The 72089-nt window shown below is 42.7% G+C and overlaps 3 protein-coding genes across 4 annotated transcripts; 1 reads left to right on the top strand and 2 right to left on the bottom strand.

The window, feature by feature from the left end:
- Nucleotides 1-15016: 15016 nt before the first annotated feature.
- igbp1 (immunoglobulin (CD79A) binding protein 1) lies at nt 15017-18709 on the bottom strand. Its single transcript, XM_034134371.1, has 3 exons — nt 18216-18709; nt 17446-17778; nt 15017-16568 (listed from the first exon to the last, which is right to left on the bottom strand). The coding sequence occupies exons 1-3, from the start codon at nt 18672-18674 to the stop codon at nt 16296-16298; spliced, it is 1065 nt and encodes a 354-aa protein (XP_033990262.1). The 5' UTR covers nt 18675-18709; the 3' UTR covers nt 15017-16295.
- Nucleotides 18710-19624: 915 nt separating this feature from the next.
- LOC117485670 (magnesium transporter protein 1-like) lies at nt 19625-26066 on the bottom strand. Its single transcript, XM_034134303.1, has 10 exons — nt 25875-26066; nt 24781-24950; nt 24582-24699; nt 23921-24061; nt 23683-23823; nt 22481-22570; nt 22027-22090; nt 21657-21731; nt 21133-21223; nt 19625-21026 (listed from the first exon to the last, which is right to left on the bottom strand). The coding sequence occupies exons 1-10, from the start codon at nt 25953-25955 to the stop codon at nt 21011-21013; spliced, it is 987 nt and encodes a 328-aa protein (XP_033990194.1). The 5' UTR covers nt 25956-26066; the 3' UTR covers nt 19625-21010.
- Nucleotides 26067-51845: 25779 nt separating this feature from the next.
- Nucleotides 51846-70164, top strand: fbxo38 (F-box protein 38). 2 transcript variants are annotated; one of them, XM_034134346.1, is made up of 21 exons: nt 51846-51986; nt 52909-53122; nt 53889-54022; nt 54584-54747; nt 55571-55736; nt 55953-56228; nt 56493-56586; nt 58622-58752; nt 58900-59070; nt 59248-59390; nt 59857-60064; nt 60796-60987; nt 61219-61374; nt 61595-62236; nt 63122-63222; nt 64114-64216; nt 64680-64846; nt 65172-65317; nt 66570-66673; nt 68646-68759; nt 68897-70164. In XM_034134346.1, the coding sequence occupies exons 2-21, from the start codon at nt 52989-52991 to the stop codon at nt 69073-69075; spliced, it is 3525 nt and encodes a 1174-aa protein (XP_033990237.1). In that variant the 5' UTR covers nt 51846-51986; nt 52909-52988; the 3' UTR covers nt 69076-70164. The 2 variants fall into 2 exon arrangements, with proteins under 2 accessions (XP_033990237.1, XP_033990228.1); XM_034134337.1 differs by having other exon boundaries at nt 60793-60987.
- Nucleotides 70165-72089: the final 1925 nt, after the last annotated feature.

Here is a 72089-nt window from a genome sequence, read left to right as displayed (position 1 = left end):
AACAGTTTGAAAGGGGAGTGATTAGTAAAATAAGCATACATAAAAAGAAAAAATGCTAACTAGGTAACATAAGATAAGAATAAACCAGTTTAAATGATTTGTTATTGGTTGTGATCATATTCTAAAGATGTTTGGATTATTGAAAAGTATACAGCTCTCTTTCATCTGAGTGTTGAGAGCTGTATCCATTAATTCATGTTGTGCTCAAAGTGCTCCAGATTGATGCATTTAACTTCAACATTAAAAAATAATCTTCCTGGGGGTGCATGCCCCCCGACCCCCCTAGAGGAGGTGAGGACCCCCCTGGAGGAGGTGAGGCCCGTCCACCCCCAAATAAAGCAGGTTAAAATAATTAGATTGCATACATGTTCTTTTAGTAAACACTGCAAACGGGTCCCACAGACCCAAACAGCAAACAAAGGTTAAAGGTCAGCATATCATAATGTTAAAATGTGCTAAATATATACACCGCAAAAAAAGAGAAGAAAAGTAAAAGTAGCCCCCGACTTGTTTTATTTTTTTAAAGTAGCCCTCACCCTAAAAAAGGTTGGTGACCCCTGATCTATAGTAACGCAGTGTAGGCGGAGCGACGCTGCTTAAAACTGCCGTGACGTCATCTTCAATGCGACACAACAATGGAGGATGTGGAGATGTGGAAGCGATCGTTTGCTTGTTTCTTGCTGTGTGGTTTATTATCACAAGAAACAGGCAAGAGTTGTTTCGAAAGAGGCGACTTATAGCAAGACGAGGTATAGAAGAAGCTGACGCGAGAGTTCGGGCAGTCCTACGCCGCAGAGACTACAGGACGACTCGAATCACTACTACTAACTACAATGCTACTTGGTAAGCTAACGTTCGCTAACTAGCAATGTGTTTAGGCTCACGCTCCCTATACGACCAAAGTATTTCAAGTATTTAATTAATTGTAGCTACCACTTTTACGTATTAAAATATGTATGCTTTTGTTTGTGTATTTCAGAAGTTGCGTGTATTTCAGAAGTTACGTCGCCGCCTTAGACCATGTGTTTGGATGCTCGACCGAGCTACCGAGTGGTGGAATGTGATTGTTCCATCTTTCACACACACTCAGTGGGTGGAGAACTTCAGGATGCCTGAGGAAGCCTACGTCTACCAGGGGTAGCAGTGGCACAAGGTGCAGAGGAGGGCAGGGACATACGAGAGGGTCTGATGCGCTACCTGAATACCTAGAATGTATAATGTAATACCTAAATATTCATTGTATTGTATTGAACATAAATAAATCTTTTTTTTTTCACATACATGTGTTTGTCAAATTATTTAAACCAAAAAAATGTTATCAGAATTGACTATTTAGTAAATATTTGAATTTCAAGCACCAGTACTTACTGCCCCATAATAATAATAATCTAATAAATTAAGCAAATATCAAAGCAAACTATAAACATAAATACAAAAGTGTAAAACACAGCAGAACTATATTCATAAATGCAAGTGTAAAAAATTGTTAACATGGATGGAGGCTAAAGTATCCACAGCATAAAATAATATGATTATGATAGTTTGTCTGAAAGACACAGCCTCAAGGTTCAAGGTTTTTTATTTTGTCATACGAACATAGCTACAGTGTAGTTATGACAATCAAAATCTTAGGTCACAGGCTCCTCCAACAGTGCAACACAATAACCCAGATAAACAGAAATATAGTGCAAGTAAATATTAAGCGCTGTGCACCGCTCTCTTTGTATAGGTGTTTTCTTTTGTTCTCTTCTCTTTGAAATATATAAGCAATGTGTTTGAGTCTAGCACAACGAGGGTATTACAATTGAGTAATTTTTACTACATGTATTTATTTATCATGTATTCTTAATACCATTACAAAATATGTAATGTTATGTTTTAGAGGACCTCAAGCTAGCAAACTCAATTTCAAACAGTATGCAGAGTTGTCCTGCTAAAGACTTAAAATGTATTATTTAACCAAGTATTTATTCTCTTATTTGCTTTAATTGCAACAGATGATAAAGGTTTCACTGTGATAAGTATTCTCTTAAATCCATAAACCCCTGTACAGTGCTTTGTGGACGATGATGGTGTTTATGATATTTCTGACTGCAGAGGGACGCCTAGATGATGCTATCTTTCTGTGTGATCGCTGTTGGGTGCAATTATTTATCAACAAGCAATAAGATAAGTCAAAGAAGTACTTTATTTAACACAATTTGGGAAGTGTTTTCTTGCAGCAGCATAAAAAAGGCATGGCATTGCACCAGTTTGTGCTGTTGATGTGGAGGATGTCGATGCAGAGGACGTTGTTCGGAACTGTTCCTCCTCGCTAGTCCCAATGTAATCATCTAGAACAGAAACATGACTTGTAAATTCCACAAACTAATGCAGCACAATACTATAAATAGCAACAACAACTATAGAAAAGACAAACTGAACGTAAACAATGGCACATATGGTGTTAGCAAACAATAGCTCTAGCTAATGCTATCTGCCTTAGCTAGCTAGCTAGCCTTCGGGGCTCCATAAAAGCATGGGTTGTCGAACATAAATGTAAGGATAAAATAGACTTTGTTAGAAGTGAGCTTTAGAACAGATAGGGACACAAAGCTTTCAAGCAAATAACAGAGCGTTAGCAAAAACTTACCATGCAGACTCCAGTAACGCCGTTGTAGAGTCCAGTGTCTGTGTAGAGACCTCCTGAAAGACTTTGATATTGCGAGTTGTCCCGTCGAGCACCCGCTGGACCTTATCATCTGCAATATAATGGACGTCGTCACTTCCTCAACCGACCATGGTGTGCTTTTCTTTGCCATTGTTGTAGCTCCTCTGTTAACAAAAATGCTGTTTGTAAAAATGGATTATCTCGCGCGCCGATTGTGACGATTCTCTCCGACCAATCAGCAGCCGAGAGTGTTGACGTCACACACTCAGCCCGGTTGTCTCTGGCCCTAGACCCACGATTTTATGAGGCCAGAAAAACTGTGAATTAGGACCCGCCGGCCGGTACTAGGCCAAGTGGAAACGCAACCAAAAACGGGCCGCTGACGTCACAGCCCTCTTAAACCGCGCTCCGCGCTGTAGTGGAAACGCGCCATTAGACTGTGTTAGAGTTTTACTCGCTACAGGGTGTACTTTGAGGGTTTTTGACTCTGCAGACCGTTTACATGCATAAAAACCTTCATAACACACAAGGGGATGGGTAATAACCGGAAAAGCATGACATGGGACCTTTAATTTCGTCAACGAAAACTATGACGAAAAATGTTCGTCAACGACCTTTTTTACATGACTAAAGACAGGGCTGCCAACCTTCGAGTTCAGCTTGGAGTGATTATTTTTTTGGTGAACCGAAAAAAGAAACGTTCATGTGTACACTGTTACAAATGTATTGAACATGTACAAACTAGGGTTTCCCATTAATGTACCGGGCGCTACAGTGGAATACGCACATACACAGTGTACCCGCGACTCTTAGAATGAAGGCTCGATAATCAGCTCACAGCATATAAAATGGCATATAGGTGTAAGCAGAGGTAAAGTGATATTTTATGGGGAGATTTTTATTAAAATATTGAAGTTAAAAGCATCAATCTGGTGCACTTTGAGAGCAAAATTAAGAGATCTATGGATCTCTCAACAACATCCATATGAAACAGAACTGTACACAGATTTTCTTTTTCTTTATGGATATTTTAGAAATCACTCCCCTTTTAAACTGTATTCTTGTTTTACTGTCATATAGTATTTCATAACTGTTTTTCATTTATTCTCATAAATGGTGACCAAACCGTTTGAGACCCACTGAGATAACTAGACTAAAGTTAACTATCTAAACACTCAGAGAGTCCCTTACCTCACTGAGCTGTAGTTATCTCTCTCAGTCTGACAGGAGAGAGCTCTCCCTCTCATTGTTTTAGAAACAGCTTCTAATATCCGTTAGCGCAGCTAGCTAACCAGATGCTACCAACAACGATGCAAATAGTGAGTTTGGTAGAAATATACTGTATAATTGTAAAGTTATTTAAGATGATGCCATATTTATTGAAGATGTTATTCCCCAATATTATTCAAAAAGCTCTGCTGTAGTATGACCATCAGGAGACTATTGATGTGTGTGGTGAGTTTGGTAGTAATATACTGTATAATAGTGATTGAATATTATTGTATTCTCTTTTTTCGGAGTTGCACTTTGCAGACGGTCCCTGAGCACTCGTTTCTTCTCCGGCTGCGGATAGAGACCAATGTAATGTGTCCAGCTCGGAGGACGGCGCGTATTGGCTTTTTTTGATGAAAATGTGATTGTAGTTCGTTGTGAACCTTACCACGGTACTTAGGAGACGTCATTTGTGTCTGAATAACGTTTTGTTCATGAGTTATTGACCCGTGAAATCCGAATCTTCCAATATCGTTCCAACTTTACTGAACTAAGCCAGAAGACTGTCTCATTTCGTAGACCGCTCGGTTTTGCTGTTCCTTCACTTTATTTTTATATTTATATTGTAGAGCCGATGAATGGGAGTCGGAGGTGGCGTGTTGAGTATGGAACTCCACACTTTATTTTCCATTAGTTTACAGAAACTCCGCAACAGCCTCAACCTTCGCCGGCAGGGGTGCTGCCCCGCCTTTGGTGACGCGGTGCCCAAGGAAGTCAATGTCAAACACCCCGAACAGAAACTTTGCAGGGTTGATTATCAATCCGTGTTGGCTGAGCCTCGTGAAAAGGGCTCGGAGGTCGGACAGGTGTTCCTCCTCAGAAGTGCTGGCGACGAGTATGTCGTCCAGGTAGACGAACACAAACGGTAAGTCCCGCAGCACCGAATCCATCAGGTGCTGGAATGTTTGAGCGGCATTCTTGAGCCCAAAAGGCATCCGCAGGAACTCAAACAACCCAAATGGCATTATCACCGCCGTTTTGGGAATGTCCAGGGGATGCATGAGCACCTGGTGGTATCCACGCACCAGGTCCACCTTAGAAAACACCAGCCTACCCGCCAGGTGCGCCGAAAAGTCCTGAATGTGCGGCACCGGGTAGCGGTCAGGTGTCGTGGCGTCGTTGAGGCAGCGGTAGTCAACACACGGGCGCCAACCGCCATTAGGCTTGGGGACGATGTGCAGAGGAGACGCCCAAGGACTGTCAGACCGGCAGATGATACCCAGGCGTTCCATGGTTGAGAACTCCGCCTTCGCTACTGCGAGTTTAGAAGGGTTCAACCGCCGGGCCCTGGCGTAGACTGGGGGACCCTCAGTGGTGACGTGGTGCTCCACCCCATGCTTGGTGGTGGGCGCAGAGAAGGTGGGCAGCGTCAGGTCCGGGAACTCGGCCAACAACCTGAGATACTTGTCCGCACCCGACAGCGAGCCCGACAGCCCGTTGTACGCCGCTTTGCCAAGCGTACACACAAGGGAGTAAAACGTCAAGGCATCAACCAAGCCTTTGTTTCTAACGTCCACCAGGAGCCTGTGAGCACATCAAAAATCTGCCCTGAGGAGGGGACAATAAATGTCTGCTGTAACGAAATCCCAGTTGAACCGCTGCCCCCAACACATAAACACATAGGCCTCACGACATAAGTTCGGATGGGGCTGCTATTAGCTGTCGTCAACTGCGGTCCGTGCCCCCCTCGAGCGACGCCCTCCCTCGACGCAGGAACCACGCTCCGTTGAGCGCCCGTGTCACAGAGAAACCAGCTTCCCGAGACACTGTCGCTAACGAAGAGAAGCCTGCTCGTGCCGCCAACGCTCAGGGCCACTACCGAGCGCCGGCCCTCTCGTTTCCCCGGAGGTTTGTAGCTGCAGGGAGCGATGCACTTCTTCGCCTTGGCCTCGAACCGCGCGTGGTAAAAACACTCTCCCGTGTCCCCACGCCAGCCTGGAGCCGCCGCGGTCTGCTCCCCCCAAGCCCTCCTAACTGGCGAGGGTGCACTGGGCGTCGCAGCCAGCACATCTGCACCGGGCTGCTGGGTCGCCAGGAAGAAACGGTCGGCCTCCTCAGCCAGGGCGCGGGGTTCAGTAATGGTCGTGTTGGCCAGCGCCGTCTGAACCCGGGGAGGCAAGTGGCGCAGGAACGTCTCCACAAACAAAATCCGGGGATCTTCCCCCCCAGCAGATTCAGCATCTTCTCCATGAGCTGGGACGGCTTGCTGTCCCCCAGACCCTGAATCTCAAAAATCTGGCGAGCCCTCTCCTTAGCAGATAAGCAAAATGTCTTTAGGAGAAGGGCTTTAATCGCCTCATATTTGCCATGGCGTGGGGGATCTGCGATAAATCCAACCAACCTGGATGACGTGGAGCTCCCCAGCGCCACCACCACGTGAAAATACTTCAGGTCCTCGTCACGGACCTGGCGGCAGGCAAAGTGCTCCTCCACGTGTGCGAACCACGCCGTAGCGGCATGTTCCCAAAACTCCGGCAGTTTAACATAAACATCGCGATCAGCCATGTTCAGTAAGTCTTCGGAATCTATCTCGAAAACGTCAGGGTCACCAGTGTAGAGCCGATGAATGGGAGTCGGAGGTGGCGTGTTGAGTATGGAACTCCACACTTTATTTTCCATTAGTTTACAGAAAGGAAGGAACAACTTCATTACATGCTACTCAAGCTAGAATGATGACAAACCACAGGTGCGCTCCCTAACAGGTCCGTGGCGCAACACACTCTCTATAACACAGTGAATTATGTCCCGTAATGTTCCACCACAATATACATTTAATTTGGACGAAAACTTAGCGTGAGGAAAGGCATGTGTGGCGTAAATGCGTGAGATATGGGTTAATTGCGTGACTCTCACGCTCAATGCGTGAGGGTTGGCAGCCCTGCTAAAGACGAGACGATGACGAGCTAAAAATAGATTCTTGATAATAAAAACTATGACGAAATGTATATTTTGTTTTCGTTGACGAGACGAGACGGGATTAAGATGTAAATGGTGGACTATCGGACATTCAAAATGCAAGATATTTTCCCCCAATTGTCCGTCAAAATGCATCTTACGTTTCTAATTTGCAATATCATTATTTCCGCCCTCTTCACTCCAGAAGAGCGATTTCCGGGGCCCTTTTTCATTTCACTAATTTCCCCTCCTCGACTCCTCGAATCCTCGGTCCTCCGGTAGTGACCCGGAAATGGATTTCAGCGCGCCATGTTGAAGGACATCTCATTTCTCTAAATGCACTTCGAGGACCGAGGATCGAGCATCGAGGAGGCTCTCTAGAGGAGCTATAACCGAGGATACACTGATGGGTCCTCTGCGCCTGTCCGCGGATCCTCCGCCAATCACAGCTCTGCATGCATCCCCTGGATATTATTGGATTAACTGCTTTCATCGCAACGCGATGTTTACAGAGAGAACAGCTGTGAGGTCCATGCAGAAAGCAGAACAGTGTGTATAATATATATCACTCAGTATAACAGGCCTACATTACTCTCTTTAATTGTACGCTTTAGTTTAGTAGATATCTACAAACAAAGAGTCGATATTTTTCTAAAACCATTTAGTTCTTCACATAATAAAATACACAACGGCTGTATCCTGATATTATATGCTTTATAGTAGAGGAACAAACCCCCAAAAAAGGCTTTAGTTATCGAGATACCCCTACCCGAGGTAGAACAAAGCACAACCATGTTTTTTCATTACTTTAATATGTCTAGTTTATGAAACGGATGGTTGTATACAAATATTTGACTGCAAAATGTTTTTTTTGGTTAATGTTTGGAACTTTCCCATAAACGAAAATAGTGAAAATGTAGGCAACTCTGAAGGGGCCGTGTTGGCCTTATCCCATGTATCTCTGGAAATAATCATCAGAATGTCACCAAATGTGGCCTATATGTTCACAGAGAGGCAACGCATACAATAAAGCAAAGATGATATCAATACCTTTTACCATCTTTGTAATATTAACACTTAAACACACATAAATCATAGGCGGAAATGGAATAGGAAATAGAAAATGCTAAATGTATGTTTATGCTTTTCTGTCATTTTTAAACTAAATAGTCCAATCACCCAAAAATGTCATTTATATGTACCAGAGACTCTTATCTTTTCATAAAAATAGTTTTTTTTACTATTCACTTCCCCCTCTGCTGTCACCAGCCTCTAACCAACACACTCTCACTCCATAAACGTCTAGGAGCGACGCTTGGTCAGGGTCCCGAGGCGTGCAGTTGGGACGCTCCTAGGCTCCTTCAGCTTCATAAACAGACGCAAATAGCTTTCAACTGATTGCAATGTATTCCCATCTGCGGCGGGATTTGACGCTCATGGAAGCACGGCATTCGTTTGTGTCGGAGGCTGTTAAAGGCAATGTGAGCGTCCATTCCCATTGGATAACGGAGAATTGTACACCCGGAAGTAAGTATTCCCCTTACTGTCGATTGATTTGACAGTGATATCTCCACTACTCATCAACTCAAAAACACCAGATTATCCTTGTTAATTACACGACATTGATAGGTTTTAGTGTGTGTACAATGCTTTTGTCAAGTTTTCCCCTTCAATTCTGAGAAACAAGTCGTTTTCTATGAGTTTTGGATGGCCGAAGACATTACATTACCCACAATCCTCTGTCGCAACCATAGACTGTATATTGCAACAGGCAACAGCTTCGGTTCATGTTAATTTAAAAACTCTTCAAATACAACCGTAGTTATATTTAAAAACATGTTAGAAGGCCTCACAACATACTTTAAAGGGGACCTATCATGCAAAATGCACTTTTGTACATCTTTTATACATGAATATGTGTCCCCGGTGTTCCAGGGAACTCACCAAGTGTCAGAAAACACAACCCTCTCTATTTTCCTCCATACCCAAATCTCTAAAAAAGGGGCTGCAACGGATCTGATAAAAAACTGATCCAGATTTGAACACTGTCCTGACGTCAGGACGGTGGCGCTACGGCTATTGGGCCAACTCTCCACCTATTAGGGGAATGTGGGGTTGGGCCACGGCCGGCCATTGCCGCTCGAAAGCGCTGGAGATGCTGTAGTACATATGCCAGGCCTGTAAGTGGCGCTGTAGTCTGCCACAAAAGCAGCGAAGAAGACTTCCCGCCCATAGTTACCATGGTTACCCTTCTGTTTATTCTCCGCTGTGGCTTTCTTTCTCCCTCCCCGAGGCAAGCGTTTGCTCCCGCTGCTTTAATTCAATGCAATCCCTCCCCGTCGAGGCAAGCACTGTAATTCTCTCCGGTTAGTCCACCAGCAGATGACAAACACCCACCTCTCCGCCTCTTCCAAGGAACGAGGGGACCGTGCGGCAGAGTTTCAGTTTCAGTTTCTTTCGCGGGTCAAGATGTCCGTTAAAGTTTAAATCTTCCGGACAAAATTAGAAAAGTGCCGGTCAAAGGTCTTCTTTGTTATTTATTGAGCTTTAAAACAAATGAATAACGACTCTATATAATAAAACACGGAGGACGGAGATCTCTTTTTCTCCCCTTCTTCTGACAGCCCAGCAGCTGATCAGAGCACGGCTCACCTCTCCTGCAGGGGGGCGTGGTCAGCAGAATCAGACCCGTAGACAGCAAACAGCACAAAGAGCGAAATGAGGCATGGCTAAAATGCATGATCTGTTTGGTATCTGTTTTATATACCTTATATAGGTATGGCCCTACAATATATCATTTAAATATAGCATGATAGGTCCACTTTAATGTAAATTAAAATGTAAATGTGAAGGAATGTGTGTATATTAACTGTGGGTTTTTCTCTGGAAGTTTTTCCTTGTACGATGTGAGGGTCAAAGGACAGATGATGCCGTTGTTCTCATACTGATATTCCGCTATGCACGCTGGGATTTGGTGTTTATGCGATGTGAAATTCAAAAACATTTAGAAAAAAAAAAATAATACATTATTCCGAGTGTGCTTGCTTTTCTCTTTGAAAGTCATCACATAACGGCATTGTAATACACGTTTCGGCTGCATTAAATATTACATATCTGCCGTAGTTCTCTATTTATAGAGCCCTGATGAGAACACTTCTAGACAAACAGGAACTGCCGCCAAAACTGAAAACTTGACGTGGATCTTAAATATATAAGCAATTAAACAACATCTTACATTTCTTTTCACACAATACGTCTCCTTGCAGTATCAACACTAATTCGACTGACTTTTATATTTGATCCAATTGGTAGATCGGCTGTATTTATGTCATAATTATTAGATATTAATAGGATCCCTATAAAGTATATTCTTTACTCGTCGTTATTCTCTACTAATAGTTAATTAAAGACTGTATATAATGACTATTTTGCACATCCCATTCAAGATTTCATGATTTTCTAAGGTTTATTGACATATCATATTATACACAACTACAGTGTAGTTATGCAATGAATGAAAAACTTGGGTCGCAGGTTCCTCAACAGTGCATTACAAGACATCTATCAATATGTGTGTACCTCCACCATTACATTGTCATATTCTGCACATTTCTTATACTATCTACATACATCTTATAAGAGTATAATACATATGTATAATATCAGTTAAAATAAGTGCTTAAACATAGTTAACATTGCAGGAAAGCAATATATTAGACGTTAAGTACTTTGTCAGGCTTAATATTTATCTGTAGATACAAATGTCACTGTGTGTGCTGTGTGCTCTGCATGTGTGACCATCAAAGAGGGTTTCATCCCTCCATATTCATCTTCTATACCCCCAAAGCTTTTTTCTTATTCAAAAGAAGACCTTAACCTAAAGTATTCTTTAATGTTTAAATTAAGCCTTATTAGTTTGTCTGTTTTGCACATCCTCCTATTAATATCTAATAATACAATTATAAAATGCAATAACGTGCTTTAACCAGTAGGTGTCCCTTTCTATCAGCTGTGCACCGTTATGGCGTAAATACAGCCTATCTACCAATTGGATCAAATATAAAAGTCAGCCGAATTAGTGTTGATACTGCAAGGAGACGTATTGTGTGAAAAGAAATGTAAGATGTTGTTTAATTGCTTATATATTTAAGATCCACGTCAAGTTTTCAGTTTTGGCGGCAGTGTTCTCATCAGGGCTCTATAAATTAGTTAACTACGGCAGATATGTAATATTTAATGCAGCCGAAACGTGTATTACAATGCCGTTATGTGATGACTTTCAAAGAGAAAAGCAAGCACACTCGGAATAATGTTTTTTTTTTTTTTTTTTTAATGTTTTCGGATTTCACATCGCATAAACACCAAATCCCAGCGTGCATAGAGGAATATCAGTATGAGAAAAACGGCATCATCTGTCCTTTGACCCTCACATCGTACAAGGAAAAACTTCCAGAGGCCTTCTAACATGTTTTTAAATATAACTACGGTTGTAGTTGAAGAGTTTGTAAATTAACATGAACCGAAGCTGTTGCCTGTTGCAATATACAGTCTATGGTTGCTACAGAGGATTGTGGGTAATGTAATGTCTTCGGCCATCCATAACTCATAGAAAACTTGACAAAAGCATTGTACACACACTAAAACCTATCAATGTCGTTTAATTAACAAGGATAATCTGGTGTTTTTGAGTTGATGAGTAGTGGAGATATCACTGTCAAATCAATCGACAGTAAGGAGAATACTTACTTCCGGGTGTACAATTCTCCGTTATCCAATGGGAATGGACGCTCACATTGCCTTTAACAGCCTCCGACACAAACGAATGCCGTGCTTCCATGAGCGTCAAATCCCGCCGCAGATGGGAATACATTGCAATCAGTTGAAAGCTATTTGCGTCTGTTTATGAAGCTGAAGGAGCCTAGGAGCGTCCCAACTGCACGCCTCGGGACCCTGACCAAGCGTCGCTCCTGGACCTTTATGGAGTGAGTGTGTTGCTCTAACAGCTAACCAGTGCAGCCAAAATGGCCGTCAGAATGGGGCCTATGGGTTATTATATTTATGCTTTATATATATTTTCCATTCCAAACACAGTTTTTGTTTGTATTTTACATAATCTTTGAATAACACAGTGGATACGTGTAGATACTGTGATCCCATGAGCTATCAGGTTTCTTGGCATAATATTTTCACATGATTTAAAGGTCTCCTATCATGCAAAATGAACTTTTGTATGTCTTTTATACATAAATATGTGTCCCCGGTGTGTCAGGGAACTCACAAAGTGTCAGAAAACAAAACCCTCTCTCTTTTCCTCCGTACCCAAATTTCTAAAAACGGGGGTACAACGGAGCTGATCCAGATTTGCTGCCGATATGACGTAATATCGGAAATGTGGGTTGGCTTTAGACCCACGGCCCTATCAGAAACAATGCCCTACTGTTTTGGACGTAATATGGTCTTTGTTTACATTAGCAAGCATCGCTAACACTCAGAGCTATCCTGTACTGGAGAGAGTATGTGTAAAAAAGCAGGAAATAAAAACAGGAACTCACCCGCGAGAGAAAAAGCATTTGAGCTCCATACTGTTTATGAAATAATCTTTGATGTGGTTTTGAACATGATACGGCGTTTCATCAAGACAGCATTTAGCTGAGTATCTCGGTAGAATTCTGAGCAGGCATAAGCTTTTTTTTTTTAAAAGCTAAGGACCCAGAATCAGCTCTTCTCTAATGCTGCGTTCACACATGCTTTGACAAGTCTGCAGACAAGACGGCATGCGAAAAACCTTTTAAAATGCGTGTTTTCTGAATGGAGATCGGATCGATCAGGCTAAACTAACATTGTATATGCTCCGTCCACAGTCACAATAACGGCATACAGACATAAATAAACCAGCGACTGTATTCGCCATGACACAGAGAGTCTGTGGTTTGTACTTGTTTAACTTTTGTCTAGTTTCTGAACAGATATGAGGAGCAGTGAGCTCTGAGTGCTAACAGCTAACGGCTGATGTTTTGGTTTTCTGGTTCAACGTCAGTGACGGCAGACTGAGATCCTCATCGCTAATTGGCTACCGCGAGATCGCGTCACGCGAATTTGACGCTCAAGTAGAAAAAATTGAACTCGAGCGGTTGTCGCGGCCCCCTCCAATCGCCTCAATCCCGCCGCAGCATTCGCATCAACCACTTCGTGTGCACCGTCGGAGCAAATTCGCGTCTGTCCGCATCTCTGCATTGACTTTACATGTAATCGTGCCGCCCCCAAAAATCGCATTGCGTCCGGTGTGAACGCACCATAACAGGGCTGAAATAGAGGAGTATGAGTCATGACTAGAATGGGTGATCTGTTTGGTATTTTGAGCATAACACTTCATAGACATGTTTTTTATACATTTTCATATATTTGAGAACTATTATATATGCCTAAAAATAGTATAATAGGAGACCTTTAAATGAAAATGTTCAATTATTAGATTGGATAAATCAAAGATTAATCTTAAATGAATGATAAATGATATACAGTATGTATTTATACACTGGGGTCCTTTGTATTTGTGTTAGATAGCCTTTTGTTGTTGTTGCATTCATCAGTGATATGAAGATGACATCTAGCCTTCTATTTATTATTCCAATTTTCCTTAAATGTACCTAGTTGTTGCATAAGATGCCAAAATAAAATATTATTCTTCACAATACACATCAGGAATCAAATAGGAATTTCCCCCAATGTGAAACCAAAAGTTCCTCAATGCATCCACAGCTCTTCATTTCAGAATCTTTGAGGGCCTCCTTCACATGTCCAAGGTTAAGGACAAGCATATCCAACAAGCAGCTTGACAAATTATTTTCACATGATTTAACAAGAAAAATCAAAGATTAATAATGAATAATCAATGAATCATAACATTACAAAGACTATATTTATACACTGGGGCCCTACTGCTAAAACAAATGAAAGGAACACTTTGAAAACACATCAGATCTCAATGGGAAAATAAATGATGCTGGATATCTACTGATTTGGACTGGGTAATGTGTTAGGAACAAAAGAATGCCACATCATTTGATGGAAATTAAAATTATCATCTGGGATGAATTCAATGACACCCCGAAAATCAAAGTGGAAAAATAATGCGCCCCCACCATGCTCCTATGAGACGACGGATGGTGTCGTGGGGTATCGCCTCCCAGATCTGGACCAGGGCATCACTGAGCTCCTGGACAGTCTGAGGTGCAACCTGGCAGGCATCGGATGGACCGAAACATAATGTCCCAGAGGTGTTCTATTGGAATTAGGTCAGGCGAGCGAGGGGTACAGTCGATGGTATCAATTCCTTCATCCTCCTAGAACTGCCTGCATACTCTCGCAAAATGAGGCCGTGCGTTGTAGTGCACCAGCGTAGGCTCTGACAATGGGTCCAAGGATTAGAGTGATACACGGTCAATCGAGGTTTGGTGGTTATGGGAACACAAGTAATTATTTTCAAAATATTAGCAATATATATGTTAATAGAAACATAGCTACAATATTTAGCTTTTATTTTATGAAAATCTAGTAGGCTAATGTTTTTTTTCTAGATATGTTATCCTTTTAGAGCAGACTGTAGCAGATCATTACAGCTACAATCCATCTGCAGTACAGCAGGCCATGGCTCTGATAATATACATTCACATCTTAATTGCCCAGACAAATTGGGTTAGTGTTACCTCTTGTTAGTCAATTTCTGCCTCAGTGCTGACTTTTCCCCCCCAAAATATAGCAGATTTATGTGGATTAGCTTAATGTAAATCGGTTTTAAATTTAATTATGGGCAGTCGTTTGGTTAAATTATCTGCTGTGTGATTTAACTTTGCTGTGGATTAGGTCAGAAGAGATAATTTTCACCTTATCACTTTGTCTCGGTAACATCTATTATAAAAGGGACGCAGCTACTTGCATAGCAGAAATCATAGATACTGTATGACAGCTGGGGCCGTTCTCACACTGAAACAATGCACAGGAATATTTTAGACAACTGTGTGCTTCAACTTTGTGTCAACATCTGGGTGTGTACCTTGTGAACTTGACTAGATAAATGTTATGAAAACTATTATGAAATCAAACAATGTGTATAGGAAACTCTCAAAAAATAAATACAATAGACATGAGAGATAAGAATATGACACATTAGGCTATGGATAAAAAAAAAAAAAGCATATGTGTCATTCACATTGGGAGTGCTAGGGAGATGTCCCCACCACTTTTTTTTAATTATCATTTCTTAACAATGATCTGAAAATAGCTGCATTAGCTATCAAAAAAAGTAAAGTCAGCTCAAAAGAATTCCCCCTTAGCCTACCGGTTCTAAAATGACCCAAACACTTGCATTTGTTCAGAAACGTATAATAATACACAAATTACTGACAGTAAAAAAAAAAGGACACACAGCTACACTGTTATGTCAGGTTGGCAATTTTGAATGTGCATCAGGAAGAATGTAAACAAAAAAAATCCAAACTCTCGGCGGATGATACGGCTGGGCATGTGAGCCCCAAGCATCTATAATGATACGAAAGAGTCCTGCAGCGCTCCACCCCACAGAGCAGGAGCCAACCGGGGAGCCTCTGGCCACATGGTCCTGTTCAGGGTTAGCCTGGGTTTTACTCTCATCAGCCAGGAGCATGCTGGAAAGTGGAATGGCCTGAGGTCCCAGCTGGGTTAGCAGATCTCTCCTCCCGCCCTCCATGGTTTTGGCCTGGCGTGTGACAGGGTGGCCGGTGATCTGTTCTTCCAATCAGCACACCTCCTTCTCTGATGTTGAAGAGTATGTTGTCATAGACCATATGTGCTCCAGTATATGAGCTATGCCATGTCTGCATATGGGTGGTGCAGCTGTGAGGTCAAACTTCAAAAACACATGGATTATCTTTACAACAACTGTTGTTCCTTACTTAAATAAAAATGTATGTTTCTGAGATCTTAAACCTGATGTGAATACTCAACTATGGATGGAATGAAATTATTTAATGCACACATTTCAAGCAAATTGAGAAAAATAAGTTAAAATCAGATTAGTCATAATTTGTTACTAAAATAGACCTAGGTTTTGGTAGCTGTGTTTTAATTTCCAACAGATCCTCTACACTGATTTTAGACCTACATAGTTTCTTCAGTGTCTTTATTTTACAAAGAAAGTGTTAGGATATACACACCACAAGCAGAAACATTGGCATCATAGTTGGGTTTGATTCAGTCCAGCCAAAATGTAGATTATAATTAAGACTCACTGTAACACATCATACCACAGAGGGGCTTTTAATCCAGCCTTGTAAAAGACTGGCAACATGTAGATGATAAACATCAGTTAATCAGCTGTAGCATTTAGAAAATAATTTACAATGCTGTGATCACCTTCTCATTCAATCAGTCTTAAGGATCCGAACTGTGAAGGATGTTCACTACCTGGACCGAATAGAGCAGAAAAGAGGAACCCGATTGGTCAGCCCATGTTGTGGCGGTTTCCATAACCTCTGCGGTGACTTTCTTTGTAATCATCCCAGTTTCTGGTTTTCAGCCGTGACTCCTCATCATCATTTTCAGCCTTTTTCTCTTTATCTTCTTCTTCTCTCTCCTTCGCATCAGTGTCCTCCTCCGTATCAACCCTCCTGGGTATTCCCTGGTCGGGGAGACCCCCTCGTTTCTTGTGCTGATCATACCACTCATCCACTGACATGGTGGCGAGGCTGGGGTAACCTGCCCCGAACACCTTAGCCTGGGAATGGAACAAACACATGGAATCACACAATGTTGCAGAGCACGTTAATGGAACTACAACATGAAGTTGGCACCTTCATTTATCACTTCAGTTCCCTCCCTGCTTCCCTTTGGACGATTCTGCTTTTCTCTTTTCCTAGTAGCTACTAACTTATTAGATCAATAAGTCAACCAATGGAGTTTATGCCTCACTTGTACTTGTGTGTAGTAACCATGCCACCGGCCATTATTCAAGACCAGGCTTTTAGTTGTTCAAATTAAAATACATTATTATGCTTACAATATAATAGTTGCATTGACATTGTAACCACAATTCATTGTCAACTAAATGTTCATGATTGTGTAGCCCTAGCTGTGTAAGAGCAGACCAACAGATAAAAGGCACAACACTGATCCGCACACTGTGTTACAAGCTCACAGCAGTTTTCATTTTGCAACACGTGTCCCTTAAGAAGAACTCTGTTGGATGGAAAGGTTGCAAAATGAAACTCCCTAGGAGCTTTAATACAATAAGCAGATTTGTTTGTCTTTTTCATTATAGTTTTGAAGATACTGAGTGTGCTCCACTGTGGACAAACTATGCGATGGTGAAGCAGGGCTCCCTGGATCAGGAGCCCTCTGCTAACATCTCTGAAATGACTTCAAACCAAGTATAGCATTTCTGTCCAGCAAATTCTTGTTACCTGCAGACAGACATGCACTTTGATAATTTAGCATTAAGCCTATATTGGTTGACAGATTTCAGACAAGCTAATGTATCGTTCTAGCTGTCTGTTATTTGCTACTTCTGCATTCCCCAGCAGCTTTTCTCTGTAGTTTTTTCAGTGAATACCTAGTTGAGTACCCACACAACAGCCTCTCATACACAGGCTCACCTGCACCATGTCCTTGGTGAGTATGAAAGGCTTCATGGGGGGCCTGGCGGGCTGAGCTGGCTGCTTGGCAGCACCCTGCTTCAGACCATCCATCTTCTGGAGTATCTCCACCTCCTGGTCAATGCTCTCTATTTCCTCCAGACACACAGTGACCCATCTCTGAACGTTAAGAAGGTAAAAATCTCTGGTGACTTCATCGTCGGCCTGTCCGCTGTCCACAGCTCTGCGTACATCCGTCAGTCTGGCTTCCAGATCCTTCCTCTGACGGTAGCGCTCGATCTTAGCTTGTCTCCGTACTGCCATGGAAACAAGGTCTGGCTGGCAAGGGACAGACTGGAACAAGAACCACACTTTACAATTCAGAACTTACTCATTTTCCAACTGTGCAATTACTGCTTTCCACTGCATTGTTCAGCTCGACTAGAAATTACCTTAAGTACCAGGTACTGTCTCTTTTCCATAGAGGATAGTACAGAATATGTATGAGTAGGCCTGCAGGTAGAAGCCGCAACTTTCGCCAATGGAAAACCAACAAGGACCAAGTCAAGTAGATCCGGAAATTATGCAAATACGAAACTTTTTATAAATTAATTTAGAATAAAGCACAGTGCTAACCCCTCAGTTTATACTTACACTTTAAACTGGGACACACCCTCCTGCTAATTGATCCAATGGTATATTTGAATTTGAACACACACACACACGTATGTAAAACGCTATTTACTGTCATTAATGCTAGTGTACGTATATAATAAGCAATTTAACGTTACCGGAGCCGCAGGGGATTCGTTTTCTGATGCTTCGCAAGGACTCGAGTTTTCATTCGCAGTCGGAAGTTCAAACCGTGACAGATTATACTCATGGCATCTCTTCAAGAAATCCATGAAGTAGTTGCGTGCTGTTTGGACTATCTCCAGCCGTCGGTCCCGGCCGCTCTGCTTCAGGCTGAGCGCCCCGCACAGCGCTGGAAGCAGCAGGTACCTCAGGTCGGCCGTGGCCACCTCCTCCAGCTCCTCATTGCAGCTGAACAGGTCGAGCTGAGCCACCATTGTAGACGCCTCTTCCAACATACCGATACCGCGTTTAACTCGAACCTGGATACTAGAAGAGGCAAGCGGTTCATTTGTACTATCTACCTCATCAAATATCTTCCAGCCCCGCTCTAAGAGATCACATAGTTTAGAAGGTTCTGCGGTGGAAGCATCGTTGTTGTTTTCAGAGTCCGCCATCTTGTCTCTTACTCCAGCTCTCTTCTTCGATTATTTTCTTCAGTGTTTTAGCAAATACTGCCCACCACCGGCCAAACCTTCGAACAACCTGGAAGCTCCAACTACATCTTCTCTCAAACAACAGAGGTGGGAAGTAAAAGTACATCACTCAAGTAGGCTACTGTAATTAAGTACCCCACTACAATTCAGAGGTAAATGGTGTAATTTGACTCCACTACATTTATTTAATAGCTTTAGTTACTTTACAGATTTGGATTAATGATGTGAAATATAATCAAGTGTTAAATCAGACTTTAGTTCCACCTGGAGTAAATTCACAAGCTACCCTGCAGTATACAAAGTCATTCAAACTAGCTGCACCTTTACCAGCTTTCATCATTTCATCATTATAAAACATATCATATTATTCTGAAATGGACCAATCTGCATAATCAGTACTTTTGGTACTTCAAGTATATTTGATGCTAATACTTTTGTACTTTTACTTGAGTGACCTTTTGAATGCAGGAATGTTTGTAACAGATTATTACACATACTTATAATTTTACTGTACAAGATCCGAGTACTTCTCCCACCTCTGTTAAACAATATAATATGTCAAATATACTTCAGCAGAATATTCATAGTAGACTAAAATAATACATTACAAAGAAGCCATCAGATCAGTGGTGGTCACAGAAGTCAGCATAGTGTTGTTGAAATATTTAAATCATAGATATTATGATTAGCTCCGGTCATAAGGTTTGCATTGCCATTTCTACACTGTAGCTTATGTGCATATGACATTAAAACATTTGAATCTTTTAAGCTTGAATCTTGAATTATATGTCATTGATAATAAATACAATAATATGTCTTGCCAGGAGATATGGTTCCTTTGTGTGCTTTTGGTCAAATGCTCAGTATAATTCTACCACAAATTAAAAGAAAGAAGAACAGGCAAACACCAAGTCAGTTAAGGCACTTTAATATTAGAAGAAATCACCTTAAGTAACCACAAACATTCAAAGCACTTTGTTTTACACAACATGATTTGTACTTCTGGGTATCCTTTTGAATGAGTTTGTCTACAATCCCACTCCCAGTGAAGGCTGTTCTTGCTTCATCTTAAGTGACAACATTAAGAGAAAGTAGTTAAGTTGCCACCTGTACCTTTTTCCATTTTAACAGTTCACTATACCTATTACAGCTGAAAAGAAAATATGTGAACCAGATTTATTCTCAAGTTACTTCATTAATCCAAACATGAGTTAGTCAGTGTACTCATAGATGTGATTTAATTGGAAAAGAGAAGAAGTTTTCCACTCAACCGTTTTCTCCTCCAAACTGCTATTTCTTAGTTGGCTATTTGAAGATGAATTGGGGTGGGGGTACACTTTATAAAACTCTCATCCCTTAACCTACTTCTACTTTCAACTACTGGATTACAAAATGGTTCATAGCAAACCCTGAGTGTTTGATTAAAAAAACATAGAACGGGCAATTTCATTTAATTGTGTATCCACCAGGTGGTGGTCGTTTATTTGATATATAGATAGATGGTCTTTTTCCCCCCCAAACAGATATTCCTTTAGCTCAGGTCATTGCATCCTTTAACTTGTTATAAACTGACCACCACTGAGTGGGATTACTAATGAATGCAGACTGGCTTAAGAGTTATACAAATCACGACTTTATTATTAGTTCTTTCTTCAGGACATGTCATCCTACAGCCCAGTAACGGGGCAGTTTAAGGCACAAAAATAAATATTGAGAGTGAAGTTGCCCGCAATAAATACCTTTGTTTCTGAGTTTCAATGGGTTCATGCGATTAAGTGCTTCTAAGGGGACACTTTAAATGTGTTGATTCTTTCTAAATAAAAAGCTTTTTGATGAGTGGATACTAAGTATGTGTACTACCACAGAAAATAGTCACAATTGAACCTTCATTTATTACCATCATAGGACTAGAGCTGTCTAAGATGTTACCAAAATTACAGATTTTCAGAATGCTAAGAACCCTCTGATAACGGCTCCCATGGGAAGTTCAGAAATATAAGAAGCAGACAGATTTGTGTCCAGTAGGACCTAGACTGAAAGACACCAGCTTTTGGCACAGTGTAGAATGCATACTGGTTGTTGCTCTGTTGTTGGCAAGTTAATTGCTTGGTGAGTCTTTGAAGGCACAGTGTGTATGTGTGTGTTGACACACACACTTTTGGCTCAACAGATATGAGACAAGCCATGGCTTAGCCAGCAGAAAAGGGGCATTTCCATGGACAGTACTCTGCTTGTTGACAGCATTTTGGGGAACTCCCTGTTCATGCTTGCTTTAAAGTTGGAGGCATTGTTGAGCTCTAAGTCATCAGGAAGCTGCATAAAAAAACAAGATGAAGTTAGCCAACAGGACAAATGGTAGGACGCCAGCCAATAGCTGCAGCTAAAACAAGACCAACAGTTAAAGTGCCTCTGTCTTTACCTGTATGGATATCCATGGTACTTTGCTCTGAATATGGACAACAGCCAGCTGAAGAACAGCATCACCAGACCAATACCTGCTACACACATGACTGACACACACCGAACACACACACACACACGTTTGAATAAAATCACAGACTTCAGTTCTTCAGTTGGTCAGAGAAGCAGCAATTACATAATGTGCGTTTGAAATTAAACTAGTGGACATTTGTAATATTTAGTGTAGTGTGTACAACATCTTGTAAGGTCCCTTGATGGAATCTGAATGGATCTCAGAGGGCAGATCTCTGCCAAGGCCAAATGCCCTCTCTTGCAATATTACACAACAAAATGTATATCTGCCCTGTGATTCTGATCCGGTCCAAAATGTGGAGGGTGTTTGGATTCCTCTTGGCCTATGCCATACCCTTCCACTCAGTTTAGAAAGATGGGGCCATCACTTATTCAGAAATACTGGGGACAAAAAGACAAACAATGGGAACAGAAACACATAATAATCTTTGTGGGTCTGTGTGCACATACTCTTCCTCTTTCCAATGTCCATGTCAGAGGTGGCGGCCTCACACAGCAGCACCATTCCCATGGTAACAGCAGCATCTGACAGTTTGGTCAAGGTTTAAAATACAACTGCATGTGGGGCATAACATTAGTCTACTCAAACAACCATATTCAATAGAAACAGGATGTGGAGGAAAGGGAGCCCTGTCCAACACATTTGGGAAATAATGAAAGGCTTAAAAAAAAAAAAAAAAAAGACACAACAAAGCTAAAGGGGTGAGACAAAATGCAAAGGGGTCAAGGCTGTCATTTTGGGTTTGAATCACATTAGTTTGTCGGGGGTCTGGCTCAGTATTAAGTGTATGATGAGTGTAAAACAGTTAGAGAGGGATACTGAAGAGGAGGATGATGTGAGTCTCAGCCACAAACTGGGCCTGACTGCTGCCATGGATGTAGCTCTGGAAATAAACACAGTTAGATCCTGTTTGGATGGTTTGTTCACATATCATAAAGAAAGTAGGGCTGTGCGATTATGGCAAAAATCATAATCACGATTATTTTGGTCAATAATTGATATCACGATTATTAAAAACGATTATCCATTTACTTTGAAAACATCCATATATTGAAAAAAAAAATTTGAACAGTATGTTTTTAACAGTTGATTACCCTGAACTTTAAGTATAATTCAACAGAAAAACCAAAAAAAAAAAATTACATTTTTTTTTTAATAAAAATAATCGTTTTATTTCGATTACGGTACATTGTTTTCGTAATCGTTGCAAGCCAAAATCGAGATTAAAATACGATTAATTGCACAGCCCTAAAAGAAAGTGTTTTTTTCTTACCACTTGCCCTGTGCTGGGGTTCTTGTGTGCATAAGGCGGACCTCTGATGTGGTTCCACATCTGGCCCGAGGTCATGATCAGGACAAAGCACTGAAATACACAAAAACACAGCACAAATAATCCATCTGTCTGCAGAAACAGCAGCATGCCCACATCCCCGCAGCAGCAGCTCCTCACAGAGGGGATAGGAGGAGAAGTCACCGAGCAAAACAGAAACATTGGCGACTGCCATCAGCGCATGTCACCTTATCTGCCGATGTGCCCATGGTGGTAAACGGCTAACAGCGGACGATACTGATGTCTCGCCGTAACTTTGATTACTCGCACGCCTTGCACTTGTTACCATTATCCTTCTGGTTGGTTCAGTTTTTGTTTCAATACATCTAATAAACCAGGTACTTATAGTCCTGCGAGGGCTGGCTGTACATTCCTCAAGTGGAATTTAAATCCATCTATTTATTACAATGTTGATCTATTCCGTACACACCTGTATTTACTGTTGGACCTCTCTCTGTAAGAGCCATTTTCCCAGCCACTGGGTAAAAGGGTAATGTTGGCAAGACATTCAGTATATTCTTTGAATTCTATTTCAATTAAAACCACCGACTTTCCATAGTTTTGTATATATAGATGTTTTTGATGTATTCAAAGGTTATGTTTGTTATTGTTTATGACAGAGATGAATACAGTGAAGCAGGTTACAGGGGCCTGTGGAGCACAGCTAAATGGCTTTACGCCAGTAAGACCGGGGAGTCCGGAAACGTGGATGGGTATATGTTTTTGACTGCGTTAACGTGTATTTAAATAACTTAATACAGTGCTATGGTTTTTGTATCACCAAGTCGGTAGTGGACTGTGTAAGATTCAATGTGGATTTGGACGCTGTCTTTGCTTTTCTTTAGTTGGTGTTTGCAACGTTTGGGGAATGAACAAATAGAACCAACATCTGATAATAATCTAAATAATAAACAGTATTACAACATGGAGAATATAGCAAGTGAAAAGAACAGCATTCGGGAATGTGCAGAACCTGAAGTCTAACATATCCTTTTTCAACTTGAGGAATAGATTCACCAAAATGTTCTGCTTTATCAAGATTCTCTAACTCTCTGACATTCAGCTCTGACGAGACCATTTGACTTCCTTAACATCTTGACAGAGTGTTATCACCAATAGTTCATCAGTGTGTGCATGGTTGTTACCAGTGCAGAGAAGGCCCAGACATTCTTGTTAAAGAGAAACTCCAAATTGTGTCTTCGCAGATATGCCAGTCCTCCAATCACAGCCAGGAGGAAGCCCAGCAGGAGAGGCCCTGCGTAGTTGGGAGGGCGAATGACGCGGATCTAAGAAACAGATAAACATGTGTGATTGGTAAACTCAAGTTTTGGTTATATCGTCATGGTAAACATACTGAAATGATGATGAATGTTTTGCCATTACCTGCACATCAGTCCTGTCTGCCACCCATCTGGCCAGCTGCTCAGCTGCAAAGCCTCTGACCTGCAGCTCATAGGTATCAGACTTGCGAGGTTTCCCTTTGGATGGGAAGTGGAGGAAGGTCGGAGCAGAATTCATACCGAGCTGCAACACAAACACAAGGGCAGAACAGTGGAACAGTGAGGTACATTACAAATACATTGCATTACTTTATTCATCTCCATGTACTTAAACTAATAACACTCAAACAACCATTAAACATTTGCAGTGCTAACCAAACTCTTGGATTTATAACTTGTATAAACCTGCTTTGGCAGCAAAAACATCACACAAGCGCTGACTGTAGCTCAGGGTCTGGGGCCTCATTTAGAAACGTTGTGTACGCTCAAAAGATGGTGTACGCAAGTTTCTGAGCAAGGTTTGTGCAGAGACGCTGCACACACAGCTGACTGACAGGTAGAACAAGCTTTTGTGAATAAAGTCCCATCTGTTTGTACATACATGTGCCAACCCAGCTTTTGGTATACTATCATTTCTAAGTGAAGAGCCATTACATTAACGGAGTCATCAGGTGCGAAACAAGGTTTTGCTTACTTCTAACTCAATGAGCTTCGTTTTTTATGTTAATGAATGAACAGACCATTACAAAAAAACCTTGTCTCACCATCTGAAAGACGTCGGATCCTTCATCAAAGTCTACACATGCGAAGAAGACTTTGTTTGTAAATGCAGAGGAATAACGCCAAGAGTTAGCCAGCATCTGGAACTCCTCGTCAGCTTGTCTGAAATGAAAACATTGTTTAAATACACTGTTAAGAATACAAATAAAAGCATTGCCTCTCTCAAGGGCCCCCATGTCTTACTTGCAGACCCCACACTGCCTCTGTGGCTGCAGTGCTGTGAACATGATGACCACGGAATAGTTCCTGGGAGGAGCCTTCACAAAGCGACGGAATTTATCCCCATTCATCCTGATAACTGATCGCTTGGAGGTCCACTCCATCATCTGAGTCAACTTCTCTGACAGCAGAGTCTACACAGGACACAGACACCTCATAGTGTTAGACACGAAAACAAGAGAACACAAGAGAAAAGCCAAAAGCCATCCTGATACAACTCCATGCAGCATTTGGGATAAAGATATAGGGAACGTTATTACAAATATATAAACTCTTAGGTTATATTCAAACTGAAACAGTTACTCCTTCGCACTAGAACCATTTGGAGGCATGTTGGTTATGAAAATCATAAACTCACAACAAACAATCCATTAATAAAAAACAATTAAGCAGTGACATTGCATATGATCAGATGTTCATAAAAACATTTATCTCTTTGTTTTACATTCAGGCAGAGGAAAACCTATTCCATATTGAACAGAAATGTAATATTATGGACATATGTAGTGATAGTTATGGCTGGCAACCTGCACATAAAACGGCATGATAATCTGTTCTACAAAACATCACGGTGGGTGTATACATTCATTGTTATATTCCATACAGTGGGTAACTACATTGTATCACTATGCTTGATACAAGCAATCAATACAGAGATGGTTTGAATAACGAAAGGTTGAATCAAGTTATTTGTTTGAGAAAAGGATAACTTGATTCACATTCTAGGCGTGTAAGTGGAAGTGGAGTTTGTCCTTCCTGTAGCAGTCTGTACTTCCTGAAGCAGTCTGTACTTCCTGAAGCCGTGTTCAGAGTTCTTATTATACATCCATGGTTCAGAGAGCTAACGCTGACTGTGCCCCTGCATGAGCCAATAGCAGATTAGATTCATGTGATGTGTTGCGCAGTTATTGGTTTGTTCCATAGTGCCATACAACAAGCGAACGTTAGCTATGTCCTGGTTGCTTTTAGCCTAGCTTCTCAGATTGACACGGACTTCTGAAACGTCGCAGAAATATCAGTTTAACTTTTTCCGGTGTGTGTTACTGAATAAATGTCACCTCTTTTTTCTTCTGTGCATCAGCAGGGTCATTGTAGATATTAATGAAGAGAAACAGCAAGAACAAAACGTTTCCAAACATTTTGAGACCGTCTGCAACACTGTCCACTCTTCCTTTTCTTCTTCTTCTCCTTCTTCTTCTTCTTGGAGGGTCATTAGCGGTAGTCAACCGAAGAATAGGTACTTTCCCGCCACCTACTGGACTGGAGTTTGTATAGAGTGGCGAAGTCACGCCCACTTACTTCCGGGTAATGGGACCTTATTTCGGAAAAATTATGCATTGAAGTCAATGGGGAGAGAAAACTTATCTTTCGATCCCGTTTGAATTGTGCCATGAATTACACATATGATGTTTGTCAATCTTAAAAAATCATTTCCATGTCAAAAAAGTCACAGTTTGTCGTAAAACTGTTGAAATATAAGACTATGAAAAATACGCAACTAGAAAGACTACAAATCCCAGAGTCGCGTAAGTGATGTCACAATTGAGACACTACGATATACGTATAATACCGTATATATACGATCAGCGCCATATAGATAGAATCTATCTATATGGCGCTGGCTAAGATAAGATAACTTTCACAAGATGCCTGTGTGCTTAGTACCAGGTTGTTATTATACCAGCAATGGGTCTTGCTCGTTCTTTCGCTTCCCGTCTGATGAAAGAGGAGTGTGTGGATCAAGCTAGCTAGTAGCTAGCACGTTAGTTAGCATTACAGCCTTGTCATTTGTATTAGCCTTAACATGAAGTAACATTAAGTAACCCAAAATATTAAACAGTAAGAGTAGTAGTCATATTTCGTGAACCCTTTGAAGAGTACTGTCACCGGTGTGATCATTCTATAATACACCATTTAAGCCCGGGGGAGAAATGCTAACGCTAACGCTAGCGATCTTCTCTACTTCATGCTATCTGCACAAATGGTTGACATTAAACATTAAAACGACCAGGCAGTTCAGAGAGAATCAAAGGAAGGCAGGCAGGCAGCTTTGCATGACATTCTTCAGGACGTGTTTCATTGTGGTGATAGTGAGGGTAGTCAATCGTTGTGTTGACAAGACAGTAGTGACGGCCATCTTGGTGACGTGTGTTGTTGACCAGAGATGTAGTTCATTGAGCGTTTCACACAAACAAATGTGTTACTTCACAGTTTTACGACACATTTTTTTTTTTTTTACTTGCAAAATTATCTTTTAAATTGACAAACATCATATGTGTAATTCGTGGCACAATTCAAACGGGATCGAAAGATAATCTTTCTCTCTCCATTGACTTCAATACATAATTTTTCCGAAATAAGGTCCCATGGAGGTCCACCGGAAGGGGAGGGACTTCGCCACTCTATAGAGAGGTCCACCGGAAGGGGAGGGAAGTCCCTCCTCTTCCGGTGGACCTCCATGGGACCTTATTTCGGAAAAATTATGTATTGAAGTCAATGGAGAGAGAAAGATTATCTTTCGATCCCGTTTGAATTGTGCCATGAATTACACATATGATGTTTGTCAATTTAAAAGATAATTTTGCAAGTCAAAAAAAAAAAAAATGTGTCGTAAAACTGTGAAGTAACACATTTGTTTGTGTGAAACGCTCAATGAACTACATCTCTGGTCAACAACACACGTCACCAAGATGGCCGTCACTACTGTCTTGTCAACAAAACGATTGACTATCCTCACTATCACCAATGAAACACGTCCTGAAGAATGTCATGCAAAGCTGCCTGCCTGCCTTCCTTTGATTCTCTCTGAACTGCCTGGTCGTTTTAATGTTTAATGTCAACCATTTGTGCAGATAGCATGAAGTAGAGAAGATCGCCGATGCTAACGTTAGCGTTAGCATTTCTCCCCCGGGCTTAAATGGTGTATTATAGAATGATCACACCGGTGACAGTACTATTCAAAGGGTTCACGAAATATGACTACTACTCTTACTGTTTAACATTTTGGGTTACTTAATGTTACTTCATGTTAAGGCTAATAAAAATGACAAGGCTGTAATGCTAACTAACTTGCTAGCTACTAGCTAGGTAGCTAACTTGATCAAGCCACTCCTGGTCCTTTCATCAGACGGGAAGCAAAAGAACGAGCAAGACCCATTGCTGGTATAATAACAACCTGGTACTAAGCACACAGGCATCTTGTTAAAGTTATCTTATCTTAGCCAGCGCCATATAGATAGATTATATCTATATTGCGCTGATCTTAGGTATCTGAATGGTGGAGGAAAACAATTGTGACATCACTTACGCGACTCTGGGATTTGTAGTCTTTCTAGTTACGTATTTTTCATAGTCTTATATTTCAACAGTTTTACGACAAACTGTGACTTTTTTTACATGGAAATTATTTTTTAAGATTGACAAACATCATATGTGTAATTCATGGCACAATTCAAACGGGATCGAAAGATAAGTTTTCTCTCCCCATTGACTTCAATGCATAATTTTTCCGAAATAAGGTCCCATTACCCGGAAGTAAGTGGGCGTGACTTCGCCACTCTATTCGTCATAGAGTGGCGAAGTCCCTCCCCTTCCGGTGGACCTCCATGGGACCTTATTTCAGAAAAATTATGTATTGAAGTCAATGGAGAGAGAAAGATTATCTTTCGATCCCGTTTGAATTGTGCCACGAATTACACATATGATGTTTGTCAATTTAAAAGATAATTTTGCAAGTCAAAAAAAAAAAAATGTGTCGTAAAACTGTGAAGTAACACATTTGTTTGTGTGAAACGCTCAATAAACTACATCTCTGGTCAACAACACACGTCACCAAGATGGCCGTCACTACTGTCTTGTCAACAAAACGATTGACTACCCTCACTATCACCACAATGAAACACGTCCTGAAGAATGTCATGCAAAGCTGCCTGCCTGCCTTCCTTTGATTCTCTCTGAACTGCCTGGTCGTTTTAATGTTTAATGTCAACCATTTGTGCAGATAGCATGAAGTAGAGAAGATCGCTAGCGTTAGCGTTAGCATTTCTCCCCCGGGCTTAAATTGTGTATTATAGAATGATCACACCGGTGACAGTACTATTCAAAGGGTTCACGAAATATGACTACTACTCTTACTGTTTAACATGTTGGGTTACTTCATGTTACTTCATGTTAAGGCTAATAAAAATGACACGGCTGTAATGCTAACTAACGTGCTAGCTACTAGCTAGCATGATCCAGAGTACTCCTGGTCCTTTCATCAGACGGGAAGCGAAAGAACGAGCAAGACCCATTGCTGGTATAATAACAACCTGGTACTAAGCACACAGGCATCTTGTTAAAGTTATCTTATCTTAGCCAGCGCCATATAGATAGATTATATCTATATGGCGCTGATCTTAGATCTTAATGGAGGAAAACAATTGTGACATCACTTACGCGACTCTGGGATTTGTAGTCTTTCTAGTTACGTATTTTTCATAGTCTTATATTTCAACAGTTTTACGACAAACTGTGACTTTTTTGACATGGAAATTATTTTTTAAGATTGACAAACATCATATGTGTAATTCATGGCACAATTCAAACGGGATCGAAAGATAAGTTTTCTCTCTCCATTGACTTCAATACATTATTTTTCCGAAATAAGGTCCCATGGGGCGGAAGTAGATGGGCGTGACTTCGCCACTCTATAGAGTGGCGAAGTCCCTCCCCTTCCGGTGGACCTCCATGGGACCTTATTTCGGAAAAATTATGTATTGAAGTCAATGGAGAGAGAAAGATTATCTTTCGATCCCGTTTGAATTGTGCCATGAATTACACATATGTTGTTTGTCAATTTAAAAGATAATTTTGCAAGTCAAAAAAAAAAAAATGTGTCGTAAAACTGTGAAGTAACACATTTGTTTGTGTGAAATGCTCAAAGAACTACATCTGATCTCTGGTCAACAACACACGTCACCAAGATGGCCGTCACTACTGTCTTGTCAACACAAGAGACTACCCTCACTATCACTACAATGAAACACGTCCTGAAGAATGTCATGCAAAGCTGCCTGCCTTCCTTCCTTTGATTCTCTCTGAACTGCCTGGTCGTTTTAATGTTTAATGTCAACCATTTGTGCAGATAGCATGAAGTAGAGAAGATCGCTAGCGTTAGCGTTAGCATTTCTCCCCCGGGCTTAAATTGTGTATTATAGAATGATCACACCGGTGACAGTACTATTCAAAGGGTTCACGAAATATGACTACTACTCTTACTGTTTAACATTTTGGGTTACTTAATGTTACTTCATGTTAAGGCTAATAAAAATGACAAGGCTGTAATGCTAACTAACGTGCTAGCTACTAGCTAGGTAGCTAACTTGATCCACACACTCCTCTTTCATCAGACGGGAAGCGAAAGAACGAGCAAGACCCATTGCTGGTATAATAACAACCTGGTACTAAGCACACAGGCACAAAGTTATCTTATCTTAGCCAGCGCCATATAGATAGATTCTATCTATATGGCGCTGATCGTATATATACGGTATTATACGTGTATCGTAGTGTCTCAATTGTGACATCACTTACGCGACTCTGGGATTTGTAGTCTTTCTAGTTTCGTATTTTTCAAAGTCTTATATTTCAACAGTTTTAAGACAAACTGTGACTTTTTTGACATGGAAATGATTTTTTAAGATTGACAAACATCATATGTGTAATTCATGGCACAATTCAAACGGGATCGAAAGATAAGTTTTCTCTCCCCATTGACTTCAATGCATAATTTTTCCGAAATAAGGTCCCATACCCCGGAAGTAAGTGGGAGGGACTTCGCCACTCTATACGGGTCATACGTGATGGGTGTTTCTCTGTTTCTCAAGCCCCCAGGAAGTGCGCCGGACTCTGAGGAAAATATTCGTTGTGGCCAAACGGCGGTACTACACTTCCGTATCAGTCGCTGGGCCCGGAAAGACTTTTTCCCATTGACTAACATTGGGAAAGAGACATCTGTAAATCGTTGGATAATTTTTTTTAAACTAAATAAACTACCCAGTATGAACATTTGTATAGTTAAGCAATAGCTCACGACAGGCCGTGGTATATGGCCATTATATCACAGTTAAGGGGCATGGTTCGGCCCGACGCGAAGCGGAGGGTTGACAACCCCCTTAACTGTGATATAATGGCCATATATCACGGCCTGAAGTGAGCTATTGCTTTTATAAAACGGTTACCAAGTGTGGCAATATGAAAGAAAAATACACACTCTAATTTAAATAGTTGTTATTAGTAAATAATTATGTTCAAAATAAATTAGTCCCTCCGTTGCCTTCTGCACAAAACATAGTGCGAGGTGGTTGCTATGCAACAACACTAACAACAGCTAGCGAACATATTAGACAGAGAGCGTTGATCCACTATTTGGCTATTTATTTACATTAATGTGTATGTTGCCGTTTATTGTGCACCCACTGAAAAACTGTCCAGCATCAGTAGAATGGCTTACGTGGTTATAGGCTGAGGTTGTTCTAGGCTGTTGCTTGGCGTGGCGAGAATATTGCTCCACTTTCCCCGAGATTCGGCTTCCAGTAGCTCTGGAGAGAGCTTTCGCACCTGTGGCCACTAACGGTCATAATTTCTCTGCTTTGTTTCAAGACCCGCATCAGAAAGCTTTTGAATGGTGGTACTTTTCCAGTTGGTCTACTACCTGCTCTTCACGTAGCTCTACATGTCGTCCTTTAGGTGCTTTTTGTTCTGGAGATAGGCACTCGCACTCCTCAATCCACTCCTCCATAGTAAGACCCCCCCGGAGGTCGAAGTTAATCTTAAATGTTTTTGCGGACCTTTTTGATTACAGATTTGAAAACATCGTTGCTTGCTTTAAAAGTAGCACAATTCATTATGTCAAACCTTGGAAAGTATCTAAATATCCCTGCCCTAATGCCAAAGGAACTGCACACTGAATATGTTTTTGCCGTTTGATGTCTATGTCTGGACCGCTGCGTAAAAAGGAGGGTTTCTGCCCCGTTACTTCTCCGCTGCTTTCTTGTTCCAGTTTGAAAAGCAAACTGCAAGCAGTTTGCTTTTCAGCCCAACTGTATACTGTTTTTCTCAGACGCGGAGGGATACTGACTTGTTGTGAAAAGTAACTTACAATTCTACCCGTGGTATACGCTCAGTATATCACGGCTAAGAACCAATCAGATTGCTTGATTTGACTTGTCCGTTTTATAATATTTTATTATAATATAGTTGTAATATAGTCAAGACAAAACATGCTTATTACATGCTCAAAAACTGATATTTCTTAAATCTGTATTCAAATGTAGTTCCCTCTGTCAGCGTATCAACAACTACACACACATTTCTTCTTTTTTTTTGTGACCAACTTTTTATTGTTTTTGTTTTTGTTTGCCCTCACAGAGGGACTTATATACACAGATACAAATTATATAGACAATATAGACAATAATACAAAAAGAAAAAGAAAAGACAAAGAAAAAAAAGACAAATATCCCTTTCCCATGCCACCCCGTCCCTCCCCCTTCCCACCCATCTTGCCATTTCACAGTAAATCCTACCTGATGTTTGTTAGCAATCGTCTGAGTTCATCTATCTATTATATTATATATATTATTTATATTATAGCATAACAATTTATCCACATAAAACACAGTCATACCTTTTGTTTAAGCTGAATTGAGATTGACTCCTAATAATCTACAATTGCACCAAGGTGTGCATATATGTACAATCATAATTTACATGAATGATATTACCAGATCAGCAGCTCTTTTAATAGCCACTAATGTTTCCCCCTTAGCCTTATTAGCAGAAGCGATTGACAGCTCTGAGATCAGTAGGTCATGGAAGGATGATATCCATTGCTTAAAGGAAACCTATCATGCTATATTTAAATGATATATTGTAGGGCCATACCTATATAAGGTATATTTATACGTTTCTGTTTTCGAAATACCAAACAGATCATGCATTTTAGCCATGCCTCATTTCGCTCTATGTGTTGTTTGCTGTCTACGGGTCTGATTCTGCTGACCACGCCCCCCTGCAGGAGAGGGGAGCCGCTTTGATCAGCTGCTGGGCTGTCAGAAGAGGGGGAGAAAAAGAGATCTCCGTCCTCCGTGTTTTATTATAGCCTATATAGAGTCGTTATTCATTTGTTTTAAAGCTCAATAAATAACAAAGAAGACCTTTGACCGGCACTTTTCTAATTTTGTCCGGAAGATTTAAACTTTAACGGACATCTTGACCGGCGAAAGAAACTGAAACTGAAACTCTGCCGCACGGTCCCCTCGTTCCTTGGAAGAGGCGGAGAGGTGGGTGTTTGTCATCTGCTGGTGGACTAACCGGAGAGAATTACAGTGCTTGCCTCGACAGGGAGGGATTGCATTGAATTAAAGCAGCAGAAGGAGCAAACGCTTGCCTCGGGGAGGGAGAAAGAAAGCCACAGCGGAGAATAAACAGAAGGGTAACCATAGTAACCAAGTCTTCTTCGCTGCTTTTGTGGCAGACTACAGCGCCACTTACAGGCCTGGCATATGTACTACAGCGTCTCCAGCGCTTTCGAGCGGCAATGGCCGACCGTGGCCCAACCCCACATTCCCCTGATAGGTGGAGAGTTGGCCCAATAGCCGTAGCGCCACTTTCCTGACGTCAGTAAAGTGTTCAAATCTGGATCAGTTTTGATCAGATCCGTTGCAGCCCCTTTTTTAGAGATTTGGGTATGGAGGAAAATAGAGAGGGTTGTGTTTTCTGACACTTGGTGAGTTCCCTGGAACACCGGGGACACATATTCATGTATAAAAGACGTACAAAAGTGCATTTTGCATGATAGGTCCCCTTTAATAAATAAAGTATGTGGGGGTTTCCATCGTATTACAATAATTTTTTTGGCTGCTGTTAGACCAGCGAAAAGCACCCTTTTCTGATGTTTCTGTAGGTCAAGAGAAGAATCGTCATTCAACAATACAATATTTGGGAGACAGGGTATGTGAACTCCAATAATCTCAGATACAATGTCAATAACTTGTTTCCAGAACGTTCTTACTGCAGTACATTCATAAACCATGTGTACATATGTGTCAATGGTCTTTTGGTTACAGAGAAGGCATGGGGGCTTGGAATCATCCTTAATTGACAGCATTTTCTGGTTGACAGGTAATATCTGTGTATCATTTTATACTGTATCAATTGGTGATTGTGGTTACGTGATGTTAAGGAGATATTATTCCATATTCTCTTCCAATCAATAGTCTGCGTGTCATTTTTTAGATCTGCGTTCCATACTGCAGAGATGCCAATATATCCAGTTAGTTTATCTTGCAGCTTTTTATATATATATGAAGTAGTGCCGCTCACACTGTTTGAACTTAATATGACCTTAACTAATTGATGTGTTGGCAGAGGTTGATTCCAAGGAACTCCATATGTGCGCATGGCAGTACGTAGTTGCAAATAGAAAAAGAAAGAAGAGCCAGGCACATTATACTACACCAGTGGTTCTCAAAGTGGGGGGCGCGCCCCCCCTGGGGAGCGCAGAGGCATGACAGGGAGGGCGCGAGAGACCAGGAGGAAAAATGGTTATTAAAAAGAAAAAAATATTTAAAAAAAAAATCATAATTTGAAAAATTATTGATTCGAAAATAATATGATACAGTACAGTATTATTACGTCTGGGTCTCTGTGTTTCATTAAAGCTCGGCTCTGTGTGTGTGTGGAACGAGCCATTTTGTGTGTGTGCGCACGCGAGCGAGAGAGAGAGAGCGCACCGGTACCGGAGATCGTTGTTGTTAGCTTCTGGTGCTAGCGAGCTACGCTAACGGATATAAGGAGTTTTTTCAACAACAAAGTGGAGGAGAGTCCTCTCCTGTCAGACTGAGAGACTCAGTGAGCTAAAGGACTCTCTCAGTGTTTAGATAGTTAACTTTAGTCTAAGTTATCTCAGTGGGTCTCAAACGTTTTGGTCACCATTAATGTAAACAATTATTTCCGAGGCACACGTTTATATGATCATTATAGTTATAAAAAAATAAGAGAATAAATGAAAAACAGGTATGAAATACTATATGACATTAAAAAAAGAATAAAGTTTAAAAGGGTGATTTGTAAAATATCCATAAAGAAAAAGTAAATCTGTTTACAGTTCTGTTTCATATGGGTGTTGAGAGATGTATCCATAGATCTCTTCATTTTGCTCTCAAAGTGCACCAGATTGATGCTTTTAACTTCAATATTTAAAAATCTTCCTGGGGGAGCATGCCCCCGGACCCACCTATGTGAGGTCCACTCCCCACTTATAAAAATAGCACTTTACCCCTGCTTACACCTATATATATATTTTGTACATATTTCTTTTACTTTTGCCGTTTTACTTTTAACATGGTTCGCAACATGCTAGCCGACCGCACCTACTCTGCCATACAATATAGCAGAGAGGAACTTTTCCAATTGCGAAACTTCGTGGACAATATTAACCCTCCGACAGACAATGGAGATTCACCATGGCTACCTGTTGCTGTTCTACCTGAGAGACGCAAGAAGAAGACAAAGCGAGGATGCCGGGCCGGGTTGCTGGTCAGACTAAGAAAACGTGAGAATCGGCCCCCTCTTCCGAGTATTCTTCTGGCTAATGTTCAATCCATTGAAAATAAGCTAGATGAACTCAGAAGCCGGATTGCTTTTCAACGGGACATTAAGAACTGTAACGTGTTAATTCTCACTGAGACTTGGCTCAACCCCGCTATCCCGGACTCCGCTATTGTCCCTGACGGATTCTCTATTTTTCGTCAGGACCGGACTGCAAACTCGGGGAAAAGTAAGGGAGGCGGTGTGTGTGTAATGACTAACAACAACTGGTGCTCAGATGTGAAGATTATTTCATCGGACTGTTCCGCACAGCTAGAGCACCTCATGATCTCATGTCGGGCCTTCCATCTGCCGAGGGAATTCACATCTGTTGTGATAACAGCAGTGTATATCCCGCCGCAGCCACTCGCCGACAACAACACGGCACTCGATCAGCTGTTTGGGTTTATTGATAAAACCGAGACTTCACGGCCAGATGCGGCGTTCGTTGTGGCCGGAGATTTCAACACCGCCAACATGAAGAAGGTTTTGCCAAAATATTACCAACACATCAACTTCCCGACGCGCGGGGGAAACATACTGGACCATGTTTATTCCCCTTTCCGGAATGGATATAAGGCTCTCCCTCGCCCTCCCTTCGGCAAATCAGACCATATCTCACTACTGTTGTTGCCTGCTTACAAGCAGAAACTTAAAAGGGACAGACCGATAACAAGGACAGTACAACGATGGAGCGAGGAGTCAGATTCAGCACTGCAGGATTGCTTTGCATCCACGGATTGGAGTGTGTTTGAGGACAATAACATCAACACACACACGGACACTGTCATCTGCTACATTGGGAAATGCATCGATGACGTGGTACCGAAGGTTTCTGTACGGACATTCCCAAATCAAAAGCCCTGGGTAAACGGTGAGGTGCGCGGCAAACTGAAAGCGCGCACTCTCGCGCACACAGCGGGAGATTTGGAGGAGTACAGGAAGTCTAGGTATGATCTCCGGAGAGCAATAAAAAATGCAAAGAGACAGTACAAAGAGAAGGTGGAATCTGACTTCAAAGGCTGTAACACTAGGAATATGTGGGCGGGACTAAGGACAATGACTGACTACAAAGGAGCAGCGGGGGGTGCTGCGGGAGTGTCTGCGTGCGCATCTCTCCCAGATGAGCTAAACAGTTTTTTTGCACGCTTTGAGAGCAGCCAGGCTGTGGAGGTACAGAGGGACCAGGAGCTACACTGCCCTTTTGTTTTAAATAGGGCAGATGTGTGTAAATCCTTTAAAAGGGTTAACCCACACAAGGCTCCTGGACCTGATGGCATCCCTGGCCGTGTTCTCAGGGTGTGTGCAGTTCAGCTGGCAGAGGTGTTCACAGACATCTTCAACAGGTCCCTGCTGCAGTCTGTAGTCCCCACATGTCTTAAACACTCCACCATCATTCCTGTCCCCAAAAAGACAATCATCACCTGCCCCAACGACTACCGCCCAGTAGCACTCACCTCCATCATAATGAAGTGCTTTGAGCGGTTAGTCAAATTATTCATCACCTCCTCCCTCCCTGAATCTCTGGACCCCCTGCAGTTTGCCTACAGAGCAAACAGGTCCACAGACGACGCCATAGCCCTCACCCTCCACACTGCCCTCTCACACCTGGACCCGAAGAACAGGAACACATATGTGAGAATGCTGTTCATTGACTACAGTTCAGCATTCAACACCATTGTGCCCTCCAAGCTGGCCATCAAGCTCAGAGACCTCGGGCTCAACAGCGCCCTCTGCAACTGGATCCTGAACTTCCTGACGGGCAGACCCCAGGCAGTGCGGGTGGGAAACATCACATCCTCCACCCTGATTCTTAACACCGGTGCCCCTCAAGGCTGCGTGCTCAGCCCTCTCCTCTACTCCCTGTTCACCCACGACTGCGTGGCCACACACAGCTCCAACACCATCGTGAAGTTTGCTGATGACACGACCGTCATCGGCCAGATCACAGACGATGACGAGACGGCATACAGAGAGGAGGTCGAAAACCTGACATCTTGGTGCCAGGAGAACAACCTCCATCTCAACATCAGCAAAACAAAGGAGCTGATTGTGGATTACAGGAAGCAGCAGGGAGAGGGACACGCCCCCATCGCCATCAATGGGACTACGGTGGAGAGAGTCAAAAGCTTCAGGTTCCTTGGGGTCCACATCACTGAGGACCTGACATGGTCTCTTCACACCACCACCATCACCAAGAAAGCTCGACAGCGGCTCTTCTTCCTCCGCAGGCTGAGGAGGTTCAAAATGGATTCCAGGATACTCTGCAACTTCTACAGGTGCACGATAGAGAGTATCCTCACTGGCAGCATGACGGCCTGGTACGGCAGCTGCACCGACCTCGATCGTAAGGCTTTACAGAGGGTGGTGAAAACTGCACAGCACATCACCAGGACGGAGCTGCCATCCATGGAGGACCTTTACTCCCAGCGGCTCAGGAAGAAATCACTACGGATTATCAAAGACCCCCATCACCCCAGCCACAAACTGTTCTTTCTGTTGCCGTCTGGCAGACGTTACCGCAGCATCCGGGCAAGGACAAGAAGATTCGGAGACAGTTTCTTCCCGCGGGCAGTGAGACTGTTAAACAATTGAACTGTTGAAACAACATCAAACATTCAACTGCTACTCAGTAGTATGTATCTAATACCTAATATATATATATCATTCCAATAACTTGTATATAGACTCATACTGCACTATTCCACATCATAACTTTATTTCATTTTTATAACTATTATTATTTTTGTATTGCTCTTGCTCTTATTGTTATTATGTTATGTTATTATGTTGCATTGTTGGAGAAGCCTGTGACATAAGATTTTCAACTGCATAATTACTCTGTAGCTATGTCAGATTGACAATAAAGAACCTTGAACCTTGAACCTTGATATGCCGTGAGCTGATTATCGAGCCTTCATTGTAACAGTCGCAGGTACACTGTGTATATGCGTGGGGATTGTTGCAGTAGAAAATTCCACTGTAGCGACCGGTACATTAATGAGAAACCCTAAATGTTTGAGCACCCTCTATGAAACGTCAAGCTACCCCACAGCACCCCCAAAATAAATCTCTGGCGCCGCCACTGAGCCTGACTATTTGTGCTGGGGGGGCCCGACTTTTTTTTTTCTCCAAAGGGGGGGCCTGACAGAAAAAGTTTGAGAAGCACTGTACTACACACACATTTCTATCAGTATTTCTCTTTGTTGTGGTTGACATGATGATGACTGTTAGGATTTAAGGGGAGAGGCTGAGCATCACCATGAAATGTGCAAATTGACATAAAAATGAATAAAAGGGGGAAAAATGCGCCATGTTTTTTAGGCTGTAAACTTTAACTGTTATGTAAGCCAACTAGACAGACAGTTTATCACTCTTCCTCCTGTACATATATATTGCGCGGAGAACTGCGCTGAGAACTGCGCACAAGCCGAGCTCATAAGCCGAGGCCCCCTGCGCCTCCCGTGAGTTACTACAAGCTATAAAGTAGATTTTAAAAACGTTTTATAGAATAAAAGCTCACTGCTGGACGTTGTAGAAATGCGTGTGTGCACCACGACAAAGGAGCCTCATTCACTTTACATTGGGGTTGTTTGCGTGGTGCCGACACGTAAATGTAGCAAAGTTCGTGACTCCACCACGCACTGCGGTGTTAAGGAGTCGTGGTGGAGTCACGCATTCTGGTGAGACCAGGTTGACCAGGAGTGGCTGGATCAAGTTAGCTAACTAGCTAGTAGCAAGCACGTTAGTTAGCATTACAGCCTTAGCCTTGTCATTTTTATTAGCCTTAACATGAAGTAACATGAAGTAACCCAAAATGTTAAACAGTAAGAGTAGTAGTCATATTTTGTGAACCCTTTGAAGAGTAGCCTACTGTCACACCGGTGTGATCATTCTATAATACACTGTTTAAGCCCGGATGCCCCCTCCTCCGGGGAAGACATGCTAACGCTAACGCTACATTAGCATCGGCGATCTTTTCTTCTTCATTGCTATCTGCACAAATGGTTAACATTGAACATTAAAAAGATCAGGCAGTTCAGGGAGAATCGAAGGAAGGCAGGCAGGCAGGCAGCTTTGCATGACATTCTTCTGGACGTGTTTCATTGTGGTGATAGTGAGGGTAGTCGATCCCTTGTTTGGCAAGACAGTAGTGACGTGTGTTGTTGTTGTGCGAGACCAGAGATGTAGTTCATTGAGCGGTTTCACACAAAAAAAGTCTTGCTTCAAAGTTTTACTTTTTTTACTTGCAAAATTATCTTTTAAATTGACAAACATCATAGTGTAATTCGTGGCATAACCCACTCTCTTCACTCTGCGTACAAATGACACGACTTTACACATTGGAAATGCGTGCAATAGATACGCAGAAGTCCGATTTTACGTGCATATGATACGCTAACCATTCCCATTGAGTTCTGAGGCCGAGTTTTGCGTGCATATGATACGTCACGTTTTGTCCGGTCGGGTCTTGGTAGACCGGAAGCTGTGTGGTTCATAAAAACATGTTCTTACTCAATACCAAGCCACGATTGTTGTTTTTATTTTAAATCGTAAATGTCTGGGTTAGGGTTAGGGTTAGGGTTCACGTTTACAGTGTGAATGCTGTAAACAGCATTCACACTAACTATAGTGGAATGCTGTAAACAGAAGACGAGACACGGAGACATGGGGAGAGCAGGAACTTTGATGGCAAACACTGATGGTTTATTTGGAGCTTCGACCGGAGAATTCACAAGACATGTTTTGTGCCAAAAGGTGCCACAGCGGTTGCCAAACCAATTCTGAAGATCTCTACCCCAGACCCATGTATTTAGCTAGTTCTGAGAGAATAATCAACATATTGCGAATGTGGCGGTGTGGTGCGGCTCGTGTATAATGCTCAGTTGCTGACAACGCCACCTGGGGGAGTTTCGCCCCCAGGAAATTACTAAAACTAAAGTTATCCAATTTAATAAAAGGCAGTTAATCAGGTTCGTTTGAACACCACAGGCAGAGACAGTGTAAAGGATATTACCACAATGGTTATTTTATTTATGCATATCACATTTCTAATAATAAACAATATAATTTTCTAAAAAGGTCTCCAGGGAGGAGGGAGAAGGACAGGGCTGGGGCTTACCAAGGCGGCAATTAACAAAAAGGGGAGGAAGGGTCCAAACCAAAATCACCCGTGACACTGCACACCAAACAAAACGGACAGGTGAAGAACACCACTGCCAGGGATTGGGTTTTCCGCCTCGGGCCCACAGCACATGTCCGGCACAAGAGAAACACAGTTTATTAGTCAGCAAGAATATTAAAATCGGTTGGAGAAAGATAAACAAAAGGAAAACAACTAAAATAAACCAAATCTAAATAAATGTAAACAACAAGAATGAGTAAACTAATTAAACCAATATATATATAGGAATACACAATGCATAGGCAAGTGGTGGCTTTATTTATGACCACAGCATGTACAGTGAACATGTACGTTGCATGCCGACTAACAACTGAATGCCTATTACCTTAACACGTCACCGGGTGGCGCACTAGCTACAGTGGCCTGCAAAGGACAAACTTAATCATATGAGAATGATCTACATCCCTTCTCTTTAGCTGATGTTTCTATCTGAAAGTAAATAACATTTAAGGCAGATGATATTGAACATTCCTTTAGCATTTGGTGACACAAACAATAAACCATTACTAAATACCTTACCATGTAACAGGAAAAGGAAATGACTAAACATATCACTTTAACAAGTATTGTCCAACAGCGTTACTGCACATATTTAGGGTTTGGTTTGCATGTGCGCCCTGATCGTGTTATGTATGGTGTGTCACTGTTGTTGCAAGGGAAATGTGATGTGTGTCTTGGTAGTGAAGGGGAACTGTTCTGTGTCAGCCTGCTGTTTCTCTCAGGTGTTTGTGGTGTGTGGGGTACACAGTCCATCATAGAGGGTTCGGTGTTTTGAGGGTCGAAATCTTGAGGCTGCTGTTGCTGGGGCGACGGCTCGGGAACAGGAATGATGTGACGACGATTCCGTCTGTATGAAGTCCCGTCGGCTTGGATTATGTAAGAGCATGGTTTCTCGCTCACTTCCTTGACAACGCCAAGCCGATCGTATCCTTTTGGAGTCTGCATCCTGATCACTTGTCCCTCTGCCAGGGGTTTCAGAGGAGAACTTGAGATGTCATAGTGGCGCTTTAAGATGAGCCGCTTGTTGAGGAGTTGTGTTCTGATTAGTTGTACATCTTTTGGGTTTGGCTGTAACAGTTTGGTGCTCACAGGGATGGCTGCACGTGTCGTGACATCAGGCGCTCAGCAGGAGAGCCTAACGTCAGATCACGGGGAATGTTTCTGAGATTCACCAGGTTGAGGAAGACATCTGTGCCATCTCTGTGTGAATGTTCCATCAGCTGTTTAGCACTGCGAACTGCTCTCTCTGCTAGTCCGTTTGACTGTGGGTATTCAGGACTGCTGGTGATGTGAACAAAGTCCCACTGTTTTGCAAAGTCCTTGAAATGCTGACTGGTGTACTATCCAGCATTATCAGAGATGAGTGTGTGTGGTGTGCCGAAAACAGAGAAATGTCTCTTCAATTTAGTTATCACAGTTGATGAGGTCACATCCCGGAGAAGGTCGATTTCAAACCAGCCAGAGTATGAGTCAACCAGCACCTGATACCGTTTTCCATGCCACTTGAATATGTCTGTTGCCACTGTGGACCATGGGAGATCTGGCACAGGATGAAGCTGGAGGGGCTCCTTTTGCTGATGGGATCTGGTGCTGTTGCACACTGCACATGAAAGCAACTCCTCAGTGATGTCTCTAGACATTTCTGGCCAAAAGATGATGCTTCTTGCTCTGCGTTTGGTTGCTTCAATGCCGGGGTGTCCTCTGTGCACTATTTTGATGTACTCTCTGTGCAGGGACTGAGGGATGACAGTTTTGTGGCCTTTCATGACAATTCCCTCTTCTACTGTCATTTCATCTCTGTAGGGAAAGAAGAGACGGACAGCAGGTTGGAGATGATTCTGTCGGATGGGCCATCCTCTATTAATGACTGCACTGAGGGCTTGCAGATCTTTGTCCTCTGCTGTGTGCTTTCTGAGTTCTTCCAGGCGGGCTGTGGAGATGTAGCTCATATACTTGCCCTTTTTGTACACCAAACTGATGTCGTAGCTCTGCAGCCGGAGCAACATTCTCTGCAGACGGGCAGGGGCTGTGTGGATGGGCTTCTTTAAGATAGTCACTAAAGGTTGGTGGTCAGTCTCCACCACTACAGGCTTTCCATACACATAGTCTTTGAATTTTGTACAGGCAAACACGACAGCTAGCAGTTCTTTTTCAATTTGTGCATACCTTGTCTCTGTGTCAGTGAGGGTGCGTGATGCAAACGCTACTGGCCTGCCATCTTGCATGCACGCTGCTCCAAGTCCGTAGCATAGATAGATAGATAGATCGTACTTTATTGATCCCAAATTGGGAAATTGTTTTTGTTACAGCAGCATAAAAGGCATTTTACAATAAAACAAAATATACAAGAATAGAAATAAAATAAAATAAAATATAAAATAAAATATAAAATATACATGTCAAAATACAAAATACAAAATATACATACAGATATTATATATATATATATATATATATACAAATATATATATATTCAAAATATATGGAATTATGGAGTATTAAATATGAAACAGATTATGTGTGAGTAAAATGTACAAGGTGGTTTTATTTCTAGAGAAACTATGGAGCAGAGAGTTCTCTTCCAGCCAGAGGTGATTTGTTGTACAGTGTTATTGCAGTGGGCAGGAATGTTTTCCAGTATCTGTCCTTGTGACAGGGGAGCTGCAGCATTCTGTTGGAGAAGGAGCTCCGTTGACTGTCCAGCTGCAGGTGGAGAGGATGGGTGGGGTTATCCATGATGGACAACAGCCTGTTCAGTGTCCTCCTCTCCACCACAGCTTCAAAGGGTTCCAGCTTGATGCCGATGACTGACCCAGCTTTCCTGATCAGTTTATTGATCCTGCTGGTGTCACCGGCTCTGATGCTGCCCCCCCAGCAGACCGCAGCAAAGAAGAGTGCACTAGCCACAACAGACTGATAGAAGATCTCCAGCATCTTACTGCATACGTTGAAGGATCTCAGCTTCCTCAGAAAATAGAGTCTGCTCATCCCCTTCTTGTACACAGCGTCAGTGTTGATCCTCCAGTTCAGCCCATTGTCTAAGTGCACTCCCAGGTACTTGTAGACCTCCACAACTGCCACATCCTCTCCCAGAATGCACAGGGGCAGAGGAGGAGATGTCCTCTTCCTCCTGAAATCAATGACCATCTCTCTGGTCTTGGCCACATTCAAAAGCAGATGATTTCTTCCAGTCCACTCAACAAAATCACCCACCAGCGCTCTGTACTCCTCCTCCCGTCCATCCCTTATACACCCTACCACTGCAGAGTCATCCGAAAACTTCTGCAGGTGGCATGACTCTGAGTTGTATAGAAAGTCAGAGGTGTATAAGGTGAACAGGAAAGGAGACAGCACAGTCCCCTGTGGGGCTCCAATACTACCAACCACCACATCAGACAGCACACTGCCCAGCCGGACGTACTGTGGTCTGTCCGTGAGGTAGTTGGTAATCCAGGAGATGGTGGACGAGTTTACCCTCATAGCCTGCAGCTTGTCACTCAGTAGCCGAGGCTGGATCGTGTTGAATGCACTGGAGAAATCAAAAAAGGTGATTCTCACAGTGCAACCCGATCCATTCAGGATGACGCATCACAGGTGAGCGTGACTGGTCTTTTGACATCATAGTATGACAGGACAGGTGGACTTGATAAGCATGATCTAAGAAGGTCAAATGCATCCTGATGCTGCTGGAACCAACACCATGCAGTGTCCTTGTGGATGAGTTTTCTCAGTGGTGCTGCGATGTCGCTGAAGTTCGGGATGAACTTGCCGAGGTAGTTAACCATACCGAGGAAACGCTGTAGTGAGACAACGTCTGTGGGGACTGGCATGTTAGTGATTGCATCTATCTTAGAAGGGTCTGCCTTTAGGCCTTCACTTGTGAAAATGTGACCTACATATCCTACATGATCCAGGCGAAACTTGCACTTGGCTGGATTCAGCTTTAGGTTGACTTCTCTCACTCGTTCCAGCACCTTCTTGAGGTTGGCATCATGTTCAGCTACTCCGCGGCCACCAATGATGATGTCGTCAACGATGACTGAACATGGGTAACCTGCAAACAGCTGTTCCATCGAGCTTTGAAATACCTCACTAGCAGAGCTAATGCCGAAGGGCATCCGTAGGAATCTGTACCGCCCAAATGGAGTACTGAAGGTTGTCAACATGGAGGATTTCTTGTCGAGACGTATCTGCCAGAAGGGGCTTTTAGCATCTAGCACAGAAAACACTTTTGCTCCTGACATCTGTGCTGCAACTTCTTCTACTGTTCTCATAGGGTGATGTGGTCTTTTCAGCGCTGTGTTGAGGTCTTGTGGATTGATACACAGTCTTATTTCCTGCTTGTCTTTTTTGTGTGCTGCCACCATAGATGAGACCCAGTCTGTGGGCTCAGTAACTGGTATAATGACACCTATGTTTTGCATGCGGTTAAGTTCAGCTTTAACTCTGTAAAAATGCAATAGGAATGCGGCGGGCTGGTCTAACCACAGGTTGTACACTAGGATCAACTGTCATCAAATCAAATCAAATCAAGTTTTATTTATATAGCACATTTTTAAAACAATTTTTGGTCGAGCCAAAGTGCTGTACATATAATAATTACCTTACAGTAAGGACACTTTACAGCAAATACAACAGCACAGTTTGTGCAGAATATCAGTATGAGAAAAACGACACCCTCTGTCCTTAGACCCTCACATCGTACAAGGAAAAACTTCCGGAGAGTAAGTGATTGGTAGTTCTGATTGGTAGTTCTCCAAGTTCATCATCAAACAGGTCTTTGTACTGCATGAGTGTCTGTGTGGTGAAATCCGTGTTGCTTTCCGTAGTGATCTGGTGGACATCTTTGCTCAATGTGACAATTCCCATGTCCACGCATGCCCGAAATCCCAGTAGTGGCTGCACATCTTTGTTCACTATGAAGAAAGGCAACGAATGGTGCTGCTCCTTTGAGCAGCAAGGCAGTGTGACCAGGCCTTTGGTCTCAATCCTGCTTCCTCCATAAGCAACAAGGTTTATAGCAGTCTCTTGCTTCACAAGTTGCTCGCCATTGGTCACTTGTGTGAAAGTTTCTTGAGACAACACATTGCATTTAGCTCCTGTGTCAACTTTCATTTCAGTTGGTATGCCATTAATGTGAATTGTAACAAATCCTTCTTCTTTGTCTTTAGCTTGAGGATTAACACTATCAACACGTCTTTCGATATCTACGCCATCCACGTAGAACGTGTCTTCTCTGTGTGTTGTGGGCTCTTCCACTGTTACTTCATGTACAGACTGTTTAAAAGTATTTCTATTTGAATGACCGTAGCTGCGTGGTTTAGACTTGCAGCATTTTTTGTAGTGATTCACTTTTTCACAGTTATGGCACTTTTGCCCGAAAGCTGGACACTTTTCTCGTATAGCTGCATGGCTGCCTCCGCAATTATTACAGTTAGAGATGCTCTGGGAGTGAGCGAGTGACTGTGGCTTTGGCTGATACCTTCTGCTAGAAACAGGTCTCACTGCATCAACACTGGTAGCTTGAACGGCTAACGTCCTGCTGCTTTCCTCTGTCATTTCGTGTATACGGCAGACTGAAATAGCTTTAGCAAGTGTCAGTTCACTGTCTCTCAACAGAGTTTTTCTTAAAGAGTCATTGATTATGCCACATACTATTCTGTCACAGATTAGTTCCTCAGCTAAGTCTCCAAAATGGCAACTTTTAGCTTTTATCTTCAGATCGCTGATGAATGACTCAATGCTCTCACCTGGCTTCTGATTCCTTGAATGAAATTTGTGCCTTTCCATTATTTTGTTATGTTGAGGGTTGCATATTTCACGGAATTTCCGTATCAAACAGTCCGGGTCCTCCATCGATAGATGTCTGGCCGTCGATGAGCGTCCTGTCGCCCTACTCAGATTGGTGTGTCCAGCACCGTCTTGTCTTTTTGCTGTCGGCAAAAGAAATCACTCTGATTGGCTGTTCAGCTTAGCGAATCAGTGCATGAGAAGCGAAACGGAAGTGAAGAAGGCACACACAGACGGCTATTATTTTTCATTTTCCAGTACCGCACTAAACATGTTTTCGATTATAAGTCGTTATGTGAAACAGTCTGTGAAACAGTCTGTGATGGACGAGAGTGAAAATGGAAAGCACGCTATTTGTTGTTTGTATATCACGCAGTCTGTCTTCCGGTTGCCTCTTTTGAATTAAGAATACACACTACCGCCGCTTGCTGGTAAGGAGAGTTATTGCCACTCACGCATGCGCAGTGCGTACGTGCTACTTGGCCGTCGGCTGAAGTCTTTGCGGTGTGTTCCAGTGCGACATTTTGGCCAAGACGCAGGAGACCTGAGGCGACACAACAATCGGGTCCGTCGGGACGTGTTCTTTGGTGTCTGTTTGGTGTGTCAGGGCCTTAAGGGAGAGTGTTTACGGCACCCCTGGAAAGAGGTTTAGAATGACTGTGAATACTTAAGTATATGAAATGAAAAGTTATCTATAGTATGGGGGAGCTCATACATACCAGCCTGTGCGGCCAGTCGCAGTCACAGAGCCCACAAGGAAGGGAGAGATTCACCAATCCCACGGCCAAATCCCGCTGTGACATGAATAACAATCAATACACCAGAGGAACCAAGCCAAAGGTGAGAAAACGGCAGACAACGGCAACTCACCAATAGTTGCAACACTGCGACCAGGGAGCCTCCGGCGGAGCAAATCCTCCTCAAAAAGCACCGGACGTCAGCTGCGCTAAAGGGGCCTACACACCAAACTGACACCAAAGAACACGTCCCGACGGAACACGACTGTTGTGTCGCCTCACGTCTCCTGCGTCTTGGCCAACAGTCGCACTGGAACACACCGCAAAGACTTCAGCCGACGGCCAAGTAGCACATACGAACTGTGCATGCGTGAGTGGCAATAACTCTCCTTACCAGCAGGTGGCGGTAGTGTGTATTCGTCATTCAAAAGAGGCAACAACCGGAAGACAGACTGCGTGATACACCGAGAGAAGAAGAACAGACTGCGTGATATAAACAAACAACAAATAGCGTGTGCGTTCCATTTTCACTCTACAGCGAGAAGCTCATGGGGCTTTCCCCAACCTGTGTCGAGAGCTGGAGTTAAATGAAATCTCAGATTTGCCTTCTTAATAGTTTGTTTGGGTCCCTCACTTCCGTTTCGCTTCTCATGCACTGATTCGCTAAGCTGAACAGCCAATCAGAGTGATTTCTTTAGCTGACGGCCTTTTACCGACAGCGGCGGCGGAAAGTGTCGGCATGGCCGAAAAGACACAACGGGGCGGGACACACCAAGACACACCAATCTGAGTAGGGCGACACAACGCTCATCGACGGCCAGACATCTATCGACATCTATCGACGGCCAAAATTGGCTTGGTGTATAAGGACCTTTAGACAGAGTAGTGTCAAGCCGGGTGTTGCTTGTGCCCAGGAATAAATGACAGAATGCAAGGTGCTTTACCTGTCTGGTAGAGAGTGTGATGCGCGAGCTGTCACGCCAAACAATTTACGCTGCCACGCCAGGCTGCAGCCACAAGGGAGAAGCGGAGAGGGGAGGGACCAGATTTGTCACCTCCACTTAAATAGCAGGTGTGCTCAATTAGTGCGCTGGCACGGTGCCAAGCAGCGGCACAGAGGGGGAAGACCTCCGGTCACACATAACAAGATAAAACAGGAGAAGCACAATAACACCTCTATCAGCTAACGCCAATAGGCAGGAACAGGGAGACAACACACTGAGAGCACAGCACCAAAGGTTGCAGGCCTGTGCTCAGTGAGGGCAGTACAAACTGATCAACTGGGTCAAAGTTATGGGCACAGGAAAATATTTCCCCAACAGTACTGAGTGTAAAAAATGAATAAACGCTCAAAACAAGACAAAGTTCTGTATTCTGATTCTGAAAACAGAGCGCACCACAACACAGAGGCAGCCATCTGCGGCACCATATTAGTTGAGTCATAATGTGTGTTTTCAGGATTTTTATTAAATGTGAAGCTAAATTCAAAGGAGCTACAAATTAGGCTTACAGAGGTGCCATACATTGGACATCTCCTAACCTCAGAGAGGCTGAAAAGCAAAGGGGATCCACAGATGCAAAAGGGGTAATGCGTTCTTTAGGCATGGTCAACTACTTGGCCAAATTCTGTGAAAACCTCTCTGAACTCTGTGTACCTCTGGGAGAGTTGACCCACAAGGATGTGATATGGGAGTGGTCAGAGCGACATCATTTTTTTCCCGATAGGATCAAAAAGGTGATCTCTCTGACCGCTGTGCTGCACCCAGCTGACAGGCTAACATTACAGTGTGATGCATCAGAGAGCAGGTTGGAGCGGCCCAAATGCAAAATGGACAGCTTGTTGCATATGCCAGTAGAGCACTGACAGATACAGAGAGGGGCTACCCACAAAAAGAGAAGGGACAGTTGGCTGTTCTCTATCTATGGCATGGAGAGGTTTCATCAGTTCACATATGCCGGTCTGTGGAAGTATAAACAGACCATGACAAACCCACTGCTCAGTGTTCCAAAAAGACTACAACGCATGCTGATGAGACTAAAAGCACATGAGAGCAAGCTTCTATATGATGAATGATGAATGCACATTGAAGTAAAAAGATATGATTCTACACTGTATTGAAGTGAACATGTATTGTTTGAACTGTTTTAGGTAATCACAAACGGGTTTTGATAATCACTTAGAATAGGAATGTTATTCTCACTTTCAAACTCACTGATCCAGAGATTCTGTTTCACACACCAACTTGGCCTTTTTCACCCCTAAAAGCCAGATGTTGTTTTTAAGTCGTTAAAGACATCGTTAAATAGGTGAAGAAAAGTTTAAATGTCTCAAGGAGGATAGTTTATGTGAAAAAACCCCATGGGAAGGGAATGTAGAGTAGATAGGGTGGAGATAAACGTTGACTTTTGACCTGATCTCACGTTCTGGTCCGAACTCTGATTGAACCAGACCAGATGTGAATCCAACCAATAAGACCACTTGGGGGAGGTGAGCAGTTTACACAGCTCCTCCCCAGGGGAACTCTGATTCGCTTGGGAGGAAAATGGGAAGGAAGAGTCGACTGATCTCCGCCCCAAAAATAGATATGAATACTGATGTTTTTGAGTGTAAAAATGCTTTTTGGTTTGGTGAGTGGCAGGTCCCGATATCTGTGTCCGCATCGCATCACAAACTTGAAGTCACTTTCATCTCGTTTGACGAGTTGGCGGGTCCCGACACCTTTATCTGCATCGCATCACAAACCTGAAGCCCGGAGTACTCGAGTACTCTGTATAACTTGTATATGTGTTTGGTTTCCTACCAGAAGTAAACTCAGATAATTTGTTATAACTTTGATTCCGGTGTTTTCAATTCCTTTCTTAATTTAATAGAGATCCAGCCTCATCCAACGAACGGCGCGTAGCAGAGGTGTTCTGCTCCAACAACATCTAAAACATATATGGAACAGTGGAGTTCATGCAGTGCATGGGGAGTAAAGCAGCAAAGCTGTGTCAGGCATAGTGTAAAGTTATTCACATTATTCTGGTGGTTCCTCGATAATCGCTGAAGATTCAGAGATCGCTCCTCGTGCCTCCAAGCCCCATGGGTCGGTCCGCCATGGGCTGCTACATGTTTACGAGTTGTCTATATTGGGACCGAAAGGAATATGGAAGTAGACGATTTTGAAAGGAGCAGCAGTACAAAACCAGGAAGGAAAAAGAAGAAAAGAGAAGATGTGTCAAGTAAAAGTGAAAATAATGACAACAAAGATGAAATATATTTGGCTGGAATAAAACTGACTGGGAGCAATGTAGCTGGACTTCTGTCTGACAAGCACGAGGTACGTAGCATGTTGGATCATGGAAAAACTGGGCGATGTTCATTTAGTTGATGTAAAGAGAAGTGGATTGATCGGTGTGGAGAGTTTGTCACAAGCACAGATCAAGAAAGCGTTGAGATTAACAACATTGTAGGAATACCAAGTGTTGAGCATCAAGCTATCTAAAAGACCTCCGAGGTGTTGTCACTTGATGCCAGTAGATTCAAAACGTGGACAGAGTTGTAGACAGCCACAGAATGTACCGGATGAGTGATGGACAAAGGTCACAAACAAGGTCGGTCATTCTACACGTTAATACTGAGTTCTCCTGGATCACATCAATTACCCAGTGAGGATGTTTGTACCCAAGCCAATACAGACGATGTTGGAAGTTTGGTCACAGTTCTTTGGTCTGTAGAAATGCCTTGGGGATTTGTGGAAAATGTGATGATGAGTTGTGCAGCAGTAGAAACTGTGAGAATGAACCAAAGTGTTGTTAGTTTGGGGGGAATTACGAAGCATGGAGATCTGATTGTCCAAATAGAAAACGTGAGATTTAAAATATCAACAATAGATCCAAGAAAACAATGCATGACGAAGAGGAGCCAAAGAAAGGGTCGAGAAAATAGGGAGTGTACATCAGGTAGGAGTCATGAGGATTATAGTGTAAGGACAAGACTACATTCTTAGTGTTTCTGGCAATGGTGATCAACTGTCAACCGAGGCAGAAAGGAAGTCTGAGATAATTGAAATTGAAATATGCTGCGAGGTTTCCGAATATTGTGGGAGTTAGTGGAGAGGAAGTGCAGGGGCTGCTGAGAGAGGCGTTCATGTCCTCTCAGAGTCTAGACTAGAGCAATGATATTACTAGGCAGGGGCGGACTGGGTCTACAAATCAGCCCGGGACTCTCGACCGCTAATTACCGCTAGTAAATTGTCAACGGTTGCTTAAGTGGTTAAAATGTTTAGCTTAATTATGTGTATGTTTAGCTTAATTATGTGTATTTTCTTTCCCTTTTACCTATATTAGTAATTCCCGTTAGTTATTATAGGTGTTTTTTTTTGGAAAAGTAGTAGGCGGTAATGCAAGGTCTGGATGCCAACCGCCTCTTAAAACCAAAAAGAAGAAGAAGAAGTTTGATGTGTTCGTGCCTTCTGGATATTTTCTAATGCAGATTTTGAACTTATCTTATGGCTTGCTCTGTGGTTGAAAACAGACTGCCCATAGATACGGGTTGTTCAGTAAGTGAAGTTTACTTCTCTATTACATTTATTTTCTGGATAATCAGATAGATAATTCTGTTCCACACTCCAACCCAGTAGGTGGCGGTGTCTGCCTTGACGCTGGTAGCCAGCCGATCTAAAGCTAAAGAAGAAGAAGCAGCAGCAGCATCAGCAGAAGAAGAAGAAAAGAAGAAGAAGTATAATCAGAAGAAGAAGGAGAAAAAGAAGAAGAGGAAAAGCACAGCTTTTTAGCTGCTGTACTTAAAGGAAGCGCCACACCAGTGGCTTTGACTGAGCCATGCGGTAGGTCGGAACACTCTCCGTGTGGAAGCGGTGCAGGGCAGCCAGTCACTTCCTGTATTGTTTACTTTTATGATTTGTGTCTGTGTTCAATGTTAGCTGCGGATGTGCTAACTAGTAAGCTAGCTTTGACAAAGACTGCTGAACTTTATTGCATCATTACGCTGAGGCAGGTCTTCAGTTTAAAGTGTTCCCCCTGTCAGTAACCGTCCAACGGTCAGCATAATGTTCTATCGTTGGTTACAACCATACGTAAAGCTGCTAATGTGTTGGTGGTTTGCTCAAAGCTTGTTTCAGGTTATATACAGTGCCTTATCATTAGTGAGTGGTTTTATTTGAGACTTCCCTTACACGCCCTGAAACAAGGTGTACCTGGACATTACTGAGTTACGTTAACAAAAAGCACTACAAGTCCTCATGTTGGTGTGAAGCTGTTCCACATGCTGTGATGTTCTCACTCAGCACTATAGCTCTGGTTGGATGTCCTCCCACGTGAAGCTTCTGATAGTTTCTTCCTCCAACTGTCAGACAATTATGCTTGCATGATCTGCACTCTGATCAGTCAAACCAGTTAACGAACGCATATTACTGCAAAGTCTGTTTTAATGGATTCAATATTTGCCTCAACATTTATTATTATTCGGTTATCAAATTCACAATTGTATAATCCAGGTTATGATGAGTGCCTTATATGTGTATACCTGGTTTAGTAACCTAAATGTTTAAGAGAATGTTGAAATAATAGTCTAAATATCTCAAATTGTACTGTATAGTTCTATCCAACCCACAGGTTTAACCCGATCAAATGTCTCAATTTCGAGCTAGAGACCTGAAGTAATGCAAATGACAAGCACCCCTACTTCTGTATCCTTTCCCCTTGATCCCATTTACTTATCTTGGTTTGTGATGTTTGTCCCAAACTAAGGTTCCTGCCTAGGAACTAGCGCCCCTGCAGGAGGGAGGAAGTGTGTGTCTGTCTTCAAGCCTGGGCAGTGTCGCACAGTGATGGGGCCGAGGAAGAAGGCCTCTAAACCGCAGCCTGTGGTGGGCAGCAGTGGAGGGGAAGTGCTCCTGAGACCCAGTGAGCCCAAAGACTACATCAATGAGCTGTCCCATGAAGTCCTCTGTCATATATTCAGGTACAATGCCATGTGGGGGTGTTGGTATAAATAATTATCAGGAGAAAACAAAGTTTCAGCGGTCAACATGTCTGTGAAGATTTCAATGTCTCGGACAAATGGGAGAAAATCCAGTCAAATATCATCTGTGTTTATTATTGGTCTTAAAAAATATTGTTAGGAAGGCTATTTAAAGAACGTCATCTTCAAGAATTAATATTCATATTTTATTGTAAAGTAGGATATTTCAAATAAGACAAGTCCCTTCAAAAGACTTCTGCATGATTTTAAAAAGAAAAAAATAATGTTGAAATGACTAGGCAGTAACGCTTAACACAAATCATTTCCCTCAGCTTTTGGCCTACATATTCTCCTAATGGCAGAGAAAGCAGACAAATGGTTAATAAAACCCGTTTGAATTCACAGTCTACGCCCCTTGATTGTCTTTCTGATCAACCTTTATAGAGCCCACCGATCAAACTATAGTTATTATTAATGTTGTAGAAAAATGCCCTTTCAGCATTTGCAAGTAATTGGTCTGTACGCCATAATATGCACTTTTTTTGGTCACAGTGATATTTATTAACTTAGTTTTATATAACTCACCTTCAACACCTTTGAAAATGTTGTTTCATTGTGTTTTAAGCCCACATTTCGTTTAACATTTCGTAAATTGAATGTGTGTACATTTAAAGTAGTAGACTGAAATGAGTTACACATTGACCTAAGCCAAAAGTGCGAAAGGTTTGAAAGGTTTGAAAGGTTTAAACGTTGTTTGGTTTCCTAGGTACCTTCCCATGAAGGACATCATGTGTATGGAGTGTCTGTCCAGAAAGCTTCGAGAAGCTGTGACTCTGTACCTGCGCGTGGTCAAGGTGGTGGACCTGTGTGCCGGCCGCTGGTGGGAGTACATGCCTTCAGGTGAGAGCACAACCACTGCTTCCCTTACCAACAAAACCAAACTAAGAGCATGTTCAATTTGTCATTAGTATTTTCTGTCATGTGGTGTAGAAGTGCGGGCTGAAAAGGGGAAACATGGTCAGTGACTCTGCTGTCCTGACTTCAGCGGGGGGAATTATTCCACCATTGTGGAACCAGAACAAAAAACAGAGAAGATGAGGCGATGTCACAGGGTCCTCTTCATCCAGAGGCAGAAGAGTGTGATGGTCCAGCCGGAGTATAGGGTTCAGACAATGACTTTGTGCTAGATAAGAGTCTCAGATGTAATGAGAGCTGCAACAGGGGGAACTGTAGTGAGAGAAAAGTAAAGTGCTTTTGGAAAGCATCAGGAGAGTGACAATAGCAGCAGCTACAGAGCAGCTGCAGTGTTCTGCTGAGCGATGGTGAACGGGGAATTGCCACAGTATAGCATGGGGGGGCGACCATGTTGTACTGGTGAGTGTGTTTATGCATTAGCAACCTTTGGTTTGTTTTCATATATGTTGAGGAAATGGTCTGAATGTACTGCTTTTTCTGGGTCAGGCTTTACAGATGGCAGTTTTCTGCTCCTTTTGAAGAAGATGCCAGATCTGGAGCAGCTATATGGCCTCCACCCTCGATACCTGGAGAGGAGGCGAGTCCGAGCCTACGAGGCTTTCAGTATACCTGGAGTCCTTGAGGCACTACAAGCCTGTCCCAATCTGCTGGTCAGTATATTTTTGACAATGATTCTCTTCTGCAGCAAGGCTTCCTTGCATCAGGTTTCAATCTATCCAGCTGTACCATGTTTTTGTATTACAAAGATTGCATACTTTGAGCATTCTGTGGCACATAACGGAGTAAGTCATAACAGAGGCTTGTGATGTTTTTATAGTCTGTAGAAAAGTCAGCAGGGCTATTAAACTATACTGTTCAGGGGGCCCCATTTTTCAAAAACCTGACCATTGCATAGATATATATAGTATTTATCAACGAATGTGCAAATGTGAATAGTATTGAGTATACAGCAAGGCACGACCTTGCTGATGAGGCAAGCTGCAGTCGGGTACAAACACATTTTGTGAGGTGAGGTTTTGTTCCTGATGGACCTCAGGCTCCTTCCTAAGTCTGTTCTTGAAAGGCCCTATACAAATAAAGTTATAATTATTATGAAGAGTGCCAGTATGTGATGCGTCCTTGTGAGAACACAAGAGCTATGGGAACTAATGTCACCATTTAATTGTTACATTATGAAGCTAATGTCACATACTCCTTTTTCTCCTTTGACACCTTGATGGTGTCGCTGCGCTGTTAGAAATCTGAATGTATTTGTAGGATTCAACATTTGGATTTGTCAAATGACTATTCCAGGAAAAGTGTTAACGAGCAAGCTTTCAACTGTATATCTGTGTCTTCCTAAGTGAATAGAGATGTGAATCAAGCTATCGCCATTACAGCTAAGCACACTATCTACTGGAAGAAAAACAGCTAGCAAGTGGACCTTGCATTTTGATGGGTTTTGTCAAATAACTGGATTTTCCTGAATTCCAGGGCGTGGAGACGTCCCACCTGGAGCTGGTGGAAGCCATATGGAACTACATGCCTCAGGTTCATATACTGGGGAAGTTCCGCAACCGTAACGGGGCCTTTCCCATTCCTGCTGAGAACAAACTGACCATCCCCATAACTGCAAAGATCCAGACCCTACATCTCGTGGGTAAGAAACGCCACAATAAAGCCAAAACTCCTGCTACTGCCTACAAATTGCAGCTGAAATACAATTTAATTGAAATATGTAAATCCATTTATTCTCGTTAGTGCAGGAGCTTGTGGGGCTTGTAAATGGACCTGCAAGAGCCATGTCGTGTCACCTTAGTTTGAAAAACAGCAGCACTGTAATTGATGAACTTCACAAAGTGTCTGTTTGTTGTAGGTGTGAATGTCCCAGAGATCCCCTGCGTGTCCATGCTGCGCCATCTTTACCTGAAGTGGGTCCGCCTCACCAAACCTCAGCCGTTTAAGGACTTCCTGTGTGTGAGCCTGAGAACCTTTGTCATGCGCAACTGTGCAGGGCCAACGAACTCCCTCAAATACGTTCCCCTGGTAACGGGTTTAGCATCAGCTCGGAACCTTGAGCAGTTGGAACTGGTGAGGGTTCCCTTCCTGGGGGGGCTGATCCAACATGTGGTGGAAGACAGCTGGAGGTCAGGTGAGGAGGGCGCGTGTGTGAAACAAGTATATTATTTACAAAAAGTAATTATAAAATGTAATTATGGTTGGAAAGTGTTATAAATATTTATGTTGGTCATAGAATGTTTTATGATTGTACAAACCCCAATTCCAATAGAGTTGGGACGTTGTATTAAATGTAAATAGAAACAGAATACAATTATTTTCAAATCATTTTTGACCTATATTCAATTGAATACACAACAAAGACGGTGTCTGTGATATTGCGTATGTGTCTCTCCAGGAGGATTTCGGAACCTCCACACCATTGTGTTTGGAGCGTGTAAGAACTCTCTGGAAGTGGACCTGGGTTACCTCATCATCACTGCTGCTCGCAGGTGCTCAACCATCAACCAGTTCATTCAACTAACTGCATGTACAGCTAGAGTTTCCATAGAAACACCACAGGTTCCACTTTATGGTCTAGTTGCCGGCAGTGTGAACTGTTGGAGTCTGGAGGCCTGATCATTTATTCTGGCAAATTACTCGGACCTACTAATTGACCTAACAGAAGTTATTGAGTCTATGTACGTTTACTGCTTGGCTCAGATCCACCAACGTCAGCAAGATCTCACCTCTATTAACTCCTGAAGAACCAGGTTCAATGAACTGCTGTTTGAATTCAGACGACCCTCTAAATCTGTTTAAGTGATCCCGAAGGATTTTGATATCAGTAATGAGGTGTGGCCCTACCTAAGTGTGAGTGTGGCAGGGTGCAATCTTACCTTTGAAGCAGGAGAGGAGAGCACAGATGTCTTTTAAGTTGTCTCAGTCCAAAAGGTAGGATCAGTTTATTTGAAGAAAAATTGGTCCACACTTGAACAGGGTTTTACCTTCTCTCGTTACAATATGACAACAATATAAAACATATCATGCTGTGGTCATTTTCTAATGTGAAACCTTAATTACTAGTTTTGACATTTAAGTCTTTCGACATAATCCAAAGGAATCTCCTCACGGACCGCCGGGTCTAAACATTCACACCTATAGCCTGACGACATTCAGAGGCGGTTCCTCGGTCAGTGGAATCTAACAGTTCCAAACTTTCATCCAACATCACACACATCATAACTTTATAACTATTATTCTTTTTGTATTGCTCTTGCTCTTATTGTTATTATGTTATTATGTTGCATTGTTGGAGAAGCCTGTGACATAAGATTTTCAACTACATAATTACTCTGTAGCTATGTCAGATTGACAATAAAGAACCTTGAACCTTGAACCTTGAACAATTCACTCAGCTTCATCAAAGAAATTCGAGCAATATTTACCAAATTTGAGAGAACCTTAGGGAGGAAAAACCCAGCTCTCCAGGGAGAGGCGTGTGGCGCAGTGCATAGAGCGTTGGTGTTCTGATCAAAGGACCACAGGTTCAAACCCCACTGCAGTCAGCATGTCGTTGTGTCCCTGAAGACACTTCACCCCAAAGTGCTCCTGTGGGGATTGCCCACTGTATTGAGTATGTAAGTCACTTTGGATAAAAGTAACATGTAATGTAATAATGAGAGAGCTTACCGGGAGAGAGCATACCAGGGGATAACCCCCCCTCTCTCGAGTTTGCTCCTTCTCTGCTAGTCATTTCATTTAATTTCATTTTATTTATCCAGATTGTCCCTTGAGATCATAGATCTCTTTTTCAAGGGAGACCTGCTAGTGTTTTTATGCTCGAATCAGGACAGAAAAACCTAAAGACACCTCCTCCATACCCATATTTGTGGAAACTGGGCATGGCCTCTAGTGTGCAGGACTTGCAAAATATTATTCTCGGCTATGGCATAAACACATTTTTGGGGCCTTAGTATTTCTCCAAAAAGTCAGGAGCCCCCCCCCCCCCCCCCCCCCCCTGTGTACTGCTAAGAGGGAAGAAACGGTCTCCTCTCTTATCAGTGACATCTTAACTTAACAAACCACTTGTGTTTTGTTTATACTGTAAATATAGAACATCATAAAATATGAAGATTATAATATATTTGATTAGAACTAACTTTCGTTAGCATTATTCAACCTAATATGGAGATCTCAACCGAACCCTGAAAGGTTGAGTACACCAACGTTTGGTGGCAAGTTGCCCAACATATGCAAGTTAGCATCCGACAGTTTGAATGTGCTAGGGACCCGTACTATACATTTCTAACTTAAAACTTTGGGGGTACTCAACTCAACAATTCCTGGTTAACAATAGGACTCTAGAGCTGGCTACTACACTATTAGGGTAGATGTTGGACACACTGTACAGAGCAAAGCATAAACACAGGACATGGAAGTAAGAAGCTCACTGATGCCCAGGTTAACATGGAGTTGAAAGAAAAGCTGTCCTTAACTTCAGAGCACTAAAGGTTCCTAATGACATGATTTGTGTCTGTTCAACAGGCTTCATGAGCTGCGTATCCAGCCTTCTCTGACCAAAGATGGCGTCTTCTCAGCCCTGAAAATGGCTGAACTAGAGTTTCCTCAGTTTGAGACACTTCATCTGGGATATGTGGATGAGTTCCTGCTGCAATGTAAGTTTCCTCCAAATATCTTCAGCATTTCCATGCTTTTCTTGTGCTTGATTTCCATGTTAATATATTATTATATTATCAAACCATAGACAACCATGGCTCTCCTTCTCTAGCTGCTGCTGCTTTTCTTTCTTTATGTATGTGTAGGTAAGATGACTCATTCGGAGCTGGTGAAGTATGGTCTGGCTGATGTCATTGAGAACCCAGGCATCATCACTGATATTGGAGTGAAGGTAGTGAACGAGGTGTTCACTAACATCAAGTACCTGCTGATCTACAATTGTCCTCACCTGCATAACCCTCACCACTGGATCACAGGTAACACTCACACTCCACAGACATCACTAGTTGCCTGAAGTATGTCTCACAAGACGCTCATATTAATGTGGGCTCTATGTAATAGAAGTTGTATTTTGCTGCTGTCTTTAGTCTTTCAGTTGTTGCATTGTTGTAGTGCTGTGTGTAGCTGTTATCTCTGCCTTTGTCTGTTCTCAGATCAGTCCAGATGGAGTCGTCTGGTCGATCTCACTCTGGTTCGCTGTCATGCCATCAAACTGGAATCCTTTTCCCAGTTCATCGAGGCACTTCCCAGCCTGGAGTTCATCTGTCTGGACCAGATGTTTAGAGAACCACCCAAGGTATACACTACATACATATATATATATATATACTTCTCCCCCTCAGATCCCTTGATGTAGACAGGTGTGTGTGTTTTCGCCTCGTAGTTTTTCTGTCCAATTAGAGATTTTAAAAAAAAACACAAGTTAGCTGTTTTTTTCCTGTCATGGTCAACATTTTTGGTTTCACGACGATACCACTTTACATCACATATTATTTAGCTGACCCTTTTCTTCAAAGCGACTAAAATACACTTAAATACCCTAGACATGCCTATCGACCAGCCCAACTGGACATTTTGTCAGGACTCATCACATAATGAGTTGTTCTCGCCAGTTGTAGAGCACAGCAGCCCTCCATGGCTGAGTAGTTGTAATGAAAAGGGGAAACAACTGAATGCTTTCAACAACAACAATGAACTGAGACTATTGTTTCTGAAACCATTGTATGTGCTCATGCATGTTCTGCGTGTCCTGTGTGAGACAGGGCTGTGCCAGGGTGGGGCTGAGTGCAGGGACTGGTATCGGCGTGTCCTCAGCACTTGTCAGCAACCAGAACTCTAACAACGACAATGACAACAACAACAACCACCACCACCACAACAATGAGCCCAACATGCCCCCTGCCCCTCCACCTGTCAACATCATCAACAACAACAACAACAACAACCAGAGACAGCAGCAGGAGCACAACGGTAAGTCCTACCTGCAGTCCTAGTGGAACAGCAGTTCAACACAGCAGCTAAATGCTATTGTGGCCTTTAGCTTCTGGAGTCTTAAAACAAGCGTACCTTTTCCAACCCGTAGTCTTTAGAAAGTACACCTGAACCTTTCTGGGGTTATGCTCGTGCTCTGCCGGAGATGAAGTGAGCTAAATGTGATTCAGTGATGTGAAGTGATTCAGACTTGGACATGTGAATGTTGTGCAACCTAAAGGCAACGTTCTATCACCAACAATCTGAATGCAGTGTAGTTAGTAGATCACTTTCCCATCTGTCCATAGTTTCTGGGAGAGAGCATCTAATCAGAATCAGATATCCTTTATTGGTCCTACAGAAAGGACATGTCAAATCATAGAGCAGTGCAGACAAATCAACATTAGTAGAGTAGCATATTCACTTAGGAGTTTATTTAATAACATTGTTCATATAAACAAATCTAATGAACACACGTCTGTGGTAAGACATAAGTAGCAGCATCATCAAAAAGTGAACATATGAAAGTAACATCATTCATTAATAAATATAACTGTCATCTCTCAACAGTGCTGAATATTGAAGTATCAACAAGTCATAGCAAAAGTAAATAGTATACCGTAATAGCAACTGTTGTACAACAGGGTGGTTCTAGTCAGTGTTGGTGTCTGGTGCTGTACCAGGGACTGTGGTGATTGGTATGTAACACATGCTTCTTTTCACTGCAGCAGCAGAGGTAAATGGGATGGAGGATGAGGAAGAGGAGGAGGAGGAGGTGATGTTGGAGGAGGAGAACATGGAGGCAGAGCATCAAATGGAGCTGAAAGGAGCACAAGGGGAGGTGAGAGCTGAGGGGGCGGACGCAGCTCCAGGGCCCAGTCGTCTGGCTGAAACACCACAACGCCCCGACGAGGAGCAAGCAGGTTTGCAGCTTGTTGTGTTGTTGTTGACAGTAGCAGGGATTACATGTGGCACATTTCATATTGGCGTACACTCAGTTCTGATGTAGTAAATGGAAGCATTCACTTCCTCAGTGTTGTATTGACTGGGAACGCTGAGTCTCATCAAGGATGTGTTCATGCTCACATGTCAAAAAAGAAAATGCTTTTCCTAATCATTGTGGATGTCTACTGATCTGTCTTTCCCAATTCCAGGTCCCAGTGGCTTAGTACAGCAGAACAGAGCAGCAGGGGCAGCTGTTCCAAAGCCCCCCCCGGTCATCTCAGACTCTGACAGTGAGGAAGAGGAATGTCTTGTATCAAGGCTAATGCCAGCTTCCTGTTTGCAGCAGCCAGCTTCCTGTGCAGAAGGTAACAGTATTTCACAGAACACCAGTCATTATAACATGACATGACACAATGGGTTGTGGGTGTAGACTGGGGTCAGTAACACAACAGCTACAGTATAAGGGCTTCTTGTTCAATACAAAAGGATCTACACACAAATGTGGCTAGTAGCATAAGAACATGGTTTAAAACAAAGAGCTTGGGTTGTCCCGTGTATGTCAAATAAACATGTATGTGTTTCCAGGGAAAGGAAAGACTCCTCTGAGGCGGAGCAACAACGTGGCCGGATCAGCGGCAGACTCGCCTGACCTGACGAAGGCTCAGCTGTCAGAGAGCAGCTGTGAGAAGAGCTGCCAGGTGACCAGTGAACAGATCAAAGCCGACATGAAGGCTGCTGCTGACACCAGCAGGAGGACTAGTGCTAAAGGAACGGAGGCTGCTGCTCGCCTCGGGGGGGACACTGGGACAGGGCGGGGCCCTGGAGGGAGGCCGCTCACTGGCTCTGCTGCCTGGGCTGGACCTGGAGCAGCCTCTTCCAGGCAGGTAGGTGGATGTGGGAGGGTGGTGATGGGGACCTCCCACAGAGCAACCACAACCACTGAGAGAGCAACAGGAACTGGCAGGCCAAGTGAGGGCCCAGAAGGCCCCTCTGGAGCAGGGACTGAGAAGAGCTCTGCTTGTGTGGACAACGGGGCTCCCAGGTGTGCTGCTGTCAACCATGCCTACAGGAGAGCATCACTGCTGCCTGCACAGGGAGAGAGACCTGCCCCTGCTGACGGGTCAGAGTCACAGCACGGTCAGCCCGGAGACAAGGACTTTGTTCCTAGAAGACCTTTGACCCGATCTTGCACTCGTATGACCCCTGTGTCGCTGATATCTGAGACAGGTAACTGAACACAGAACACACTGAATGTCCCATGATCATCACTTCAGGGGAGTGGCACTGATCGTGCTTTCCTTTATGTGCCAAGGCTTGGGTTTGTAGTTCCATGTAGCCCAGTAAGTGGTGGTTCTGCACTCAGTGTTTCAATATGCCCCCCTTCAAAATCAAATGAGAAACAAATAACACAGAAATTCAAAATAATGACTTTAAAAAGGTCATTAACCTCTAATCTACACTCAATCCATTGAAAGACTATAGAGATCAAATAAATAACTACACAAGATATCATGAGGGCTGAAAACCAAATGGAGGGGTTTTGATATTCATTTAAAGATTTTTGGGGGCTTTTGTTTCTTTGCTCATTGCTTTACCCATAAGTCATGGTATGGACATAAACATGTGGCATACACCAAATGGGTGTAACAGTCTGTGGAGGTTAACAATGACTGAATCAGTGTATTGAACATGATACGTTTCATGTAGTCTCTCCAAAGGGTTTCTGTCCATGAAGGGACAGAGCTCTGTTATGCAAACGGACTTAATATGAACTAACCCAAGCACAGTACCACTACATACATATACATGCCAGCACAGCTACGGGAAGTCATTTATTGAATCATCTCTACAAAAGGACATTATGTCATTTGAGTATTGAATCCCGATCCCCCTGGGTCTGAAGGTAACACCACATATAAGCTGTGACTCTAGTCCTCTGCTTGAGGCTAGCGGCTCGAGGCTCCATAGGCCACTACTGCTCCGCACTGACGTTGCAAGATATAAAGAGTATACAGACAGTTTATTATTTAACACGATTATAAAGTTATAGTGTATATTTGAATTAACGCTATAATTGAGTTTGTTTAAGGTGACATTTTTGTTTATGTTAAGATCTTTCAAGAGCCAGGCCTCGAGTCGCAGTGAGGAGGAAACGAATGGCTGACAAATCCACCAGCACCTCGGACCCTGTCACCGAGGACGACCACGTACAGGTACGTGTACACACACACACACACACACACACACCATTTTAACTGCAGGGGCATATGCAAGAGCCATTTTTTATGTATTTATTACATTAAGCAGTAACTATTACTTTGATCAATATTGAGATCTCAATTATGTTCATGATTATTTATTGGTGTAAGTGAGCGTTGGCGTATGTGCCGAGGCTTCACCCTTCTTCTAGTCAATGTTTATCCCTGTTAAACCAGTGTCATGAATTCACTGTCATTCCAACAATACGTTGTGTGTGTGTATATGGACTGTAAATAGTGTATTGTAACATTCCAAAAGCAACATTATTATTAAGTTAGTTTTTTTTAAATGAAAGTTTAATTTGGATTTTGTTCCCCTGGGGGGAGCCAAAGTGTTGCAGTTGGGGCTTAGAGGAGAGCCTCATGTTCGTCGTCTAACATCAGAACACTATGGTAGCCTTCTGTGGCTCCATTGATCAGGATGCACTTGTGGGGGGGGGGGGTGTGTGTGTAACACTGACTTTCACTGCTGTTTGGTTTACCCTGTGTGTACCATGTGTGTACTGAGATGTTTTTGCTGGTGCAGGTGTTGTCTCTGAAGAGTGTGTGTACCCTGTGTGTACTCTGTGTGTACCCTGTGTGTACTCTGTGGGTACCCTGTGTGTACCCTGTGTGTACTGAGATGTTTTTGCTGGTGCAGGTGTTGTCTCTGAAGAGTGTGTGTACACTGTGTGTACTCTGTGTGTACCCTGTGTGTACCCTGTGTGTACCCTGTGTGTACTGAGATGTTTTTGCTGGTGCAGGTGTTGTCTCTGAAGAGTGTGTGTACACTGTGTGTACTCTGTGTGTACTCTGTGTGTACCCTGTGTGTACCCTGTGTGTACTGAGATGTTTTTGCTGGTGCAGGTGTTGTCTCTGAAGAGTAAGAACCTGGTGGGCATCACTCTGACTAACTGTGGAATCACTGACCTGGTCCTCAAAGACTGCCCCAAGATGATGTTCATACATGGTAACAAATCCTTTTATTACTTTCTCATAATATAAGAGACAAGTCATTTTGTTTCCGGAGTAAGACAGAAGTTATTCGTATCTAAACATTATTTGGTACCTAACTTTTAGCAACACAATCTTTGATTTTACACTGTCATTTTTGGGGAAAAAGTTGCAAATATGACAGCATTCGCACTGTAGAAATACCAATACATCAGCCACACTGTCTGCCATGTTGGATATGTGTTTTATAGAGTCAGTAGTAACAGCTCAGTTGTTCGGACATCTTATATCCAGTGTCCTGCGTTGATATAAATGAGTCAAACATTATGACAACACAACTTTGTTACTCTCCTTCATGGCAGTACAGTCCTCTCTAAATGACTCCAGTTTAAAAAGCTAATGTCGGCAGGGTAGGTTCAGTCTTTGTCCGAATCATTCAGTCACAAAGTGCTCCGTGTGTTTCCTCCCTCTGCCTGCAGCCACCAGATGTCGAGTGTTGAAGCAGCTGCGAGTGGAGAGCGCACCCATAGTGAACCGCTTTGATTTCGCCCAGTGTAAGAAGCTGGACATGGAACAGGTCCTGGATCAGATACTGAGAATGCCTCCTGAGAGGAACCGCATCATCTACATGCGCCCTATGCACCAGGTAGGTCCTCTTTATGTTAACCATGAGAGCATCTTGAGATCTGGATACCAAACAGTCTGCTGACGCTCAGGGGCCAGCCGTATGCACCAACATGAAATCTCCCCCATAGATCTCCATTTTGAAAGAGGCTAAACACCAATATACTGCATGGATTTCAATTAGTTTTCAACCAAATATTCATATTTGTACTGCTTTCAGTTTGTAGATCAGTTTTTTGCAGCAAATGGAGAAACATCTCCTACATCTGTTACGCAAACTTCCCATGTTTTCCATAACGTTGAAATGGTTCTTCTTATACTTCCCCTGTTCTCTCTCCTCTCTTTAGATTGACTCTGTGGGATTGGAGCGTCAGCTCTTCCAGGGGCCCTATCCCTATCACATCGCCATAGTGCATGAGTTCAGCAACCCTCCAAATATACGCAATAAGGTTCGCATCCGCAGCTGGATGGACACCATAGCCAACATCAGCCAGTAAGTTCTGATCAGATATCAGGGGCATTCTGTCAGACATCAGTCCCTTATTACCCTCTGCCTCTGAACACTTCTTCTATATGAGAGTGTGATGACATAGTTACATTGACCTCAAAGTAAGCCTATCATTTTCTGTTCATTTTCGGAAAATGTAAATAGATATTCATTCTGCAGGCCAGACACACCAAACGCACATTAGAGAGCAGTGGGGACGATGTTCTAACATCGCAAAGAATGAGCACCAGCATTCTGTGCCTGCAGGAGAGGAAGTCACCTTCAATAGAAACTGACTTCAATATTATGTAGAAGTGATTCTAAAGAGACAACCGGAAGATCTCAGACTGCGGATATTAGGGATGCTCCAATCGCCCATTTTGGGGCCGATCGCCGGAATCAGTATATACCGATCGCCGATCCGATCGAGTGGGCGGGGCCTATGGGGATCTTCCATTTAAAGTGATGTTTAAAACTCAGTTAATGGGGCTCATTCACTGGAGCTTCCACAAACAACAACCAACATAATTATTACATTCAAATGAAGTAAATTATTCAAGTTTACATTAACTTGGGATAATAACACGGGAGAAATGAGCGCTCTCTTTTCCTCTCTCTCTCTCTCTCTCTCCTGACAGCCCGTTAGTATCTCCTGCAGCTCACTGATCCAGTAATGAGACCCAACAGTGAAGAATAAACATATTTATAACTAGTTTAGCTTGTTCCAGAGGTAGATAAAATAGCTAGGTGTGTTAGGTCTAACTCTTAGTGTGTGTTTTGCTCCGCTCACCGGTCCGTCACAGCGGGTGGAGCTGCAGGATTTCTGCTTCACACACGTTGCATACCGCTATTTTATTGTCATTTTCGGACACCTTAAAATACTGCCAGAGCGGTGAAGCCATTTTGGCGAGCTTGTTTTGCCGCACACAGAGAAAAGTGTCATGTATTTTACGTCATCATTTTACGTCATGCTATCGGCTCTCGCGATCGGCATTTTTAGAGAGCACCGATCGATCGGCAGAGAGTGAGTATCGGCCGATCGATCGGAGCATCCCTAGTGGATATTCAAAAAAGCAACGAGAGGTGTTAGTGGATGACATGTTGGGGTCATGGTAAGGGATGGGGACTTTACATGCAGCAGAAACGGAAAGATATCTAATGAAATCAACAGTAAAAACTTTAGACATTGTCACTGAGCAAGTATAAGGCCAAATCAATTTGAAACACAACCTGATTGATCTGTGTGTCTTTGTCTCAGGGAGTTGATCAAGTATGAGTTCTTCCCAGAGGCCTCAAGAACAGAAGAGGATGTGAAGAAGTATCCCAAATACCCCTGGGGCCGGGACATCTACACACTGGAGGGTAAGACTGTGACCCCCACTCCTTTCTAGTGCCCCACTGAAGGTAGACACACACGTTCACATCCACCAAACCTGCGCTGTGGCCAGTTACACATTCAGAGCAGGTGATGCTTACACACTCAGGAACACTGTACAGAACACACCAAATGGCACCATTTTACGGTAGAGTACACATGTGAATTTTTAGATCTTAGATATAAGTCAGAATTCTGACTTTTATCTGACTATAGATTTATGGCCCTATTCCTCCTCTGTACATTTTCATATCCCTTAACCTGTTAAAGGTAGGGTAGGTAAGAATGGAGAAACCAGCTCGAGTGCGCTAGAATTTGAAAGTACGCAACCGGAGAAAATCTGCCCCTTCCTTCAGACTTCCTTACAGAGCCCCTCCTCCAACACACACGAACGCGCACATGATAAGTTTGTTCACAGATGGAAGGCTGACAGGCAGGTAGGCCATCCAGTTATTTTAGCCGGGCCGGCTCAAATGATTGGTCGTGCTTTTTACAGTATTACAGCTTCCACAGATGACATTTTTTTATGGATTTTTGGTCAAAGCACTTAAGATATTCATTGCTATCGGGATGTTAAGAGCATTCCATGGAATATAACACAAAGTGTATCTGAAGTGAATTACCTACCCTACCTTTAAGCCCCGGAAACTGTGTCTCAGGGCTTCTTAACATTTAACAACCTATGAATGTGTCATACCCACTTAACGGGAAGAAACTCAGCTAACTGACGATATGAACCATTTTTACTGAAACGAAGCACAACTCTATAATCACTGTGCGACCAGAACTCAGGGCAGAGAAGGCACAACCAGATAACACACAACTTAGCTTTACTGAGCCAAAACGGCAAATAGGTCTTACCTTTGCTGTTGTCTGATCTAAAGTTGTGTTCAATGGCATTAAAACGCATAAAAGCGCTGCTGAAGGTTAATCCAATGTCTCTGTGTCACTTTGAAATGATTACTGATAATCCATCATAAGATTTCATATAGAGTGTGTGAGAGCTACAACCCAGCTTCCGCTTTTGGGCATTCTGGCTACACATCACTCTCTTCACCAATGGTAATGTTTAGATGGATTTAGGAACTTCCCCTCGATTCTATTGGCTCTAACGGTTCAAAAGAGGTGTCAGAGAGATATGGCAAATCCACCCAAATGACCCCAGAAGTGGGTTTCTTTTTCTAAACCTCTCTAAAAAGGTCAAATGTCACTTGTTTTGCATCAATCTTGATACAGGGTACTTATTATATGTTATAGTTTGGATTCCTAAAGCTTTTAGTCTACTATCCCATCATTCAAGGGTGGTTTTCACTATAAGTCATGTTTTTATTTTGGACAGAAACTATAATTTACGTTTTTTTACTATGTTCAATCTGAATTTACTTTCAAATAAAAAACATCTATATTGATTCTGACTTTTCTACATCCAACTCACAGGTTTATCATTGCTTTGAGAAAAAAGATTATTAATTTACCCCTTTTAGAAGTGAAGTTATAGTCATTTGTTCTGGGCATGTCATTTTCGAGCCTGAGACCTGAAAAACAGGCTCAGGGCTTAACGGGTTAATAATAAAGAAAGTACCATTCTCCCAGTTTAACTCATGGCATAGGGATCAAAATAAGTTATTTAGCAGACACAGATCTGTTTTAAAGATAAGAAACCTTTTTCTGTGCTACACCAAAACTTCAGTATAGAAGATGTATTCCATTCTGATTAGGGAGGAAGTGTCTACTGTGCATTCAATAACTGACGTAGAGTGCTAGGTCTCTTCTGAATGCACCACATAGAAGGATGAAGGATAAAGAATGTATGGTTTCAGTCAAAATTAAATAAGTCGAATGGGATGACCTAACTGACCATATTATACCTGAACAACCAATCAGCTGTGAGACAGGACACATGTGCTTCAGTCATCAAACGTTTTTGTTCAAAGCAAGTGTTCTGCTGTTGTTGTTCAGGGGTGGTGGACGAGGCCCCCTACAGCATGATAACAGACTTCCCCTGGCTGAGGACCCTGAGGGCAGCGGACCCCAACAGCTACGCCCGCTACGACTTTGAGGACGATGAAAGCAGTGAGTGCAGTCATCCATCCCTCCTTTAGCACACTGCCTGGGATTGATCCCTGAATGTACACAATTCATGAGCATTGCCCCTGTTGCTGACAACAACACATATAAACACTTTTCCTCTTTGTTGTGTTGTGTGTAAGCCACCATCTACGCACCCAGGCGTAAAGGCCAGCTGTCAGCCGACATCTGCATGGAGACCATCGGGGAGGAGATCTCAGAGCGGAGGCAGAGCAAGAGAGGAGTCTTCCAGAGGGTCGTAGTCCTGTTCCTCCATCACTGTGACACACCAGGAGAGCCTGTGGACGATGACTACATCTAGACTCACCAGACACTGTCCAGCTGAGCTCCTGACTGGAACTCCTTGTATGGTTTCATTCGTCTGCTGGATGAGGTTCACATAGCTGACGCTGATTTTCTCATTATGTGAGAAACATCTAAAAGTATTCATGAGCGTCCTAGAACCATACATTTTCAACTAAAAGAAACATTTAGAATATATGATTTGCTTTCAATATGGCAGATGGGAATAAGACCTGTCTCTGATCTGTTCCAGTTAAAGTGTTTTATTGACATGCAGAGGAGGGTTCTACTGGTGGCCTGATCACCTGTCAGTCTGCCTACCTCTTGTCACACATGACCACTCTGACACACAAGGCCTTAGTCGGAATTATTATTGAATATATTTTAAATGTAGGTTATTCTTTGAGTTCTGGATGGTGATCAATATGAGTAATACTGTATTTTACCTCAGCGAGCATTAAATGGAGAAGAGTCAGATTGAGTCGATATGGAACAAACCCTACGGCTGATTCTTGTTGTTCCGGTACATCAATCTTGGACAAAGTCTTCGAGCCCCACTGGAAGGGGGCTACATCGTGCTGCTCCCAATCTCACCTAACCGGCCTGACCTGGACACAAATCACAACACTTCCATGCAGATGTAATGTCTCTTATGTTAAGATGTTCTAGTTACCACTGACTAAGCAGCGTAAAGGAAGAGCTGGGCTTTGTCACAGTTTGACCTTTCCCAACGACAAAACGAGAACACTCAACATCTTCCTGGTTGGCTGGTCAACCAGATTACGTAGCTTCAATTTGTTGCCCTTTACCTTTCTCTACTACTGAACCATCAAGCTATTTTTGAAATCTTTTCTCAGAATTTATTTTCGTTTCCTATGTCCAGTGGTGTAGGAGAGACTGATGTGGAAAAGGGCCAAGGTTTGAAAAGAAACGTGGTTATAAATCAACAGTGGATGTTTCCTATCAGGAAGTGATCTGTGTGCAGGTTGAATGAGTCGATCTGTGTGTACAGATGCCATGGATGACCACATGCTTCCATGGAGTTTATATGTTTATAACGAAAGAACAAGACTATTTCACATTGAAAAATAAAATAACGGAAAATAAAGCCTTTGACTGGTGTTCATTATTAGATCTTAATATTATTTTATACTATTTATATTGGACATGAAAATAGCTCTGTTGATGGTTTAAATGGAAGGGGGTTATTTTTTATATTTATACATTTGTAATACTCTTATCAACATGGGACTGGAACTTATGATTGCATTATACAAAATGTATGTTTATTATTGTTGCAACAATCCGAAAGCAAGGCTAATTGAAATGAGTTGACTTTAAGGCAACCCGCCTGCAGGCTGGAGCCACAAACAAGTGCATTCACCAGAAGCTCTGGAACAGACTCGACGCCCTGCACCTACACAGACGGGGCGAACCACAACGTGATTTGAACTATCAAATCTGTCACTCGATCTGCAGGCAATGCTATCCGGTATGATTGACCTCCTCCCCTCACACACCTGATCGATTAAAGACCCGTAACAAAACGTCACAGCCCAATTTGTTACATACTTCTCTATCAAGTAATCGCTCACATGCTCATCCAATCAGAGTTTTTGATCATAGACGTTGGTCGAGCCACAAAGTGTGTTATTGGAGCAGGAAAAGTCATCTCCATCTGATATACGTCATTATGAAAACACCCCTTTGATTCCATGATCCCCAATGCATCAGCTCAGCATGCTGCTGAATGCCAGCTCAATAACAAACCAGTCATTTCTCTGCAATGATTTGATATCTTCAAATCACCTCGACTTCTTCATGACAACTGAGACATGGTGTAGACTCTAAATGAAGTATGTCCCCCTGATTCTAACTATTTGAACCTGCCAGGTCGTGGAGGTGGACCGCCAGTGTTTTATAAGAAGAATTTTAAATGTTCACCTCACTGCATTGGAAATGTTTTATTACAAATCACAAGACCCTGTTACTGTGTGTTTTAATCTACAGACCACCACAATTTGACTCAAATGTTACAAATGACGTTTCTGATCTCTTAGCTTTGATTTAGCCTCGCTCTGACAGAGTACTCATGTTGGGTGATTTGAACATCCACGTGTGCTGCCCTTCTGGTCCTTTTCCTTTGGATTTGATAGATTGAATGAAAACCTTTAATATGACCCAATCAGTGGACCCACACATGTGAAAGGACTAACTCTGGACCTGGTACTTTCTTCTGGTTTGAATGTTTTTATGTGGATCTGAATGAGGCAGGTCTATATGTATCGGACCATAAAGCCATTACGTTGAACTGCCTCCTCACACATCTGTCTCCCACAGTACCAACATCTGTGTCTTTAACATTAACACAGTCAAACACGTTGGAAAATGCCTTTGCCACTGCCTTTGAAAACAAATCTCCTTAAACCAAATATGGACACAAACGATCTACTGAGCACCTGCTCCTCCATTCTGTACTCCATAGCACCCCCCGAAAAAGGAAAATCAAGCAAACTCTTCGACCTCCCTGGTTAAGTAAGCAGCACCACCAAAGAAACTAGAAAATGCATTTCCTGCAGAAAATGCGTGCGAATGCTGTAAACTGTGAACATTTGTGGCTGAATTTAGCTGAAAATGCAGAAAAAGCTGAATATGTTATTAGCTGAATGGTAGCTGCTTTTAGCTACAAAAATGCAGAAAAAGCTTAATATTTAAAAGAAAAGGTTTAAAAAAACATGTATAGCCTTGATGTCCTGAAATAGCTGAATAATGTAATAGTTGAATGGTTTCTGCAGCTGAAAATAGGCTGAAGGAGTTAAATATCAGATGTAAGTAGTAGTGAATGAATTTGTATTAAGATGAGAAAAGAAAGTAAAAAGGCTTGGGAAAGCAGCAGAATATTTGAACTGCAAACCTTTGAACTAACTTGATGGTGAATTATCTGTCGCCATGGCAACGGCATTTGATGACACCCCATAATACGCTTAGATGTGTTGATGGCTGCATCGTTACCAAACCTGTGAAGTTTTGGGC

Source organism: Trematomus bernacchii, unplaced genomic scaffold (assembly GCF_902827165.1).
Source record: "Trematomus bernacchii unplaced genomic scaffold, fTreBer1.1, whole genome shotgun sequence".
Lineage (NCBI taxonomy): Eukaryota > Metazoa > Chordata > Actinopteri > Perciformes > Nototheniidae > Trematomus > Trematomus bernacchii.
The sequence above is the reverse complement of the archived record's forward strand: the minus strand, read 5'-3'. Positions and strand labels throughout refer to the sequence as shown.

Excerpts from the sequence above, each read along its gene's own strand:
- igbp1 (XM_034134371.1), bottom strand. The coding sequence starts at position 18,674 with ATGGCGGACTCTGAAAACAACAACGATGCTTCCACCGCAGAACCTTCT. Across the intron at positions 17,779-18,215 it reads ACGAATCCCCTGCGGCTCCG|TCTGTCCCTTGCCAGCCAGA; the intron begins GTAACGTTAAAT and ends TTCTTGTTCCAG. Across the intron at positions 16,569-17,445 it reads TCACCAAGGACATGGTGCAG|GCTAAGGTGTTCGGGGCAGG; the intron begins GTGAGCCTGTGT and ends TTCCATTCCCAG.
- fbxo38 (XM_034134337.1), top strand. The coding sequence starts at position 52,989 with ATGGGGCCGAGGAAGAAGGCCTCTAAACCGCAGCCTGTGGTGGGCAGC. Across the intron at positions 63,223-64,113 it reads CCGAGGACGACCACGTACAG|GTGTTGTCTCTGAAGAGTAA; the intron begins GTACGTGTACAC and ends TTGCTGGTGCAG. Across the intron at positions 68,760-68,896 it reads CTTTGAGGACGATGAAAGCA|CCACCATCTACGCACCCAGG; the intron begins GTGAGTGCAGTC and ends GTTGTGTGTAAG.
- LOC117485670 (XM_034134303.1), bottom strand. The coding sequence starts at position 25,955 with ATGTTTGGAAACGTTTTGTTCTTGCTGTTTCTCTTCATTAATATCTAC. Across the intron at positions 23,824-23,920 it reads CAGACAGGACTGATGTGCAG|ATCCGCGTCATTCGCCCTCC; the intron begins GTAATGGCAAAA and ends TCTGTTTCTTAG. Across the intron at positions 22,571-23,682 it reads TCTGGGCCTTCTCTGCACTG|TGCTTTGTCCTGATCATGAC; the intron begins GTAACAACCATG and ends TGTGTATTTCAG.